The 72,089-nt window shown below is 38.7% G+C and overlaps 1 protein-coding gene and 1 pseudogene across 2 annotated transcripts; both read left to right on the top strand.

The window, feature by feature from the left end:
• The first annotated feature begins 31,682 nt into the window (after window positions 1–31,682).
• LOC131414589 (small ribosomal subunit protein uS2-like) lies at window positions 31,683–32,539 on the top strand (annotated as a pseudogene).
• A 2,435-nt stretch (window positions 32,540–34,974) lies between these two features.
• Window positions 34,975–69,575, top strand: NMD3 (NMD3 ribosome export adaptor). 2 transcript variants are annotated; one of them, XM_058556425.1, is made up of 16 exons: window positions 34,975–34,993; window positions 35,570–35,626; window positions 36,496–36,630; window positions 38,657–38,753; window positions 44,623–44,703; window positions 45,699–45,827; window positions 46,094–46,184; window positions 53,969–54,047; window positions 54,741–54,837; window positions 56,778–56,895; window positions 58,192–58,337; window positions 63,780–63,892; window positions 64,744–64,816; window positions 66,352–66,458; window positions 67,591–67,661; window positions 68,078–69,575. In XM_058556425.1, the coding sequence occupies exons 2-16, from the start codon at window positions 35,583–35,585 to the stop codon at window positions 68,206–68,208; spliced, it is 1,512 nt and encodes a 503-aa protein (XP_058412408.1). In that variant the 5' UTR covers window positions 34,975–34,993; window positions 35,570–35,582; the 3' UTR covers window positions 68,209–69,575. The 2 variants fall into 2 exon arrangements, with proteins under 2 accessions (XP_058412408.1, XP_058412407.1); XM_058556424.1 differs by lacking the exon at window positions 34,975–34,993 and adding an exon at window positions 35,003–35,052.
• Window positions 69,576–72,089: the final 2,514 nt, after the last annotated feature.

The raw sequence follows: 72,089 nt of genomic DNA, 5'->3' as shown, positions 1-72,089 counted from the left end.
TCTGTTTCATACAGACAAACTAGCTAAAATTTCCAAGAAAGATATTTTCTCTGTGTCTATAATCACTTTCCTGTGGATTCACAGTGGCCTATGTAACAACATTGCTGTTTAACCAGCGGCAAAAATAATAAATGGAAGCCATCGTGGGAAGGGTCCTCTGTTGGTTGGCCAGCACTGATTCATCATCACAAGGGCCGAGAAAGGGGAGGTGCTATCTCCATTACCTCACCTATGTCAGCAACTCGGAGGGTCCAAAATCAGTGTGCTCTACTTGTAACCTTTACTCTTGTCACTTTTGGGATGTTTATTACTTTATTCAGCATGACTGCTCATGTAAAACATGAGTCATTTCCTTTAATGTTGTAAATGCATAATTACATAGCAGGAGATACCTTTGAATTGTTGGAAAATGAGAGAGGACGTCTTCAGGCTCTTCCAGGCGGGTTCGTGTTCTGCTGTCTCGACCATATGTATTGTTCTTCTTATGGCTGCTATTTTGGACCTCGTTAATTTCTGGCTACTGAAAAGAGTAATATGGAATACTTTTTGTTTTTCTGATAGGTCTGTTGGATAAGATTAATCTTTGCATCCTAAATTTTGACCTGGAAAATACACTTTACCAATTAAAATAGAAAAGACAATGGCTCCGTTGATTGTATACATTACTCATTGTATAAAGCTTATTTTAAAGACTTATTAAGTGGCCATACTTTCCCAGACTGCAACTGATGATAAAATGTTGAATAAGACCTTAAATTAGTCAAATCAATCCAAGTAGGAGACAACTGATGACTAACAATATTTCCTTTTATATATAAGAAAAATCAATAGTTTTATCTGTTTTAAATATATTAAGACAATATACATTTTTCATTAGCCTATTAATAAAAATGGACACACAATATTAGCAATTCTTCAAAGAATTGGGGTATTTTGTAAAAAGCAAGATTAAGCACTTTCTGTATAGATTTTTTTCCCCCCAAAGCCCCAGTAGATAGTTGTATGTCATAGTTGCACATCCTTTTAGTTGCTGTGTGTGGGACTCGGCCTCAGCATGGCCGGAGATGCGGCGCGTTGGTGCGCGCCCGGGATCCGAACCCAGGTCGCCAGTAGTGGAGCGCGTGCACTCAACCACTAAGCCACGGGGCCAGCCCCTCTATGTAGATTTTGATCCTCTTCATATTATGTATTCAGAAAGGTTGAATACCTGAAAAGGTGAGTCCATTGTCACATTTCTTTTGTCTTCTGAAAGAGAATTGTGAAGTAAGTGTAGTTTCTATCAGTCCAATCCTCCTGCATATGACAGCTATAAACTCTGGGCAAAAGTAAACAACTACTTGAAAGCAGTGGAGATTAAAAGCAGGTAGAGGGGCTGGCATGGTGGCGCAAGCGGTTAAGTGCACGCGCTCTGCTGCGGCTGCCCGGGGTTCGCTGGTTCGCATCCCTGGCACGCACCGACACACTGCTTGGCAAGCCATGCTGTAGTGGCGTCCCATATAAAGTGGAGGAAGATGGGCATGGATGTTAACCCAGGGCATCTTCCTCAGTGAAAAAAAAAAAAAAAAAGAGGAGGATTGGCGGATGTTAGCACAGAGCTGATCTCCTCTCACACACAAAAAAGCAGGTAGAAACTGGGGCTACAATTGGAAGAGGAAAATTGCACTGGGTGAGTTTCCCCATTTTTAAAGACTTTTAGCTTGAGAACAAGCTCTAAGTGGGGTAGCTAAAACCCCTGTGCACAGAAATCCACAATTTTACTGGCTTGAAGAACCAAAGGACAGAGTTCAGAGGGACCACAACCACAGGAAAATAAAGGGAAACATCTTGGAAAGGAGAGAGCCAGAGGGGGAGGACCCCAAACTGCATATGAACTCTGCCCAAATCTCTGGTTGGGCCCTAAACTGTGCATGCATGGGGAAGGCTCTAAGCAGCCCAGCTAAGGACGAAAGAGCCGAACAATGATTCAGATGTACACCCACTGCAGGGAAGACCAAGTTTGGAGTTTGGTTCCATCCAAGTAAACTGCCTAATATAACAACGAAAATCAACACTTTTCAGAGGAACGGGACCAGAAGGGGGTCACGTGCCCCTGTTCTAAGTGCAGTTAAGCTAGTTGGCCATTTTCAGCCTCTTTAGTGGGAAACAGACTCTTCCAGAAAGGAAGATGAGGGTTGAGAAAGTAGGTAAGTTAGAGGGTCTATAACTAGGCAAATTGTTAGAGCTTCATTGGAGCAACAGAAGCATGTCTGTTGAATTGGACTAGGAGCCAAATTTTAACTCACTATCTGGTAGTAATCCCTGCTGTATACTTTAAAACTTTTTATTGTGAAAATGTCAAACATAAATAAAAATGGGTATTATGAATCTTCACATATCTATTACTCGCCTTCAACAATTATCAACATTTGCCAATATCGTTTTCTCCTATATTTTAAATTTTATTTCCCCTCAACTTTTTTTTTTTTGTGGTGAGGAAGATTGGCCTTGAGCTAACATCCATCACCAAACTTCCTCTTTTTGCTTGAGGAAGACTGGCCCTGAGCTAACATCTGCGCCAAACTTCCTCTACTTTATATGGGACGCCACCACAGCATGGCTTGATGAGCGGTTCGTAGGTCCGTGCCCAGGACCCGAACCCATGAACCCTGGGCCGCCAAAGTGGAGTGCGTGAACTTAACCACTATGCCACCAGGCTGGCCCCACCCCCTTAACTTTTAATTTGAATAATTTCAAGTATATATAAAAATGGAAAGGATAGTACAGTGAATACCAATAAACTTTTCACCTAGATTTACTAATTGCTAATATTTTGACATATTTGCTTTACCTCTCTCAAATATATGTATTTATATATAATATATAAATATATATACTGTCTCAAAAATGTATATATTTTTGTATTATATATATACTTTTTTCCTGAAACACTTGAAAGTAAGTTGCAGACATCATTATACTTTACCACTATATCAGTTAACTTTTGCTATGAAACAAATCACCTTGGGGCCAGCCCGGTGGTGTAGTGCTTAAGTTTTCATGCTCCATTTCGGTGGACTGGGGTTTGAGGGTTCAGATCCTGGGTGCAGACCTACACATTGCTTGTTAAGCCATGCTGTGGTGGTGTGTCACATACAAAATAGAGGAGGATTGGCACAGATGTTAGCTCAGGGCCAAATTTCCTCACCAAAAAACCCCCCAAAAAACAAATCACCTGGGGGCCGGTCCCATGGCGTAGTGTTTGGTGCATGAACTCCGCTGCTGGCAGCCTGGGTTTGGATCTTGGGCACGCACCAATGCACTGCTTGTCAGGCCATGCTGTGGCAGTGTCCCATATAAAGTGGAGGAAGATGGGCACAGATGTTAGCCCAGGGCGAATCTTCCTCAGCAAAAAGAGGAGGATTGGCATGGATGTTAGCTCAGGGCTGATCTTCCTCACCAAAAAAAAAAAAAAAAATCACCTGGTGTTTTAAAATAACCATTTATTTGTTGATGATTCTATGGGTTGGTACTTTGAGGAGGGCTTATCTGTGGTGACTTTTCTCTGTTCCATGTAGGTTTGTCTGGGCTCAGTCTCACACTTGTGATCAGTTGTGTTAAAAAGAAACAACAGGCCCAAAATGGAGTCACTTATGCTAAGCACTACCGAGAATTAATATCTAACCTAACAGAGGTTTCATCTTCTCCCAGGAGTGGAATTTCAAACCAATCAGTCTGGAATTTCCTGATCAACACTAGTGAGTCCTGATAAGACTCCCTGCCTTCCCCTAAGGGAAGGTGTCCTTGCCCGAAATAATCCACTCTTTTAACTTCTTTGTCCTACCCTCTTTCTGCCTATAAAAACCTTCCATTTTTGTATAGCTCCTATGACCTCCTATCTGTTTGCTGGACGGGATGCTGCTTGATTCATGAATCACTGAATAAAGCCAATTATATCTTTATATTCACTCAGTTGAGTTTTTGTCTTTAATAGTTGGCAGGGATAGCTGGTTCTCGATGGCCTCATTCACATGTCTTGCAGTTGACTAGGGCCTCAGTTCTCTTCCATGTGGCCTCTCATTGTCAAATAGGTCACACCAGGCCTCTTACATGGTAGTGTCAGGCAGGGTTCCAAGAGGATGAGAGCAGAAGCTGCAGTATCGCTTGAGGTTGAGGCTCAGAAGTCACACAGCATCACTTCTACAATATTTTGTTGGTCAAGGCAAGCTAAAGACTAGCCGAGAGTCAAGAAATGAACCTGTATGCCCTACAGAATCCCTGAAGAACTCACATATCAGAGATACCAGAGGTCAAGATATGGTATTGAAAACAAGGGGATCTCCTGAAGTCAGTTTTGAGAGTTCTTAGTTCTCTTACTTCTCTTCCTGTGCATCCAATGACTCCCCCCAGGCAGCAATCACAGGCTTATTTTCTGGAGAAACTGAACCAAATAGTAGGTCTTAGGCACACCATGTGTGGTAGAGGGTGGAGGTGGAGGACAGAGCTCCTAAAACCCTTGGAATTTCCTGAGTGATAGTGTTACCCCAGCTCCTGGCCCCATAAGACGTTAACCACAACCTGCTCAGAACAAGCCTAACACATTCTCTTTAGCTTACAGGAAACCACAAGAAGAAGAAGGAGGACATGGCTGAGACATGTAGTCAAAGCCAGTTAAAGCCGGCTGAAGGCAACACAGCAGTCTGATTTGACCTGACATAGACCCCGCAGCTCATTATATGCTCATTGTAATACAGTGCCGTGCTACCTAACACACCCACCAGCACCATGACAATTTACAATTGCCATGACAACAGCAGGATATAACTAAATAAGGAAAGAAAACAGGTGGCGTCCTTGCTCCCCGGAAAAGCCTACCCATTTCCCCGAATAACTATGAATATTCCTCCCCTTCCCTACCTAGACCCCTTATAATAACTGCTTAACCACTCCAGGAGCTGAGAAGTTGATTTCTGAACACAGTTCCCACTTCTCCATTCTTTGGCCATTGAATAAAAGCTTGTGTTGTTGAATGTTCAGCTTCATTTTTGTTTCAAATCCATGACACCAAACAGGAAAGAACCCTCTGAGGAATGGATGGATTGTGGGTACAAGGCCCACCCATGGGCTGCTCCTTGGAGCTCCTTCGAATGTGGGCTGGAGTCCCACTGGAGTGAGGTGAAATTGGTAAGAAGAGCAGTGTCTTTGTTATTCTTAATTAGTCTCTTTGGATACACCTGTATTTATACTAATGAGGTGACTGAGGGTGAGGCCCCTAGATAGCTCAGGAGGGGGCTGGTCATCAAAAGACCAAGTGATTAGAGGGTTGGAACTTTCAGCCCCACGCGTTGACCTCCAGGGAGGAAACCAGTGGCTGGAGATTAAATTCATAATATCTCTTGAAGAGAAGGTTTTTTTTTTTTCCTCTGAGGAAGATCAGCCCTGTGCTAACATTTACCAATCCTCCTCTTTTTTGGTTGAGGAAAACTGGCCCTGGGCCAACATTTGTGCCCATCTTCCTCCACTTTATATGGGACGCCGCCACAGCGTGGCCTGACAAGTGGTGTGTCGGTGGGCGCCTGGGATCCGAATTGGTGAACCCCCGGCCGCTGCAGTGGATTGCGCGCACTTAACCGCTTGCACCACAGGGCTGGCCCCTTGAAGAGAAGATTTGATAAGCTTCCAGGTTGGTGAACATATGAAGTGCTGGGAGGTGGCAAGCTAAGAGAAGTCATGGCCGTTCCATGCCTGCCCCTATCCCCATATCTTGCCCTATGCATCTCTTCCATCTGACTTTTCCTGAATTGTATCCTTTATAATAAACTGGTAAATGTAAGTAAAGTGTTTCTCTGAGTTCTGTGAGCCATTCTAGCAAATTATTAAACCTTAGGAGGGGATCATGGAACCTCCAACTTATAGTAGTACGTTAGAAGTATGGGTGGCCCAGACTTGGGATTGGCATCTAAAGTGGGGCTAGTCTTGTGGAGGACTGAGCCCATAACCTGTGGGGTCTGTGCTAATTCCAAGTAGTTAGTGTCAAAATTGGGTTGTAGGACAGCCATTTGGTGTCCAGAGAATCAGAGAATTGATTGTTGGCGTTGGACAACCCTCCAGACATGCATACACATCTTTTCTGCATATATTGATTACTAACATCTTATTAAGTCAGACCTATTCTTACATTTTTTCCCTCTTTGAATTAATTAGAATATTAAGTAGTTTTCATTGATAACTAAAGATTTTCAATTTGTTTACTGGCAGGAACTTTTGGCAAATGTGTCTGATTTCTGCATCAAAATGATAATCAGCAATACTATTATTCTCCCTGTTGATGTGCCAAAAATTTGTATTTTTCCTAATTAATAGATTTTGGGGAGCTACTCATATTTTTTCCTTCTCCTTTTTCACAACCTAGTTTTATTAATTGTTTAAATTAATATCAATTGAGAATATGTCTTCATTAATTCAAAGTGAATTTAGAAAAAGTATAAAAAAGAAATCAGTAATCTATAGAAAACAATTATAAAGCTCTGAAAGTTAAACATACTTTCTAAAATTTCATTTATTAGCTAAGCTTTTGTTTTGTTTTCAGATTCCAAAGATTTATGGTCCTCTTTACTTCTTTTTGGAGTTTCCAAAAATGTTCTACACAGAGAGTATGTTAATCACACACAAACAAAAATGACAAAAAGTTTTTTACAAAGATGGAGCTAGGAAGAAATAAAGCACAGAAAAAGAAAAGAGATGGAAAGGAGGTACATAAAATTGTTAATCATGGTTTTCTCAGCTAACCAGACAGAGTAACAATTAAACCAAAATGTACCATGCATCCTTTCACTCAAATGATATTTATTACCATCATATTATTATCTCCTGTTAAACACCTAGAGAAATCCAAAGATCTCACTGTCTAAAGGACGATGACTTAGGAGAAAGTGAGATCCCAGGCCCTAGAAGTATCCAAGTGGAAACCAGAATATCACTTGTTAGGGATAACGTATGAGGGACTCAAGCATGATGGACAGTAGGACTTGACATCTCGAGAGTTTTCTAAATGTTGAGCACTGGCTCCCTGAAAATTCTACCAAAATAACCTGTTGATAAAACAGAGCTGAGTTTATTGCTTGCAATCGTAAAGGAGAATACTACCTTGAAAAGTCTTAGCAGTGTTTCAGATTGAGGAGGGCAAAGGCAGGATATTTATGAGGTTTTTTTAGGAGATGGTTTATGGTGGGCCTTGCAATGCAGGGTGAGGGGGATGAGGGAGAGGGTCGGGGATTTGTGGGGGTGGAGGGAGGGATTGATTAGGATTGGCAAAGTCAAGACATAATAGTTTACAATTGGTAGATACAGTGAGGGGAGGGTTTCAAAGCAAGTCTCAGAGTTGATAAGCTGAGTTGAGCTATTGTTATTAGCTTAGTACTTTCAGGAAATTCCTAAAAGAAACAATAATGTTATTTGCAATTTTATTTTCCCCGGGCAAGAGTTTCTTAAAATAGGGGCTGGCCCTGTGGCGTAGCAGTTAAGTGCGCGCGCTCCGCTGCTGGTGGCCCAGTTTGGATCCCAGGCGCACACCTATGCAGGGCTTGTCAGGCCATGCTGTGGCGGCGTCTCATATAAAGTGGAGGATAATGGGCACAGATGTTAGCCCAGGGCCGGTCTTCCTCAGCAAAAAGAGGAGGATTCACGGGGATGTTAGGTCAGGGCTGACCATCCTCACCAAAAAAAAAAAAAAAAAGAGTTTCTTAAAATAGTAAAGTCATTTTATTACAGATGGTTGAATAGTAAAATCATAATGATGAAGACACTCTTAGTTCTTAATCTTGTGATGCTGTGTGGCTGCTTTCAGTCCTCAAAACCCTGACATACTATGATTTCTCTACTTCAAATTGTAGCTCAGTCAGAAGTGGGTTGAATGGGAGATAAGAAGACTGGTTGTCATTTAGCTACCTTTTTCCCGGAGAGAAGAGACCTTAAGTATATTTCATTTTACTTATTTAAAAAGATAACTTTTTTACTATAAAATCAGTACATATTCATTATAAAAATTTTAGAAAATAGGGAAAAGTTTAAAGGAGATGGGGTAGGATTTTCTCCTTTAAATTTTTCTCTGTTTTCCAAAGTTTCTGTAATTAACTTCGAGTAATTAACTTGAAGTGAAATCTTACATTTGATGACATTTTAGACTCTAGGAAAAACAGTTTATATAAAACTGGAGGGAAATAGGGTGAAGGACATAGTTTATTATGTACATGTAATAGTTTATTACATTTCTTCCCACTAACTTTCAATACAAACATGTTACAGGCTGAATTGTGTCTTCTCAAAATTCATGTGTTGAAGCCCTAATCCCCAGCACCTCAGAATGTGACTGCATTTCGAGATCGAGCCTTTAAAGAGATAATTCAGTTAAAATGGGCTTATTAGAGTGCGGACCCTAACCCAATATGACTGGTGTCCTTATAAGAAGAGATCTGGACACACGGGGAGACACCAGAGGTGAAGGCACATGGAGTAAAGACCATGTGAGGACATAGCAAGCAGGCGGCAGTCTCCAAACCATGAGGCCTCAGGAGAGATCAACCCTGCTGACACCTTCCAGCCTCCAGAACTGTGAGAAAATAAATTTCTCTTGTTTAAGCCACCCAGTCTGTGGTATTTTGTGTTGGCAGCCTGAGCAGATTTATACATGCATCTACATAATTACCTCTTTTCTCTTCAGTATTGCAACTGAAATCCAAGTCCAGGACTTTCCCACATTTTGAATATGAATATTCTCTGCACATCATCATGGAGATGTGGTAATGTCCAGAACATGTGCTCCTGATCCTGATTTCTTTAGCAACCTCAGGCAGACAGTTGCAGATAGCTCTGTTTTGAAGCTTATCAAGCAATTTCAGGGGTTGACCGTGTTACCTATATGGTTTAACTCAAAGGTTTTGTTGCATTCCTGAACTGAATTCTATTTTGAAGGAAGATAAATACGTTCTCCTAAAAGTCAGCAAGAGGCTTTTGACAGATTGATGGTCAACATCTTAGTAAGAGTCCTTCATGAAGCACACTTCATGTGCATGATGGATCACACCAACCTCCTCTAGCCTTGAAAATTCTATGATCTATTCCAAAAACTCTAATAATTTCTCCAGCCTTTTGACAGCATTTCCTGGCATGTGCCAAGCAATCATTTTGCACTTGTATTAGTGACAATAAGAAAGATAGCTTTATCTATGTGTGGTCATTCCTTAGTGGCTAATATTTACTTCACCTGGTGTACACTTTCTGCAGCTCTATCTCTGTGCTCTTTGGGTGCACAATTTTTGAAGACAATTTAAGAAAATTAGGACTCCAAATTTATGTTAAAATTTAACCTTGAATATGGTTATCAACGCCAAATTACTACTCAGCTAGCTACTGACAATATGTATTTTAACTCCTCTGGTCATACAATACCAAAACCTTTGCTAATTTCCTATATAAAAGTGGTATCTCATCACTTGATAGCAAATGTAAGATATATTTCATTTTTTAGATAAGACATGAACAAAAATAGTTATCTTAGAACAAAGATATATGAAAAACCAGAGAAAAATAATAATTTTAAACCAAACCTGAGTATAGCCATTTCTACCTTCTGAGGGGGGCTGGAGGGGAAGGATAGCATAATTCACTTCAGCAGCTGGGCAGTACATTTCTACTTCTCTCTTTTTTCCCCTCAGAGACTAGTGGGAAAGGAAGAAGAGAAAAGACTGACATTGCAAAGCCTCTGCCCATTTTTCTCTGCAGACAAATAGTGGGATCTGGAGTTGGTGCTCAGGTGTTAAAGCATTTCAGAGTGGAAATGTCTTTGATGCTCCAGAACCTAGTTGTGGAAGAAAATGAAATTGCTCTGCATAACAATACAAGGGAAATTGAGTCTCTTGGGGAAACTGAAGGGAGGAAGGTGTCCAAAGGGGAGAAGCAAGGAGTGTGAAGCCAGATAGGGAATAAGAAAACATGGCAGGAGGCCCGAGCCTGCTGAGATAGGGGTGCTCTGGGCCAAATTCCAGCCCTTGGGGTGGCCAGAAGACTTCAACAACAAGGATATCTCAAGTTCAACTCTCAGATGTTTGCCAGGTGCCCCATCATGTGGTCCTGCCCTTCATATGTACCACCCCGGAGTCTGAAAAGCTGCTGCACGTGTGAGGATAAATAAAAATGATTTCTCTCTGCCTATAAAGGGGAAGAAGAAAGTTCCTTTTTCCTTCTCTTTTGAAAGGATCTCTTTAGAAACAGAAAGGAATTGAGTCCCTACTCTAACTTTTTGGACCGTAGATAAATCTCTCCAGGGCTAGATAAGCCCCATCTCCTGTTTCCTTATGCAGAGATGTCTCAAGGTCTGGGCTTCATACCCCCTGGAAAGGTCCACACACAACTCTGGAGGTAACCTAGCAGGTTATCTGAGTGACTGTTTGTCTCACAAGGAGATAAGAGAAGTTTAATTATTCTGCTTTCCTCAATTAATTGTGTGAAATTTCATCCTGACTTCATAGTTACTCACGGGCTGCCTATGTGTATGTACTACTGTGTTGTACTGATTCAGTTAGATTCCTGGACCCAATTCCAACATGTGTGTTGGGGGCAGTGCTTCCCACACAACACCAAGCAATTCTCAGACGAGAGAAGGTGTCTGAGAATTCAACTCAATTCTAATACTATCTACCTGAGATAGCATCAGATTCTGCAGATTAAGGGTTCAATCCTACAAGACTGGCCCCCACACACACAGCTGAGACTCCAGTCGAAAGTCCAGGTTATTACCTGTACTTCTGACCAACTGGCTATAAATCAGAGGTTCCCATGACCTCCTCCTTGGGTTTGATTAATTTGCTAGAGTGGCTCTCAGAATTCAAACATTTTACTTACCAGATTACTAGTCTATTATAAAAGAATATAACTCAAGAATAGCCAGATGGAAGAGATGCACAGGGCAAAGGGTGTATGGGGAAAGGGTGTGAAGCCTCCATGCCCTCTCCAAGTGCCCTGCTCTCCCCAATCACCATGTGTTCACCAACCCCATGGTAGCTCTCTGAACCCCATCCTTTTGAGTTTTTATGGAGGCTTCATTACAATGGTATGATTGATTCAACCTCCAGCCCCTCTCGCCTCCAGGAAGTCAGGAGATGGGACTGAAAGTTCCAACTCTCTAATCACATGTGGCTCCTTTGGCACCCCCCATCCTTAGGTGCTTTCCAAAAGTCACCTCATTAACATAACAGAAGACACCTTTGTCACTCTCCACACTTATGAAATTCCAAGGGTTTTGGGAGCTGTGGGCCAGGAACTGTGGATGAAGACTAAATGTATGTGAGAAATATATTTTGGTCATCTGAATGACTAAATATATATTTCTTATAAATCACAATACTAAATCAGTTTTCTTTCTTTTCTGCATTAATGTGGAGGGGTCTGTCTTTGTCAGTAGGACTTTTATTTCCCCAACACATGCAAATGACTTATTTTATGCTTTAGAAATCAAGAAAAAGGCGATGTGACTTATACTGGGGGCCATGTTCTAGAGAAGAGAGATGGCATCCTTACACAGAAACAATTATCAAAAGCAAGAGTTTAGAGCCAGAGAAGACAAGCAGAAATGTAGTACCCCCTCCTCCATCCCCCTCCCCCACCCCAACACAGACACGTCTTAACTCCTAGAGCTGTTATGAAGTTGAAATCAATTTTATTAGGATCTTCTTACTTTATTTGACATCTGGGACAAACACATAAGCTATTTAAAGTTTGACCTAATTGGGATCATCCTATATGGATTGTCTTGTTTTGTTTTTTTTTTTTTTTTTGGTGAGGAAGATTGGCCCTGAGCTAACATCTGTGTCAGTCTTCCTCTCCCTTATTTATGGGATGCCACGACAGCATCACCTGATGAGCGGTGTGTAGGTCTGCGCCCAGGATCCAGACCCTCAAACCCCGGGCTGCCAGAGTGGAGCACGTGAACTTTACCACTATGCCACTGTGCTGGCCCCCGTATGGATTGCTTTGATTTCTACTTTTTGTTTGAAGGATCATTTTTGTAACATGCTCTCATGTTATGGAACATTTTTAAAACATTAGTTTTGATGACTGTATGAAAACATTAAATGGATACATAAAAATTTATTTAATAGTTTTCCTCTTTTCTTTTTTGCTATTATATATATCATTTCAATGAGTAGTTCTGTTTTTTGTTTTGTTTTGTTTTTAACTTTTTATTTGGATATAATTTTAAAATTACAGAAAATTTACAAGAATAGTACAAAGAACACTCATATACCTTCTACCTAGATTCACCTATTATTAACATGCCTCATTTGCTTTATCATTTGCTCTTTGTTAGGGGAAAAACTTTTCCTTTAGCCACTTAGGTCAGAGTGGGGTGGTGGGGACCTGCAAATTAACGTACAATAGCCAGATTCACAGGAGAAAAGACAAAGTTTATTTGCATACATGTGGGTGTGCTTATAACGGTTTATGTAGCAGCTTAATAGGGAATAAGGGGGGGTGGTTAAGGGCTTCAATGGGAAAATATAGATGATTCTATTGGGCTTTTTCATACTGATGCTAATGGGCAGTCTTCTTGCTGGCTGGAAAACCCTCTGGAGGGGAATATTTGGCAGCTGAATTCTCACTTCCTGGTGCTAATAGTCTGTTTTCTCCCAAACAGGAAACTCCATGGGAGGGGGGTTAATGACAGCTGTATTTTCAGGGGTCTCTGCTTTAGTCAGATAAGGGAAGGTCAGATCAGATTTCCTTATGCATCTGTGGGAGATCAAGATTTGGCCACCCTGAAATATATCTCTTTACCTTGATTGTTTTCTCTGAGGGACATTTGACCTCCCCCACTAACTGCCTAAAGAATTTGACATGGTGGCTTCTTCCTGGAACAGATCTTCTATCATGATGGCTGTAAAGATAATGTAGGATAGAGGTTACTATAGGAAAGGCGCCAAGCCCATTTTATCAAAAACTCTGTCTCTCCCTGACCACATTATCTATAGATGACCCTGAAAAGAATTGTCTTCCTGCCCTCTGAAGTCCCAGACCACTACCCACCCCCAACATGTTCCTCGCCTTTAGCTGCAATACTTAAGCAAGCAGCTTAGACAGAGGGACGAGTTGCTCATTTCTGAGTTTCTCCCATGTATACATGTTATTAAACTTGGTATTATTTTCTCCTGCTAACCTGTCTTGTTAATTATTTGGCCAGCCATAAGAACCTTAAGGAAAAGGGCAGAGGGGGATTCTCCCTCTTCCCCCGACACATCTTTTGTAGCTCAAATGTTTCCCATTTAAAGTAATCAATTCTGGTGGGTTATTATTCCCTTCATATATCTCTCTGTTTCTCTAGATAAATAGAGAGATAGTTTTAAACTGAGAGAGAGAATATGTATATATTTTTTGTGTGTGTGTGAGGAAGATCAGCCCTGAGCTAACATCCATGCCAATCCTCCTCTTTTTGCTGAGGAAGACTGGCCCTGAGCTTACATCTATTGACAATCCTCCCCCTTTTTTTCCCCAAAGCCCCAGTAGATAGTTGTATGTCATAGCTGCACATCCTTCTAGTTGCTGTATGTGGGACGTGGCCTCAGCATGGCCGGAGAAGCGGTGTGTCGGTGCGTGCCCGGGATCCGAACCCGGGCTGCCAGCAGCGGAGTGTGCGCACTTAACAGATAAGCCATGGGGCCGGCCCAAAAGGTCACTTGTTGAGCATTTGCACAGGCCCAGTTGATGGATTGATGGTCTTAACTGGCCTGAAGGGGTTGACTTTCAGCTCCTGAAAAACTCAAGCGCTGGACCCATTACCATGGTGACCCAAGCCTCAGAGATGTTATCTATAGGGTGGGTTTTAGTTATGCATTATCTAACTACTTTTGCAAACAAACGGCTGAGTATAGTTAAAGCAAGCTGGCCCCCGGTTTCAAAAAAGAATATTCCTTCTTCTTTTTTTTTTTTTTTAACCCTTTCTTTTTTTTTTTTTAAGATTTTATTTATTTATTTATTTTTTTTCCCCTGAAGCCCCAGTAGATAGTTGTATGTCACAGCTGCACATCCTTCTAGTTGCTGTATGTGGGACGCGGCCTCAGCATGGCCGGAGAAGCGGTGTGTCGGTGCGCGCCCGGGATCCGAACCTGGGCCGCCAGCAGCGGAGCGCGCGCACTTAACCGCTAAGCCACGGGGCCGGCCCTTCCTTATTCTGAGTTTGTCTAATATTCCTTATTTTGAGTTTGTTTGTCTCATGGTTAGTTTCAGATTATGCATCCTGGCTAGAATAGTACATTAGTGATGCTGTGTCCTCAGAAGACCACACCTGGAGGCACACAGTGTGTATGTCATCTGTCCTTCATTTGTGATGTTAATTTTGATTTCCTGGTCAAGGTGTTGGTCTAGGTTGTTCACATTATAGTTAGTCATTTTTTTCTCTTGTTACTCATAAGCAGTCTGTGAGAAAAATTATGTTTAGTAGCACATCTTTGGTGAATATTAGATTCTAGTCCTGTTACTTGTCTTCGAGGTTTTGTTATCTACCTATAAACTGGACTGTATCCTGAATTCTTCTAGTTTCCTCAAGTATCTGGCTATGACTCTCCAAGCTAACATTTCCAATTCTCCTCCACCCTTCTGACTTAAAGTCACTAAGAATAAAGGCTGCCCTGCAAACTGAAGCTGGATGACTTGATATAAACTTCAGAGAAATCACTGCAACAGCTCATGTATGGACAACATTCATGCCTGTTGCTATGTGGGTCACTCACAAAGTTCACCAGAACACCTGATGACATCACCAGAGACATTCAAACTGCAAAAGATGATTTGAGCCCAACATCTATAAGTCACTGGCTGCCCTCAGGACTCAGAAATTGGGTTTAGAGTCTGCTCCAATCATTAACCTTTGTTTTTCTTTTGTTTCCATAGAAATGCCTCTTATTAAATACCTGATTGCTTGAACCATATAGGCCTAACTTTGGAAGCCCACCTGCATCACTAACTCCTGAAATGAGACAGAGCTCTTTAACTGAACTGACCTATTCTCAGGACTAAGAAACTGATTCAATGAGGTAGAGGAATCTACCAACTCAGCTTCTGGACTGAACATTCTTAGGGAAGTTTCAAAGGCAGGACTAAAGGGGAGCAGGATTTGCCAACTCAAAATATGCCTCTTTGGTATAAGGATTATTCTGAGCTGTTTATTTTTTAAGAAACAGCAGGCACAAGAGAAGCTCTACAAACAGAATAGAATTTACCCTTTTGTAAGGGAAATCTCCACTTTTAAGCGTCTCCCTCTCTGTACCAGGAAGAGAAGGATAACTCTAAATTACAAGGAACTCTTATCAATGGAGAAGGCACAGACTTAAATCTGCATAACAACCTTACCCTTGCTTACTGTGTTTTTCCTGGTGATCTCCCATTACTGGCCTCCCCACACTCCCTACCCCCAATATCTTTCTTTTGTCTTTAGCTGAAGATGGTGTTTAAGGTGGTAGCTTGGGCCATTTGGGGGAGTTTTACTCAGTTTTCCTGGGTATCTCCCATGTATATGTGAGGTACACATGTTAACGAACATGTTTTTCTCTTGTTATCTGTCTTTTATTACAGGGGGGTCTCAGCCACAGAACCTAGAAGGGTAGAGAAAAAATTATTTTCCTCCCCTACAGTGGGAAGACACTATAAGACCATGCAAATATCCTGCTTTTCATCAAAAATGTCCCTCTAGATTTAGCATCTATTGATGACTTTTGCCTGAACTAGTCTTTACTGTGTTCGCCAAGAAATGAAGATTTTCCAGGTCAAGCTTTTCTCATTGACAAGTCAGCACTTTATTACACCTGCAGTGCATGAAATTGTGCTCTCTCCACCCTCATTAACATTTATTATCTTTTCCCTAAATTTATAGGGTTAGAAAGCATATCATAATTTTTGTGTCCTAGATTATTAATAAGGATTACTAACTTGTTAACTGCTTTCATTAAATTACTTGTTAATATTGTATCTACTTTTATCAGAAGCTTAGTGCTTTGTGTACCTGCATGAGGTGTTTATATATATTAAGGCTGTTAACTCATTCTATATATTTGTGACAATTATTTTTCTAGTTTGTTATTTGCATTTCAATTTTGTTTATACTTTTACTTTATATTTAAACATTTAATTTTTGTGTTGAGTCAAATGTATTCTTCTTTTCTTTTGTGATTTTTTTCCATTGATATAACACATAGAAACTCTATTTTATAGAGTACATAACAAATTATATAATAAATATTTTGGTGTTGATTATATTCATGCTGCCCATATTGAAAGAGGCTTTTTTATGGAGAAGAAGGGATAAGGAAGAATGATGATTTGTTCCAAAAATAATTTCATAATGTAACAGTTATTAATACTGGAACTGTTAGTGAAAAAGATTGTGTGTGTATGTGTTTCTAAAAGTTCTTTTTTTTTTTTTTTTTGTGAGGAGGACCAGCCCTGAGCTAACATCCAATGCCAATACTTCTCTTTTTTGCTGAGGAAGACTGGCCCTGGGTTAACATCCATGCCCATCTTCCTCTACTTTATATGGGACACCGCCACAGCATGGCTTAACAAGCGGTGCGTTGGTGCATGCGGGGATCTGAACTGGCGAACCCTGGGCCGCCACAGTGGAGTGCTCGCACTTAACCACTTTCGCCACCAGGCCAGCCCCAAAAGTTCTTTTAACATCAGGATCATTCATAACTTTCTCCTTAGGGTCAGGTGTAGTTAAAAGGGAATGTAACAACGTTAAGCAAAAGATTGGTTCTGTTATTTACTTTTACAAAAGACCAAATGGGATAAAGGCGCCCTCTAGTGGAAGGTTATGTCCTCTCTACAATCAAACCAAAGGATAGAAATTTACTATCATTTTGTAAAGTGCTTCACACATACGTTTGCAATGTTGGGCTTTTGCTTTCCTTCTGAACAACAGAATCAATAACAGAATTAAGAAATTAATTTCCTTATATAAGAAATTATATTCCCATTCATGTGTTCTTCCTGAATGGATTTTATTTATTTTAATTACTTCTGTTACTGCACAAAAATGGGGTTCTTCCACCTGATGCACATAAAAAAGCCCATTAATTATGACATTAGCTTTTGGGAAAAGAAAAGTAGCTTTATTTATGAGATTGGTCTGCAAGGAGACAGGAGAGATGTGCTCTCAGATCTGTCTCCCCAATTCAAGATTTGGGGTGAAATTTAAGAGCTTAAGGAGAACAGGCTGGCATGCAGAAATGCTGGTGGGACACATTTTAACTGATGGGCTTTAAGCATTTATGGTAAGGTTCTGAACATTTATGGTAAGGCTTTAAACATTTATGGTAAGGTGAGGAAGGGTTTTTTTTTTTTTTTTTTAATAATTTTATTTATTTATTTATTTTTCCCCCAAAGCCCCAGTAGATAGTTGTATGTCATAGTTGCACATCCTTCTAGTTGCTGTATGTGGGACGCGGCCTCAGCATGGCCGGAGAAGTGGTGCCTCGGTGTGCGCCCGGGATCCGAACCTGGGCCGCCAGCAGCGGAGCATGCGCGCTTAACTGCTAGGCCACGGGGCCGGCCCAAGGAAGGGGTTTTAACACCAGATCTTCCTGGATGACAGACCCCTCGCTTATGATGAGAGTCTGACTTTTTTTTGTGTGTGTGAAGAAGATTGGCCCTGAGCTAACATCTGTGCCAATCTTGCTGTATTTTGTATGTGGGACACCGCCACAGCACTGCTTGATGAGCGGTGTGTAGGTCTGCAACTGGGATCTGAACCCATGAACCCCAGGCCACTGAAGCAGAGCATGTGAACTTAACCACTACGCCACTGGGCCGGCTGTGAGAGAGTCCGACTTTTAAGTTCCAGTCATGTCCTGGTCTTTTGGTTCTGTGGGGAGGAGAACCTTTGGTTCCACGGTCATTTTGGGTCAAGATTTCTTCTCCACATGCTCTGGCTATATGACTTTGCAAATTTTCTGAAAAGCAATTCTTTTTTTTTTTTTTATAATTTTATTTATTTTTATTTTATTTTTTTCCCCCAAAGCCCCAGTAGATAGTTGTATGTCATAGCTGCACATCCTTCTAGTTGCTGTATGTGGGACGCGGCCTCAGCATGGCCGGAGAAGCGGTGCGTTGGTGCGCGCCCGGGATCTGAACCCGGGCCGCCAGCAGCGGAGCGCATGCACTTAACCGCTAAGCCATAGGGCCGGCCCCTGAAAAGCAATTCTTAATCACTCTGTTGATAAGAGATGGGGTCTGTTTGAACCGGCTCTAGGGAGCCCATGGTTACACTTCCAAGGTGCATTATCCTGTAAACGGGAACAACCAAATTGTCATGGTCAACAAAGTCTATTGTTTTCTCTTTTCAAAAAAAGAGTTGATCACTCTTTATTGACAAGTAAATCTACTCTTTCTCATGAGTTTATACATGTAAATATTGATTGTTCAATAGATAATCTGAATGCGTTATAAGAATCTGCTTTAATTTTTTGAAAGAAATTGTTTTAGTTTTGCTTTTTTTTTTTTTGTGAGGAAGATCAGCCCTGAGCTAACATCCATGCCAATCCTCCTCTTTTTGCTGAGGAAAACTGGCCCTGAGCTAACATCTATTGCCAATCCTCCTCCTTTTTTTCCCTTTTTCTCCCCAAAGCCCCAGCAGATAGTTGTACATCATAGTTGCATATCCTTCTAGTTGCTGTATGTGGGACGCCACCTCAGCATGGCTGGACAAGCAGTGTGTTGGTGCATGCCTGGGATCTGAACCTGGGCTGCCGGTAGCGGAGCGCACACACTTAACCGCTATGCCACGAGGCCGGCCCCTGAACTCTTGTATTCTTATCTACAGTTGTAATTCAACCAGGCTTTAATAATTTTTTTTGAGTTATTCACAACATATCAGCTAGAAACATGATACTTCTCTGTTTAATCTGCATTATTAACATTTTCCCCATCACTTTCTTAAGTCTATATAAATCAACAAAACAATAAATCAAGCCTTGATTAGCAGCATGTCCCAATTCCCATGGTGTAAAGACTCTATTGTGGTCTATTTCAAGCTACCCACATGATATTCCTGAGGAGATGAACAGCAGCACATCAGTATATAGTTTTTCCACCATACCGATACAACTGACGTAAATAACCTTAATACTATAGGTGACAGTCAAATGTAGTAAAATAATTAGGAGATGATGAATTTTGAATATTTATTACATTTGTTTTTGTATAACTTAAGTTTATGTAATTTAATTTTTAATAATGGTTGTGTTTAACAAGTAGCTCTCAAAATTCCTGAAAATTTAACCATTGGATCCTGAGAGTCAGTATGAACCAACTCCAGCACATTATTGAACCTACCAGAATGAAGAGATAGCCAATACCAAGTGAGGCCTTATGACCTGACAATCCAATACCTACATATATCCCCAACAGAAATGCACACATATATTCACCAAAGAATGTTCATAATAGCCCTGAACTAACAGCAACCCCAAATCCATCAAGAATAGAACAGATAGGGCTGGCCCCATGGCTTAGCGGTTAACTGAGCATGCTCCGTTACTGGCGGCCTGGGTTCGGATCCCGGGTGCGCACCGACACACTGCTTCTCTGGCCATGCTGAGGCCGAGTCCCACATACAGCAACTAGAAGGATGTGCAACTATGACATACAACTATCTACTGGGGCTTTGGGGAAAGACAAGGAGGAGGATTGGCAATAGATGTTAGCTCAGAGCTGGTCTTCCTCAGCAAAAAGAGGAGGATTAGCATGGATGTTAGCTCAGGGCTGATCTTCCTCAAAAAAAAAAAAAAAGGGCATATCTGGGGTCCTTTTTCTTAAACAACACTGTTTACACAAGTGTGTCCAGTTCTTGAAATTTCATCAAACTATACAACTTAAAATCTGTGTGCTGGGCCAGACTGGTGGCGTAGTAGCTAAGTGCCCGCACTCCGCTGCACAGGCCTGGGGTTTGGATGCCGGGCGCGCACGATGCGCAGCTTGTCAAGCCATGCTGTGGCGGTGTCCCATATAAAATGGAGGAAGATAGGCATAGATGTTAGCCCAGAGCCAGTCTTCCTCAGCAAAAAGAGGAGGATTGGCGACAGATGTTAGCTCAGGGCTGATCTTCCTCACAAAAAATAAATAAATAAATAAATAAATAAATAAATAAATAAATAAATAAAATCTGTGTGCTTTTCTGTGGATGTTGCATTTCAATAAAGAGTTTACTTTAAAACATTTTTTGAAAACCAACTCCCTAGATTAAAAAAAAAATAAAACTGACCTAACTGGTAGTTGCAAGGTAAAAGCAAGTTGGCTAATTTAATTATATCTGAAGGAGCAGGGGAGTAGAAACCAGAAGGTTAAGTAGTGGAGTCCCGTTATCTCACCATGAGACCCTGTGAAAGGAATTGTGTTCTTTTTGTGACTCAACCCTTCCTACCACAAAACAGCAGTGCTGGTGGATTATACAAACCAGAAAATGATTGAAAGAAAAAGCTCACCAAATATCTGTATTAACCTTAAAAATAGCTAAATTATGTCAGATAGTAATGTATCCAAAGAATCTACCTTGTTTCTAAAAATACGACTTTACTATAAGAGTGAAATAACCTTTTTAAAAGTTTCAAAGACATAATAACCTTGTTCATTTCTTTCCCTTTGGCCTAAATCCACAGAGCAAAAACAGCTGCAAGCTAATAAAATGAAAAGGAAAGGAGTGCTCCTTAGTAAAAGATATGGGTAAATGGTTAAATGGATGTTGGAAATGGAGTGAGAGCTCCATTAGCCATAAACACAGTGGAAGGCAAGGAGCAGCTTTCCGCTGAGTAGAAGTTAATTTAACATTACATACTGCAGATAAAAATATTTTACAGAGATTATTAATTCCTGTAGATCTATAGCTAGATCTTCAAATAAGTATCAAATTACTTTTGGTTTTCTCCTTTCATATATAGCATATCAAAACATTACATACAAAGGGGCATTAGACTCTGTTGCTACAGACTCTCCTAGAAGTTTTACTACTGCAGCATATTTCACATTTCATAAATTTTTATGCCTGTTTGCCCTAGACTTTCTTTTCTATGTGAAGTACTTAGCAGAACTTAGTTTAAGAATATGTGATATGTCTAAAAGAGTATAATTTTAGATGGATGTGATAGAAAGAGATCCTTTCTTGAAGGTTCCTGTGAGCCTTACATTTTGGTCAAGGATGAGAACCATAGCTGTTCATCAGTTTCACAACAAATCTACCCACCTCCTTTGAAAGGAATCTTTAATCAGCAACCAAAGATCTTGGGATTATTTTAGACGTTTGGCTCTGCACAAATACCAATTTGACAAATGTGAATAATAGGCTCAGATTGACTGAACAACCAGATGAAGTCATCATTTGGGTAAATCAAACAAGGTTTACATATTTAAAGGTGCAGCATGAAGTCAGAGCAGTACTCAGTAGAAAGATCAGCTCTCATTTCCTATTGACAGACAGAAGTGCTTTCACCTAAGGATTCCCTCAAAAGGGCCACACCAGCAGATACACAGTTAGGGATGGTAAGTCTGAGCAAATGAGGCTCACGTCAGACCTTTCAAAGCTCAGCTGCCCCCTGCAGAGCTAGTCTTACACACATGATGCTAAAGCAGTCCAGGTCGTGGTCTGGAGTACGTAGTAGAGACAACTGCACCCTGGCCAGCTGTACCTCATTTATCTCAGAGTCATATGACACACATTAGGTTTGCAGGAGTAGAGCACATAATACTCATACTTCTAAATAAACTCCTGGTTCATTGCTCCTAAATTCTCCAAGGTAAAATAGCTTGGGCCATATATAATCTTGATTTCCACGCCGTGGAGCTAGAGCAAGGGTCGGTCTGTCACCCAGATTGCCCTGGGAGTCATGCTAATGGGCCCTTGGACAAGCTCTAGGGTCTAAGCTGCAAGTCCAGACTTACTTATGTTGACAAAGAATCATGAGATTAAAGAAGGAAAAAAAGACTCAAAATATCTACCCCAGGCATAGGCTGTCCAATTATGTAGTCACTAGGCATCGCAAGACAATTTTTCTACATCATTATTTTATATATGGTTTTGTTTTATTTGTTTTTGCCTTCGAAACCTATGCATTGAGATATGAAGAGATTTATATCCAGCATCCTTTATCATTTGGGGGCATCCTTTCATCAGGTGAAACACTCATTTGCTTTGGACACGTCCTTCCTTTCAACCTGGTTTTGAATGACAGGATGTCAAATTGTAGTGTCTCAATGAAATCCCAACAATTTGGGTTCATCATTAGCTTAATCCATAATATTTTAAACAGGGAAGAATTGCTAGATGTGACACATCTCCCCCTAAAGCTTAGTCTACTTTAACTACTCTCTCTGCTGAAACTCTTATTCATCCTGGATCACTCTGCCGAGGCAGAGAGCTGATTTAGATCAGGAGCCAGGCTCAGACCTGGCTTTACCACCTACTAGCTTTGTGATTTCTGTTAAGTCCCATGGACCTTGAGCTTTGCTTTCATCATCAGTAAAGTGGGATTAAATCCCTCAGGAGTTGTTAGTGACAGTTAAGATAATGTTTGTAACCTTGTCTAGAACAGTGCTTGACACATGGTCTATGCTCAACAAGTATAAATGGAGTTTAAATCTGACAGCTGAGTCTTTTGGAATTTAGCATGTGCAGAAAATCTTTATTGTCTATGATTTTTACCACCTTGGATGGGTTTTATTGAAAAACCTCTAAATTTCAGCAATAAATTAATTGTTAGGATTTTAGAGGATGAGTTTGTTGTGTTTTGAACAGAAATAAAAATGCTTTCAGCTAAAGTATTTCCTTGTATGTGAAATTAAGGCATGTCACTGCATGCCAAGCAACTCACGAATAAATATCATATTCTGGGCCACCGCTTACCCTCTTAGAAGCTTTTTGAGAAAATTAATGAGTGTATCCAAGAATTTGTTGAACTTGAGTAAATTTTCACTGAGCTGTTTGATTGCTCACTCTGTTAGGTGGATTAAAGGTTCTTGGAGAGGAGCCATAGCTGACAGTGCAGCGGATGGGCCAGGAGACAGTGAACCTGCACAACAACGCAGGGAAGGAAAATCACTCCATATAGGAATTAAGACTTTAATTGGTTTCTCAAGGCCTTGCAGACTCTACTCAGGAGCTAATTCTGAATCTTAGAGGAATACTGGAAGAGTGCAGCCATGACCATTTAGGGCTTCCTATTTTATATTCATAAATATTAATTGAACCTATTACCACTGTCTAAAAATGATCTAATAAATATTTACCAAGAACAGCCGGCTATTAGACTTCTCACTGCTTCCAACTGTGTTAATTTTGGCAATGAATGTGCAAATTACTAAGCTTGTTTAGGGATTCTAAACTTGGAAGGGGCAAAAGTGGAGGGAGTAGGAGGGAGTTATTTGAAAATGAGCAGGAAAGGGACAGGAGCGTAGCAGGTGGTGGCGCAACTCTCCCTCCATCGCTAGTTACTGCCCAAGCTCTTCATCTGCTCACGTGATCCAGGCTCTGCTGATCAAAGGTGTCTGCCTTGAACTTCTGAGCTAACGATGCAAAGAAGCAGGGACTGCGGGCAGCCTATGGTGGCAGAGTGGAGTTCCCAGGGGAGCAGGGACAGCAGTGCTGGCAGCAGAAGCTGTGTCTGCAGCGCAGGCTGCAGCGTGTGTCCTGCGAGAGTGGTGTCTGTGTGGGCTTGACTGGATGAGTTGGCTCTGCTGTGTGATTTCGGGTGGTGTTCCTGGCTGCTTGGCCCTGAGTCTGGTCCTCCACCCTCCTTTGGATTCTGGGACCTACCCAGAGCATACTCACAAATTCCTTTCTGCTAACTAAGCCAGAGTCAGTTTCTCTTGATTGTAACTAAGAATATTATGTGATAGAACAATTAATTCAATTTTTTAACAGCTAATGTCAGGCTGTCAAAAATGCCCATGGATTGGATTTGGTGTGGCACCCCAGTTTGAGACCTCCCTGGTAAATTATAAGCTCCTTTACAAATGGAGTGGGAGAAGACGAAATATGAATAGAATCCATACAAGTTGGATTTCTTTATTTTTTTCTCCTCATTATCAAGGTAATACATCATCCTATCTTTTTAAAATGGTATTTTTTTTTTCATGAGGAAGATTAGCCCTGAGGTAACCTCAGTTGCCAATCTTCCTCTTTTTGCTGAGGTAGGTTGGCCCTGGGCTAACATCTGTGCCCCTCTTCCTCTACTCTATATGGGATGCCTACCAGAGTATGGCTTGATAAGCGATGTGTAAGTCCATGGCCAAGATCCGAAACTGCGAATCCCAGGCCACTGAAGTGGAGCATGTGAACTTAACCACTATGCCACCGAGCCGTTCCTTAAAATGATATTTTTAACAGAGGAATGTTATAAAGTAATTCTGTAACAAATTCTTATAGGTTCAAAGAAAAGGCAAGGGTCAAGGGTAGAATGGCTGGTGCACAGGGCACGTCTAGTTTGCATGGTGCCTGTGACAAGCTGGCTGGAAAAACGCATATTCCAGAACACCTAGAACCATAGCTTAGCTCGGTGAGAAAACAAAGGAGACTTTTTCCTTTCTTTCTTTTAACACTTGTGCCAATCAGTAAATGATGTCTACTTTGGGCAAAACATTGCTAGCAATCTGGAGAAACTCAAAGAGGTATGAGTCACCTGACTGCCCTTAAAGGAAACCCATTCTTGCATTCATTCATTCATTCATTCGTTCATCTTTAAAATATTAAAAGAGTAGAATCAACTGTATTCGACTGGATGGATACAAAGGTTGTATAGGTATGATCCTTGTCCTCTGAGGCTCATGGTTAACAGGAACAATCATTTGCATGGCTAGAGGCCCGTATGGCCTCCTGTGGCCTGACACACAGGATGCTATTAGATATATTTATTTACTTACTTTTGGTTAACATTTTAAGCACGTATAACCAAGTAACATAGCCTATGGTTTATTAAAATTGATATTCACTGCAGTATCTTGAGCTCACAGATTTAACGAGTATATAATCAGAAAGTTATAAGTACTCAGATTAATACAGGCAAGGTATGTTCCTGAAGGTGACGTGTACAAGTACATTAATTAAAAGCATGCATCTAAAATTATGACCAAGCTCTTTCTAAAATGCAGAAATGTAAAATTATACTTTTTAAAAAAATGACGAGATTATCTATATACGTCCAACATCAAATGTGGCTTATCTCAGAGATGGATGACGTTTACAGGATTGTACTCTTCATAGCCAACTATCTAATATTTTTCTTGCTACTGAAACAGTAGCAATGGCATTAGAAGAAAATTACACTTGCATTTTAATTGCCAATCTAGCTAGCATTAAGGAACTTCTGCAAAATTAATGCAACCAGAGGGCTTCAAACTCCAAATTAAAAACCTGCTAGACTCAGATTAAAATATGGAATGTTGCAGATGAAAAATAAAGATACAGTTGGTTTATTGAATGGAATCCAAAGTTGTTGACATTTCTTTGAATCTTGGAACGACTAAATTTCATTTCTCTAAATATTTCTATTATTTTTTCTTAGTGGTGTGAGGTTTCTCAAATAGTTTACAAAGTTATTCTCTAAAAAGCACTTCTGTTTGCTGCTGTTCAGATAGAACAAAAACTATTCTGCATTAACTTAATGATATATGTATTTTTGCTATAATTTTTTTTTTTTTTTTGTGAGGAAGATCAGCCCTGAGCTAACATCCATGCTAATCCTCCTCTTTTTGCTGAGGAAGACCGGCTCTGAGCTAACATCTATTGCCAATCCTCCTGCTTTTTTTTCCCCAAAGTCCCAGTAGATAGTTGTACGTCATAGTTGCACATCCTTCTAGTTGCTGTATGTGGGACGCAGCCTCAGCATGGCAGGAAAAGCGGTGCGTGGGTGCGCGCCCGGGATCCGAACCCAGGCCGCGAGTAGTGGAGCACGCGCAGTTAATCGCTAAGCCACGGTGCCGGTCCTGCTATAAAATTTTATCACGACTGATATCTAACAATTTTTCCACTAACACAAAATAGTATAATAATTTTATTCTATCAGCACTGCATTTAAAAAATGTTAAACACAAAGAACCATCATGGTATGTGGTTATTAGATGTTGTGTTGGATAAACCTACAGTTCTCCCGCGTTTCTCCTTTACTCTCACACTATGCCACACTTGTAACACTTCTGGTCACCAAATGTGTGGGGGTTTTTCCCCGACACCAAGCAATTCTCCAGGACGCCAGCTGGGTATCCAACAATTTAACTCAATTCTGACACTGTCTACCTGGAGATAGCATCAGATCCCACAGTCTAATGGCTCAGTCCCACAGGACCGCCCCCACCCTGCTTCAGATGTCATTGTCAAGTAGTAGGTCCCCAGGTTACCCAGAACTTCTGTCCAACTTGGCTACAAATCAGAGGTTCCCACAACCCCCACCTTGGGTTCTATTAATTTGCTAGAGCAGTGCACAGAGCTCAGGGAAACATTTACTTACATTTACCGGCTTATGAAAGGATATGATAAAGGACCCAGATGAACAGCCAGATGAAGAGATACATAGGGCGATGTCTGGGAGGATCCTGAGTGCAGGAGCTTCGTGCGTCACCCTCTTGGTATGTGATTTTGTTCACCCACCTGGAAGCTCTCCAAACCCCTTACTATAGGGATTTTATAGATGCTTCCTCACACAGGCATGATCAATTATTAACTCCATTTCCAGCCCTTCCCCCTTCTCTGGAGGATGAGGATGGGCTGTAAATTCCAAGCTTCTGATCATGGCTTGGTCTTTGTGGTGACCAGCCCCCATCCGGGAGCCATCCCAGACCTACCCAGAGCCACCTCATCAGAACAAAAATGCCCCTAATGCTCTTATCACGTAGGAGTTTACAAGGGTTTTAGGAGCCCTGTGTCAGGGACTGGGGATGAAGACCAAATATGAATTTCTTATTATAAATCACAATATCACAGACATATTTAAATCTCTTACTAGAGAGAAAGCCTATGGACAGAATGCAGAATTTCTTGAAATTCAAAGTTTGAAGAACCTCAAAAGGCAAAACCCAATCAAGTGACTTAGCAGCCTGAAAGGAGGTTAGAGACACGTAAATATCTCAGGACCCAAGTCAGACCCGAGCTTTCCCTCCTTCTAGATACCGCACGTTTGCTACGCAGCAACCTCTCCGAGCTTCAGCTCCCCTGCCTGCCAAATGGAGACTAACACCCACTTCACAGGATTGCTGTGAAAACTAAATAAGTGAGTGTAAGATGTCTGGCTTGTAGCAGAGAGCTTAACAAATATTCATTCTTTATCTTTCTTTTCTCTAGGAGCTTAAGATCTAGTTGGGACGATAAACTGTAAACCCCTGAAGAGGTAAAAATCCAAGAGCTAAGGCACAATTCACATGCACTGAGGTGGCTGGAGATGATGATCTTTAGTGTCCCCTACAGCTCTGCACAGCGATTATTCTATGGCAGCTGCATGCAAGTGTCACGGGGCAGTGCATGATGAATTGGCAATTGGGAGGTGCGGACAGTAAGTGCTGTAAGGTGAAGAAGGGAGCAACTGCCCTTGGGCCGGAATGGTTTAGGAAGACCATTAAAAAATCCAAGCTGACTGAGCTACAACAAAGCCCAATTCAATTAGGAGAATGACTGGCAAGAGTATGATTATAATACAAATTCAGGCCAAGCTGAGGAGAATAAGAAACACAAAATACCATAAAGAAAGAAGAAAGGAAAAGGCAGTATCAGCAATTTGGTTTCAGAAACACACAAAGAATACTAAGTAGCTATCATGCTTTTCATCCCTATGATAGTCTTGGAAGGTAGGCAAGTATATCAGCTCTGCTGAGAATCTCCTGTGAGTAAGCAATCTGTTAGAAATATGTTCGATTACAAATAATAGACAACCTCTCTAACAGTGGCTTGAACAAATAAAGTGGATTTTTTCCCCCTTAAATAGAAAGAACTCTCAAGGTGGACAGCCCAGGGTTGGTGCTACGGCATAATTACACAGCCAAGACACAGGCTCTTTCCAGCTCTCTGCCTCATCCTCCTTAGCATGACGGCATTTGCCCTTATTGCTTGTTGCCTTATGGTCAGGAGATGGCTCCTGTACCTCCAGGCATCATATTTGCATTCCACACAGGAAGCAGACAGAAGGGCAAAGGAGCAAAGAGTGAGGGCAAAATGGCATACCCACTGAGTCTGTGCCTTTTTATTAAGAAAGCTAAAGTGTTCCTGGAAGATTGCCCAATCGACTTCCTCTTGTAACCTGCTGGCCAAAATTGTGTCTCATGGCTGCTCCTAGTGGTAAGGAGACTGAGGAGAAGGGGAATGTGGATGGAGATATTAGCCAACCAACAATGAAGACAAAAGTGTTGAACCCTTCTGAAAAAAATTACTACAAAAGATAAAACCAGGGAGTTGTTTTCCTTAAATAGAAATTTTTACTCTATTTTTTAAAAAATGAAACTTTTAAAAACTTTGTGATAGTTGTAGATTCACATGCAGTTCTAAGAAACAATACAGAGAGATCCCTTGAACCCTTTAACCTATTCCCCACAATGCTAACATCTTGCAAAACTGTTACTGCACAAAGATCATGGTCTGCTGGCCTCAAGACAAAAGCCAATCATCAAGAGGCAAGATAGTGGCAGAGAAAGGGCAGTTTATAACAGCTTGCTAGCAAGAGGGAAGATGGCTGACTAACGCCCAAAAGAACAATCTTAAGGGGGCACAAAATCTTACAGCAGTTATATAGGCTGGTGCGTTATAGGAGAGAGGGTTAGGAATGTTGACCCTCTGGCGTTACAGGCTGGGAGTCACCACACTAGATCTTTCAGTTTTCATTTATGATGGCTATCAGCATAGACTCTCTGTTTGGGGGTCCTCACATTCCTAAGGAACTCAAAAGAACAAAGTTATCATCTTATCGCAGCTGGGAGGTACATGCACAAGCAGGGGTCGTAAAATCTACAGAGCAGTTAGATCTCCTGGAGGGTGCAGATCCAGCTGGGCTAGTTAGTCAGAGGTCATTCAAAGTTACAATAGGGCTTCTTTTCTACAATATGGCTTCTCTTATGTCTTGTCTTGAGCCGGCATCAAAACTATAGTACAATATCACCACTGGGATGCTGACATGCATACAGTCAAAATACAGAACACCTCCATCTCCACAAGGATCTTTCATGTTGTCCTTTATAACCACACCTACTTCCCTCCTGCCCTTTGCCTTATTCTTATTTTCTGGCAACCTCTAATCTATTCTCCAGCTCTCTAATTTTGTCATTTCAAGAATGTTATATAAATGAAATCATACAGTATGCAACCTTTTGGAATTGGCTTTCTTCACTCAGCATAGTTCTCTGGAGATTCATCCAGGTTGTTTTTTGTACAATAATTCATTTCTTCTTGTTGCCAAATGGTATTTCATGGGGTAGATGTAACACAGTTTGTTAAACATTCACCTGTTGAAAGACATCTGGGCTGTTTTGGCTATTACAAATAAAGCTGCTATAAACATTCATGTACAGGTTTTTATGTTAACATAAGTTTTCATTTCATCAGGACAACTGCCTAGGATTACAATTGCTAAGTTGTATCGTAGTTGCATTTTTGGTTTTTAAAGAAACTGCCAAGTGACTCTCTACAGTGGCTATACAATTTTACATTCTTACCAGCAGTGTACGAGCAATCCAGTTTCTCTGCATCTTTGCCAGCACATGGTGTTATCACTAGTTTTTATTTTAGCCATTCTGGTAGATGGGTAGTGATATCACATTGTGCTTTTACTTTCCATACCCCTAATGGCTGATATGATGCTAAACATTGTCATACCTGCTTAACTGACTATTAGATGCTCTCTTCAGTGAAATGGCTTTTCATGTCTTTTGCCCATTTTCTAATTGGGTTGTTTTTTCACTTTTAAGTTTTGAGAGTGCTTTATATATCCAAGATACTAGTCCTCAGTTGGATATGGTTTGCACATATTTTCTTCCACTCTCCAGCTTTCTTTTTAACTTCTTAACAGGGTCTTTCACAGGGCAAAGTTTTTAATTTTGATGATGGCTAGCTTAGTAATTTTTCCTTTTATGGATCATGCTTTTGGTGTCAAGCACAAGAATTCTTTGCCTAGTTCTAGATCTCAAATATTTCCTCCTGAGTTTTTTGTAAAAGTTTTATAGTTCTACATTTTATCTTAAATTCACGATCCATTTTGAGTTAATTTTTGTAGAAGGTATAAGAGCTAAGTTGAGGTTTACTTTTTTGCTTATGGATGGATATCCACTTGCTCCAGCACCATCTGTTGAAAAGGCCATCTTTCCTCCATTGAATTTCTCTTGCACTTTTGTCAAAAATCAGTTGGGCAAATAGAACCCCATATTTGTGGCGTTCTATTTCTGGTTTCTTTATCCTGTTCCGATGATCTATGTTTCTATCCCTCCACCAATAACACACAATCTTGAGTATTGTAGCACCAAAATAAATCTTACAAACTTGGGTAGAAAGATTCCTCCCACTTGAATTTTTTCCCCAAATTGTTTTAGCTATTTCATTTCCTTTGCTTTCCATATAAGTTTTAGAATAATCTTTTCTACATCTACAAAGAAAAAGTCTTATTGGAATTTTGACAGAAATTGCATTAATTTATATGTTAATTTGGGGTGAACTGGCATCTTTACTATGTTGAGTCTTTCAGTCCATGAATAGGGCATGTCTCTCCACTTGTTTAGATCTACTTTGATTTCTTTCATCAGCATTTTGGAGTTTTCAGCATGTAAGTTTTGTAAGATTTACCTAAGTTTTTCATTTTTTGAGGAATTGTAAATCGTATCGTATTTTTAACTTCAGCATCACATGTTCATTGCTAGTGTATATAAATACAACTGATTTGTTTTTTTTTGAGGAAGATCGGCCCTGAGCTAACATCTGCCAATCCTCCTCTTTTTTATTTTGCTGAGGAAGACTGGCCCTGGGCTAACATCCATGCCCATCTTCCTTCACTTTATATGGGACGCCCCACAGCATGGCTTGCCAAGCGGAGTGTCAGTGTGCAGCCGGGATCCGAACCCCGGGCTGCTGACAGTGGAGCGCGAGCACTTAACCTCTATGCCACCAGGCCAGCCCCTAAATTTTTTTTTGATGAGTTTGTGGATAATGAATCTGGAAAATGAACCTGTAACTTTCTAGGAGGTCATAGTCATCTAGTCCTTTTAGGAATTCCATTTTAATACCAAGGTCAAACACACAGAATTTAAGTTTGTAAAAACACAGTAAAGCTAAGATTTGAATAGGGACAGATATCCTGAATGTAAGGACTATAGGACAAGAGAACCCATTTTTCCAAGGTGAGATTTGAGGATTAAATAAAAAGTGCAAAATGAGTTTCTTTGCGGTGTACTTTGCGAATATTATCCCACTCTGAGACCAATCCTAGCAAGCTCATCCTAGGCTTGTGGCAGAGACATTTGACACCAAGCACTCACTTGCGACATCTCGAGATCTTAGTGTTGAGGGGTGGGAAGCGGGAAGAGAGATACAGGTGCTTTCTGCCACATGAGTATGTCATTTATCAAATGCCTGTGGCCTTTCAGCACTAACTAGAGAAAGGTCCATATGGCAGTGTTCTGAGTTCCCTGTTGTAACTTATAGGAAAACTTTCACAATGTCTGGAGCCTTTGACGTCCTGCAAGTGAAGGAGGAGGATGTCCTCAAACTCCTTGCAGCAGAACCCACTTAGGCGGCACCAACCTTGACCTCCAAATGGAACAGTACATCTACAAAAGGAAAAGTGATGGCATCACCTCATAAATCTGAAGAGAACCTGGGAGAAGCTTCGGCTGGCAGCTCATGCCATTGTCACCATTGAAAACCCAGCTGATGTCAGTGTTATACCCACCAGGAATTTTGTCCAGTGAGTTGTGCTGAAGTTTGCTGCTGCCACTGGAGCCATTCCTATTGCTGGGTGCTTCACTCCTGGAATCTTCACTAACCAGATCCAGGCAGCCTTCAGGGAGCTGTGTCTTCTGGTGGTTACTGATCCCGGGGCTGACTACCACCCTCTCACGAGGTGTCTTATGTTAACTTGCCTACTATCGGTCTGTATAACACAGATTTTCCTCTGCACTATGTGGACGTCACCATCCCATGCAACCAGAAGGGAGTGCACTCAGCAGGTCTGATGTGGTGCATGCTGGTCTGGGAAGTTCTGCACATGTGTGGCAGCATCTCCTGAGAACACCCAAGGAGGCCGTGCCTGATCTCTACTTCTACAGAGATCCCGAAGAGACTGAAAAGGAAGAGCAGGCCCCTGTGGAAAAGGCTGTGACCAAGGAGGAATTTCAGGTCCCAAATTTACTGCTACTCAACCTGAGGTTTCAGACTGGCCTAAAGGTGCAAGTGCCCTCTGTGCCTATCTAGCAGTTCTCTACTAAAGACTGGAGTGCTCAGCCCACCACTGAAGACTGGTCTGCGACTCCCACTGCTCAGGCCATTGGATGAGTAGGCACAACCACTGAGTAGTCTTAAGCTGTTCTTCCACGGACTTTTACACAGAAAATGGAAATAAGGTGGATGAAAAATAAACAGTTGCCAAAAAAAAAAAAGCCTGTAGATAAGAACAGACGGCCTGAGCCTCAGAAGGGAATGCAGTCTGCTATGATGGAGAGGGCATGGATACAGAGTTGGACAAACTGTAATTCTGGTCCTGGTTCTGCTGCTTACTACAGAACTCTCAGTGAATTACCTAATCTTTTGGAATATCAGCCTCATCTGTAAAATTTAAGCTTCCTGAGGGCAGAGACCATGTCTGTGTTGTTCACTGTTGTATATCCAGTGCCTAACAAGCCTGGCACTGTGGCACTTCGTGACAAATCAAGTATGGTAGTGAAGAAGTGTATTGAGAAAGAAAAAAGTGCAGCCCCTGACATTCAGAGGCTGGCCTGTCCTCAAAGGCAGGCCACGTTATTCTCCTGTTAGACAAACAATTTCACCGAATACCAATCTCAGACAGTTACTTGGAGACTATGATAAAATGAAACAAAGCAAGCCACTGCCTAATTTTGTCTAAGCCTAGATAAATACAAGGTCATTGTGCCACCCACAAAATATCAAACACTCTCTCTCGGCCAAAATGAGTGACTGCTACTTCTTTACTAATTGCAGCTTCATCCTTTTGCCTCTTTTCCTGTACATACGGTTTACTGAGCTATCCAATCACAGAATTGTCCTTACTTTTGGACAGCATCCAATCCAGAGCAAACCCCTTTCTTAGACCCTCCTTCAGTCACTCAATCAAAGCCCAAATTCTATGATAGGTTTTTTCCTAACAATCCTTAACTGAGACTCTCTGTGATTCCTCATGGGGTGTTTGCACTCACTTCAATGAATAATAAACACAACCTGTATAACTACAGTTGTATTCCTAGTGGGTATTCGGCTGAATGGAAATGACAGTGTGAATGGAAAAAATGGGGAGATAAACACTGTCTCTTCAGAGTTGTTATGGGTATCAAATAGATAATTAATTTACCAACATAAATTGAGGGTCTGTTTTGTGCCAGGCGCTGTGCTGGGTGCAGGAAATATTGAGAACAACAAGACCCAGGCAGCTCTCAAGGAGTTTGAACCTGTGGAACACGCAGAGTAGAAAATTTATGATGCAGTTTAATATTGTTAGCACTATTGTAGAGGCATACACCTCCTATAAATATGTTACAGGATCATACACAAAGAAGGAGCATCTGTTTTTAGACTTACAACTTCCATTAATTGTAAGATAATAAAGTTATGTTCTTTTAAGCCACAAAATTTGTGATGATTTGTTACAGCAACAATAGGAAACTAATACAGGATGCCTGAGCTTAATCTTTAAGGTGGAGCGTCCCAGGCATAAGCAAAGGGAGACCAGTTCCTGCAGGACTGTTGAGCTGTATGCTTTGTGCTTAGGAATGTGACAAGGTATGTCAGGGTCAGATCATGCCGGGTCCTCTTTCTATGTAGAGAAATTAGAAATAATCCAGAAGGTGATCAGAGACCACTGAAGGATTAAAAGCAGGGGAGCGTGACAAAATCAGATTTGCATTTTAGAAGGACGGATGGAGCCTGGAAGTAAGGAGAAGGAATGGGAGACTATTTAAGCACCCTAGGCAAAAAATCAGAGGCCTTCTTTGATCACCTTCTACGAGATGACCTTGCCTATTCCTTGAGATTTAGCATGAGAACACAGAAAAAATATGGTTGTGCTCTTCAAATATTTGAAATTCTGTCGAGAGTGATTAGACATGGTCTGTGCTGCTCTAAGATCAGGTATAAAATCATAAGGAAATATTAAATGCATCATCAGGAAGCACATTTTAATAATGAGAGTGGTCTAAAAATAACAGACTTCTTCACAAATAATTGTGCCTTACATGTGTTTCTTTCATCTATTCCACGAATCTTCATTTGCGAGGTTAGGCTGTGGCAGGCATCAGGAACACGATGGTGAACAACAGTTAAAGGCGCTGCCCTCGGTGGACTTGAATTCTTTACACAACGTGGGGCTGTTTACAGATAACTTTTACATAATCGTTTGACAAAGAAGCAAGTTCCCCATCAGAATATCTGAAAAGTGATTTCTATACATGGGCGAGGTTGGCTTGGAGTGAACCCTGGCCAGGAGAATCGGGAAAGAAGATAACCCAATGCAGGAGCTGGAAAGTCTGGGTAAGCCTCAGGCACCCTGAGATGAGGGAGCTCGGGGCCTCGTTTCCCTGCTCCTTCCCAGCTCCGGGCCTCTCACCCCGCCCCCGCCCTCTCCCGTGCCCCGCCCCCGCCCTCTCCCGTGCCCCGCCCCCGCCCTCTCCCGTGCCCCGCCCCTTCCTTCGCCTCCACGCTTCCCTTTAACTCAGGTCTCTAGGACCGCGGGATTTCGAGCTCTTCTCTCGCGAGATCGTCACCGTACCGGAGGCGGCGGTCGTTGCCGCTGAGGCGGTGGTAGGGTTACCTTCTGTTGGGATTTTGCCGCATGTCTGGGTCTTGCCCAGAGGCGCTAAGTGGGTTCTGGGGACCGAGGCCGGGCTGCTGTGGCGCGGGGGCCCCGAGGAGAGCGTGGGGCGCACTCCTCGGGCTCGGGCCGGCCTGGGGCCGCGTGCGCGCCGCGTGTGGCCGCCGGGGTCGGTGGTTGGCCCGCGGGCGCGGTGACGGCGCCCGGGGACTCGTGCGGCGCGGGTCGGCGGCACGGCCGCCGCAGGGGGAGGGCGGGGTGCCCGGCGGCCCCGGCCCTCCCGGAGCCCTCCTCGGGCCCGCGGTCTTGGTGCCCCGGTGACGCCTGCGGTCAGCGGCCGAGCTTAGTGGCCCGAGGGCCTTGCCGGTGGCGGACGCTGGGATTCTCTGGGTTCTGGTGTTAAAGCAGTTACTTCCTCCAGAGTTACCGCCTGGGATTGGTTTTTCTTATTCGCTCGTTTGTGAGGCTTGGCTGCCTGACTCAGAGAGGCGGGAGGAGGGTTTGTGTAAAGAGGTGAATAGACAAACGACCTAAATCCCACGCTTCTCTGTCTTCTTTAAAATCAGGGTATCCAGGGAAATGGAGTATATGCCGGAAGCCGCCGACCGCAGCCCCGGACACATGTGAGTCGCCCCCCCCCCCCCCCCCCCCCCGCATTTCAGGATGGTAAACGGAGTCTTTGAAACTTACTGTGGGGAAAGCTTTTTTTCTGAGGGGGGGATTTAGTTTGTCTTAAATGGGAAACATGAAAAGCCATATTTGCTGCGAAAATCGTTTAGTTGGCAAGTTCGTTGTGAATACTTGCTGTAAGTGTGTTCACGTATTCACTACGTTCTTCTGGGTTGGCACAGTCCACTGCGATAGCCATTAGCCTCACGTGGCTGTTGAAATTGAAAGTAATCAACGTGAAAGAAGATTAAATACTCAGTTCCTCAGTAGTACTGGCCACATTTGAAGGCCTCAGTGGCCACAGGTGCCTGGTGGCTGCCACACTGGACATCACACGTGATAGGGCATTTCTTTTGGACAACGTCAGTGATGCTTAAACATTTTCTGCCCCCGATGCACCTGGGGTTATGACCCTCGCGTCAGTTACACTGAATCACTAGACATGATACTCTTTCCATCTAAAAAGTTTTCTTTAGGTAAACGCTTACATTTTGGAAGTCCCTGTGTGATACTGAGGCTTAAAAAGTATTGCCTTTAGACTATAAAGCTGTCTAGTGATTACTATTAGAAATAATTTAGACTCTTTAGACCGTTTGCACACTGGCTGCGTTTTGAGGATTTTTTCCAATTGTGGCCATGCTTGTTTTTTCCCTCAGTTTTCCAAGCTTGTTCTTTATTGCATCTTTGATGATTGCTCTGTCAGTTTTTAAAAAAGGGCGGAGATACTGTGGCCTAACTTGAAGGCGTTTGTTTGATAGTTTTGAAATTTAACCAGTGCATTTATGACATCTAATTTGAGAAATGTATGCTTTATTTATTTAAGCTTGTGCTGCGAGTGTGGTGTCCCAATTAGTCCAAATCCTGCCAATATTTGTGTGGCCTGTTTGCGAAGTAAAGTAGACATCAGCCAAGGCATTCCAAAACAAGTGTCGATATCTTTCTGCAAACAATGCCAAAGGTACGGTGTGGTACTGTTGCATCCTACTTAAAGTTGAGATTTATGTATAGGAGAACCACTAGGATGTGCTGAGATTACACCAAGATATCTAGCAAAAAGTGCATATAATTGAGATTTAATCTTTATTTATGTTGGTGTCACCAAAGATTTTAGAATTTGAAGTTTTGTAGTGTACTTTTCTAGTTTGCCCTGCTAATCTGGTAAAGATACTATAAAGTTATTTGAATCTGTCTTTTTCTGTTAAGGGATTAATAGGTTTGATGTGTACAGTTAATAGGTATGAGTTGACGTTTGTAAGGGTAAGTGAGAGCAGATTATGTTATTGCTATGAGGGTTTTTTTTTTGCCTTTAATCTCTAGAAGCCATCTATGATCAAAAGCACCTTATGTTTTAAGTAATTTAGCAGTGTGTTTTAAAAATTATGTCTATTAATGTTCCCATGTAACTAAAATGACTATAGTTGATGGAAAAAAAACTCAGTAAATCATATCTGGGATGGTCTGAAATAAAGAATGGATTTGAAGACAGAAGACTTCTGAAAGTTGGTGTTTTATTCCTTTATTTTCTTTAGTTGGCATAAACAGCTTATATCTGGTAGGCCATTAACACAAAACTGCTCAATGAAACTGCCCATATAAAATTATGTATGTGTGATTTCACAAATGGGTTAGGACTCCAGTGGTTCTTAACTTTTCTGGGGGGGGGAGTGGGGTTCATGAATCCCTTTGAGAATTTGAAAACTCTCCGGAAAAATGCTTAAAACATGTACTTACATATAAACACATGAAACTTTAGTGTACTGTTTTAGGTAGTTTACAGTTTGCAAACTTGGCAAGTGTGAGGCTTAATCGTTTATAAATATTTGCTAATCTCAAAAGCATGGTGGAGTGAAAAAAGCACTGGACAAAGAATCAGTGCGCTCTGCTCCAGCGGCCCAGGGTTGGCAAGTTCGAATCCCGGGCACGGACAGATGCACTGCTCATCAAGCTATGCTGTGGTGGCGTCCCACATGCAAAATAGAGGGAGATGAGCACAGATATTAGCTCAGGGCTGATCTTTCTCAGTAAAAGAGGAAGATTGGTGACAGATGTTAGCTCAGGGCCAGTCTTCCTCACCAAAAAAAAAAGAGACTCAGGAGACCTAATTTGTCTTGGATTTCTTGCAAGCTAGCTTTTTGAAACTCTTGGCCAGTTAACCAAAGTCTTAATTTCCTTATCAGAGTGAAGGGGGATTATTAGATGATATATGAAGCTCTTTCTAATGCCAAAAACATACGTATAACAGAGGGACCTGTATAAAGTTTTTGAATGAACCTTTAAAAGTGAAAATCAGAACATTCATTTAACAAGTATGGCAAAAAAAAATCATTGACACGACACATTTAGAAGTATTACATATTTAACAAACATTGAGCACTTACCATGTGTTAGGCATTGCCCTAGGTCCTGTGCTAAAAACTTAAAGCACATGTATAAGGGATTTAAGTTTTAATTTAGTCAGGCTTTATGATTTTAAAACTTGATTTTTACAATTTAAAATTTGGAAAGGGCTTGAAATAGATGAATAGTCTGAGCCATCGTTGGTACATAGTATGAGATACTAATTTCCTTTTTTTGTGTGTGAGAAATAAGCAGTTCTCAAGCATTTTAGATGTACATTATAAATCGTTTTAATGCTATTTTGAGATGATTTCTACTTGTTTTTCAGAGCATAGCTTCAGGGAACTCTTTGGCACTTTGTCATCCTTTCTGGAATTCTTACTGGTGCTTGAAGTAATAAGACCTCTTTAATAGGTTATTTCAGATTGGCTTTCTCAAATACTCAGAATTTTACCGTTTTAACTAAAGCTACTAGTGTAGTTGAAAGTCTTCTGGAACTGTTAAAATTTGTTTGGGTTAAATGCTTCGGATCAATCTTGGGTATTATTATATCTGGTTAATAATCAGTGTTATATCTGCATATTCAAATGGAAATTTTTGTGTTTCCTGAGAGATGCTGGATTTCAATATATTATCTTCTCTTTCAGATATTTCCAGCCGCCAGGAGCTTGGATACAGTGTGCGTTAGAATCCAGGGAGCTTCTTGCTTTGTGTTTGAAAAAAATCAAAGCCCCTCTGAGCAAGGTAGGCCAAATAGCTATAATCAGTCTTTATGGGTGTTTTTATTTTTTTAATCTCTCATTTTCAGAAAATCCTTGTATAAGTAGGTTTTTCAACAGTAACTAATAAATATTACTCTTGGTAAGCACCGTACTACAAATGCTGTTTTCATTTTTAAAATTATATATATTATTTTTTATGGAAATGAAAATCTTTTTGCTTTAAAAAGTTTAATATAGAATCAATTTTTAAAATTTATTGAGAACCTCTTATGTACAATATTTTTTTCTGAAAATATTTATATAAAACCATCGCTAAACATAATTTAGGAGGTCATAGTGTTAGGGCTATGGTATTCAGTTTTTTTTATTTTCATTACTGATCTGGAAAGAAAATATTTGTGCCTCTTACTTAAAGTCAGTGCATAAATGTCTCCAAAAATCAAATGGGTGTGTCAGTCCAGTTTACCTCTCTACATAAATAATTTCAGTTTTCTGTATGTTAAACTTTATGACTCACTTCCACTAGGTATGTTTTTAATTGAAATGGACTCTTTTGGTGTGAAGGCCTTCAGATTATCTGTTAAGCTCTGATAACATTTCATGTAATAGTTATTTGAAATTTCTCACTTTATTTTCCTTTTTTTCCTCCCTGGAATTGCTGTTAGTCAAATGTTGGCCCTACTGGCTTAAAACTTTGTCTTTTTCCCCGTGTATTGTTTTTAATCTTTTTGTCTTTTTTTCTGTGTTCCTGGAGATTTCCTTTTCTTTATCTTCTGATCTTTGTATTGATTTTTTTCCAGCAGTAATATTTTTAAGTTCCAGAGTCTTTAATGTTTTTGATGCATTCTGTTCTTGAATTTTTCTGAAGGTTTGATGATAGTTTTTTTTTTTTTAATTTCTTTCTATTCCCTAATTTGTCTGTTTTTTTCCGGAGTCAGTTTTTTGTGTGACTTGGTTTTTTGCTTTCATACATCAGGCTTTTGTCAACTGTCTGGTGAGCCTTAATATTTCATTAGTTCATTCAGCAGATGTTTATGAAGTGTCACCTCTTTGCCAGTCTGCTTTTGGTGTTGGGGATATGGCAGTGAATGAGAGACAAAAGTCTCTGTCTTAGGGAACTTTTATTTTAGTTGGAGGGGAGGGTGTGGAGTAGGCAATGAACAAAATAGATAGGTATATTATGTAGTGTGTTAAAAGGTGTAAATTCTGTGGAGGAAAAAACCAGGGAGGGGATAAGAACTGCACAGGGAAGAGTTACAATTTAAAATAGAGTGGTTGGGGAGGCTTCAGTGATAAGGTTGACATTTGAGTAAACCTTTGTTAAAGGCAGTAAGGGAGGCAGCTGTGCAGAAATCTGGAGAAGAGCATTATGTGTAGAGAAAACGTGTAGAGGCCAGAGGCAGGAGCATAGCTGTGTGGTTAGAATGTAGTGGGGAGGGGAAAAGTAGTTGCTGATGAAGTCAGAGAAGTCGTGAAAAGTCAGAGTAGGTCAGCCCTTGTAGGGACTGGTTTTTACTCTGAGTGTAATGGGCGTAGGGGATATAGGGCAGAGTAGTAAGATGAATGACTTACAATTTATCAGTATCCCTCTTGCTCCTGTGATTAGAATAGAGGGGGTTGGGGGTAAGGATGGAATTTGGGGACCTTTAGAAAGCGATTGTAATAATCATGAGAAATGATGGTATTTGGATCAGTACTGGAGGTGGTCAGAAGTGGACAGATTATGGATCTATTTTGAAAGTAGTCAGTAGGATTTACTGATGAAGCTGGATGTGTGTATTGAGATGGAAGAGTCAAGGATGACTTCCGTGGTTCTTGAGCAACCAGAGGGAGGGAGTTGCTGTTAGTGAGGTACGACAGGCTTCAAGAGGTGCAGGTCAAGGCAGGAGAGATCAGAGCTCATCTCAACGTGGTACTTAGATGTCTATTAGATATGGAAGTAGAAATACTGAGTTGGCAGCTAGGTAAATAAGCAAGGGAGCGGTCCAGACTGGAGATAATGAATTTGAGATATAGATGGTATTTAAAGCTGTGAAACTGGATAAGATTTCCTAGGAGTTTAGATAGTGAAGGGAAGAAATTTGAGGACTGAATCCTGGGGTCCTTTAATGATAAAAGTTTGGGAAGATGAGAAATCAGTAAAGGAGACTGAAAAGGAGCTGCTAGTGAGGTAGGTAAAAATTAGGTGAATGTGGTGTCTTGGAAGGCAAGGGAAGCATTTTACAAAGGGAGTGACTGGCTGTGTGATTTGCAGCTGATGGGTCAAGTAATGAGTTTTGTAGTTTAACCATGTGGAGATCGTTAGTGAATTTGAACAATTTCTGTTTAGTGGTGGAAGTAAAGACCTGATTTGAATGGAAATGAGAGAATAGGATGACAGGAATTGGAGGCAGCAAGTACAGATAATTCTTTTGAGAGTTGCTGCAAGGGGAAAGAAAGAAATGAGGCAGTGGGTGGAGAGGAATAAGGGGAAGGGGCACATTTTTTAAGATGGGAGGTGTTACAGTATATTTGTAAGCTGTCTGGGAAAGATAGAGTACAAAGGGAAAAATTTGTGAAACTGCAAAGAGACAGAATAATTGGCTGGGGGATGTCCTTGAGGAGTGGAAAAGAGATAGAATATAGCGTACTAGTGGAAGTATATGTTTGTTTGTTCATTCAATTAATATTCCACACTTACTCTCTGCCAGGCACCATTTTGGGAGCCTGAAATATTTCATGGAGCAAAACAAAGGTCTCTGCTCTTTAATGGGGCATTCTAGAGGTTGGTCTTGATAGGTACACGGACAGTTCATCTGTGGTGACAGGAGAAGGTGTTGGTAATTGGGAGCTTCCGGAAAAATCTCTCCTGATTCCCTTTTTATTGAGAGAACAGAAGCATGGGCAGTAGCTATGAGGGAAAAGCTATTGTGAGATGTTTGAGGCGAGAGGGGAAGGTATGAAATAGTCTTCTAGAAGAGTAGGAGAGAGAATTTTTCCGGAATAATGATGTATGGTTGCTGGGCAGTGCTAAGGGTTACTGTTATAAATTTAAAGACTAGCCCCATCAGCTGCACGGGTAAGCCATGGAACAGGCAAGAACATTGGATTTAACCAAGGTTATGATTTAGCCAAGTGGCTAAGGTGAAATGAGAGAGGGAATCAAGGGAATTGAGTGTGCGTGTGGGAATGATTTTGATGATTGATCTTGAAATTAAGCTGGCATAGGATGGAAGTGAGTAGATAAGGTGTGGTGAGGGATGATGAAAAGATGGTAGGATGGGGCCGGCTCCGTGGCTTAGCAGTTAAGTGCGCACGCTCTGCTATTGGTGGCCGGGGTTCGGATCCCGGGCGCGCACCGACGCACCACTTCTCCGGCCATGCTGAGGGCGCGTCCCACATACAGCAACTAGAAGGATGTGCAACTATGACATACAACTATCTACTGGGGCTTTGGGGGAAAAAAAAGAAGGAGGAGGATTGGCAATAGATGTTAGCTCAGAGCCGGTCTTCCTCAGCAAAAAGAGGAGGATTGGCATGGATGTTAGCTCAGGGCTGATCTTCCTTACAAAAAAAAAAAGATGGTAGGATGAATAGATTTTACGTTGCAGTGGATTGAAGGGCTTTTGGTGCCCAGGAACTAGAGAAAATGAGCTGGAAAAATAGGAGGTGATAGTCAGGGAGTGGGATGTTTGGAATTGAGATTTTGGAGGGATTTCAGGTATTAGTAATAAAAGGGTATGAGTAGCTGAGATAGGAAAGAGGACAAGATCTTGGGTGGAGAGGACTTCAAAGAATGGAGAGGCTAGGGTATTGTGGGGATTATCTATGAGGATATTGAAATCACCAAGAATTGGTATTATTGTTGGAAGGAGTGACAGTGAGCCAGGAGCTAAAATCTTTGAGAAGTGAGAGCAGGTGGCCCGAGCATTAACAGATGACTATAGCAGAGAGAGGTGGGTGGTATAGTCTGAAAATTTCAGATTCAAAGCTAGGTATATTTAAGGAGGAGGCAGGGAGAATGGTTTGCCATTAGCAATTAAGAGCAAGGAGGGCACCTGTCTGGCTCCTGGTCCAGTGACAGGAAGAAAATGAGAAAAAAAAATCACTTATTTAATTAGCTGCAGGTGGAGCAGTGTATAATCAGGACATCTAACAGGTGAGGAGAATGTTCAGCAAAGAAATTGAGGATTTAGGAGGTTTTATTGTTAGTGAATGTTAAGTTCCAGAGGGCATAGTAAGAGGGTTTCAGCATTTGGAGAGAAGTGTTAGGTGGGACAGAATGGGGAGTGTGTGGAACCATATGGAGATTGGAGTGTGGGAGATGAGGGGTGACTGAGGTAAAGAAGGATAAAGGGCCCAATGAGGTTGATTTGTCCTGGTTGTTTGAGGACAGATAGTATAGTGAGGCTTTGTTGGGGAATGGTGAAGTAGATGTCAAGGATCCTCTGTCCATTACTGCAGATGGAGGTTGGAGGCTGAGGGAAGGGCAGTCTTAGTGCCCGTGGGCCTTTCTCTAGATCCCTGCAAATGGAGACTGCACCCCAAGAAGCTGTCTGTCACTCTCTGTACCTGCTGTGGCTTGTTGACTACTAGGCTTTGCTTTAGGGGAGGCATTTACACTAGGTAGTCTAGTTCTCACCAGATGAGACTTGATAAAATTATCATCTGCCAACTGATGTCTCCCACATCTCTTTATCTACAGCTCAGATTTCTCCATACAGCTCCAGACCAAATATATATCTTACTATTCACTGAAAAACTTCATTTGGATATCTCATAGATAAATCCTCTTTTTTTTTTTTTTTTTTTTGCTGAGGAAGATTAGCCCTGAGCCAACATCTGTTGCTAATCTTGCTCTTTTTTTTTGCTTGAGAAAGATTAACACTCAGTTTTATATGTGGGACGCCCCCACAGCATGGCTGACCAGTGGTGTAGGTCTGTGGTTGGAATCTGAACCTGCGAACCCGGGCCGCCAAAGCAGAGTGCACTGAACTTAACCACTAGGTCATGAAGCCGGCCCCGATAAACCCTCTTGAACTCAAATGTCTGAAACCGAATGCAGCATCTTCTCCCCATCAAAACTGATGTTTATTTGTGTCGGAATAATACTGTTTTTCTAGATGCCCAAGCTGGAAGCTGTTGAGCATTGTGCTAGAATCTGTTCTTTTCCTTCTTCCCATATCCAGTAATCATTAAATTCTATAGATTTTATCTCCTAAATATCTCTTGGATTTTTCTGCTTCTGTTATTTCCGGAGCCTCTCAGTTCAGGTCACCTACAACGCCTGCCCAGGTTATTGAAACAACCTCCATTCTCGTTCTCCCACCCCCTTCCTCAAAGCAGCCATTTTAGCCATATTGAACTACATTCAGTTACTCACATAGAGCAAACTGTTTTTGACCTCCTCCAATCCTGCTGATTTGGCAGTGTTACCATTGTGCATTCAGTATTCAGTGCATGAGACTCCCTCTCATGAATGTCCACTCCTTTTTGTTTTTTTAAGCCTCATAGTTAATATAGAAGGAATAATCCAACTGTATACTTTTGCTCATGAGATTTCTAGTAGATGATGAGGTCACCAGGTCTTTGCTTTCTTCTAGAAAGTATTATTTCCATTCAAAAAACAGTATACTTTCTTTAGGGAAAAAAGTTTTTTTTCCTATGCAAATATTTTAATGTTTGCTTGAATTATACCAGTTGCATTAAAATCATTAGATTGTCCTTTTATTTTATTTGTTTTTGTTGTCATACCTCTGCTGATAAACCTTTTTTTTATTGATGTTGGGTAGTGATGCTAATCACCTATTCCATAAGCATCTTATGAAATCCCTTTACCAGTGAGTTGTTCTTTCATCTTTTTTCTCCTCAGATGCGAACTTATACTGCTTTTTGTTTGTGTTTTATTGAAGGTACGGCTTGTAGATGCAGGCTTTGTTTGGACTGAGCCCCATTCTAAGAGACTTAAAGTTAAACTAACTATTCAGAAAGAGGTAAGCTGTACATAAGTTCTCACCATGGTTAAAGTGTAGGTAGTGCAAATGAGGGGCTATTGGTAAGTTGGCTTGAACAGCTTAAAAATAAAAGAATACCCTCTTAATTTTAACCCTTCGTTTGGAGCAGCCATTGCTCGTGATTAGGGGGCTAAGATAATCTTTTCAAAGTTATTTTCGTTAGGAAAAAGATTGAAGTAAAAACATGAGCAAAGGCAGTGCTTCTCAAACTTGGCTGATTATCGTAATGACTCACAGTAACTGACTCAAACTGGATTCAGCTGGATGTGAGTTGGAATCTGTGTTTAAAAAGCTTCCCAGGTGATTTCTGATGATTAAGCTATGTTTGGGAACAACTAAATCAGGAAATGTTTTGTTTTTTGAGAGTTTTCTTTGTCTTGTTTTTTTTCCTAAGGATGAATTTTGTACACATACTTATATATAAATTATAAAAATATTATAATTATAAATTATATAAAAATCCTTCAAAGAATATCCTCATAACCACTTCAGCTAAAGGTAAATTTGAAATGTTAATCTAATAAATCCTACAGATTAAACCTATATATCTTTCTTGAAATAGTGTAACTGTTGACTTTAAGTGGATTTATTGTGGATGTCTTCAAAGCATTCGTGGAAGAAAATTTGAAGTTAAATATTAAAGCATCTCCTTTTAAGAAAAATATTAGAGGCCCGGCCCCATGGCGTAGCGGTTAAGTGTGCGTACTCTGCTGCTGGTGGCCCGGGTTCGGATCCCGGGCGCTCACTGATGCACCGCTTGTCAGACCATGCTGTGGCTGCATCCCATATAAAAGTGGAGGAAGATGGGCACAGATGTTAGCCCAGGGCCAGTCTTCCTCAGCAAGAAGAGGAGGATTGGCATGGATGTTAGCTCAGGGCTGATCTTCCTCACAACAACGACAAAAAAAAAAGAAAAATATTTGTTATTAAACAGAAAGGAAAGAATGAAGGAGAGTGATTGTTTTCTTTCTCAGGTGATGAATGGTGCTATCCTTCAGCAAGTGTTTGTGGTAGATTATATTGTTCAGCCCCAAATGTGTGGAGATTGCCATCGAGTAGAAGCTAAGGATTTCTGGAAGGCTGTGGTTCAAGTCCGGCAAAAGGTAATGAGAGAACGATGATGAGTGAATTCTCCATCTTGTATTTCATCTTTGTCAGTTATCAACAGCTAGTAAAACCTCCTCCTCTCCCTTCTTTCCAGATCCTTCAGGCATCAGGGATAGTCTGTGTGCCTGGAACATTCACCTTTAGAAATAGATCACTATTGCGTTTTAGATAATGTTTAAAGATTGTTTTTGTTTTAAAAATCAGCATATCTATAGATGGCTTTTTTTCATTTCATCTATTAATCTAATGCATTTATGTTTAGACTTTGCACAAAAAAACTTTCTACTATCTGGAACAGTTGATTTTGAAATATGGAATGCATCAGAATACGCTTCGTATCAAAGAGATTCATGGTGAGTTAAAATTTAAAAGCATTTGAAATGATGTTAGAATTTTATTTCAACTGACCTAAGGAGTCTTTATCTCTTTACTGATAATATCTAAAATAGTACTGTCCAAAATAACTTTCTGTTAGGAAGAAAACAAATCTTAGTTCTTTATCTGCACTGACCAGTGTGGTAGCCACTAGCCATATGTGGCTGTTGAATACTTGAAACGTGACTAGGGTGACTGAGGAACTGAATTTTTAATGTTTTTCTATTTTAATTTAAATTTACACCAAGTAGCTACCAGTTGAGTAAACCAGTGTGTAACTACAGTAATAGAATGTAAAGTGCTATGATAGAAAATTCATTGAAACTTATTTTATGCAGAGATCAGTTTCTGATTGGAAGAAAATTATTTTCGAGATCTGGAAGTTCTTCTGTTATACTTTTGTTTTTCATATGCCTAGAGGCATCTGTGATGGATACATTAAATCAGAAGCCTAAACTCAGTAATAATGAACAGTGATATACAAATGATATAATTAGATTTCTTGAAGATGGAATTTAAAAATTTTTGCATAATTTTATAGTGGCTCCTTAGAGTGTTCTGTCTTAGCAGTTACTCTTGATGTAGCATACTTATACATACTTGATGATGGATGAATATTTCTTTAATTAATAGTAGAAAACATAAATATTCTTTAACAAACTCTTAAGTCTCTTGCTAAAGGTTAATATTTTTAGGTAGTGCTTGCTACTGTTGGACATGTACTTGTTTTCCTAGTCTTTAAAGTATAGGTTTAGAGATAGCTGTTCTTGAAGGAATGACCAAATTCTTGTATTACACTTTTTATTTTAAAACTGAGTTCCACTGTTAACTTACTGATCTGTTATTTATTTATCTTGTATGTCTTGACAAAAGTGCTTAAAAGTGTGGTCTTGGGTCCTTAAATGGGGGAGGAAATGATTATCAGTTGTGTCACCTGGAGAAAAATCTTTTAAGCTTTGTATCTGACCTGAGTGCATTATCAGTAGACATAAGGTGAGCAGTCTAAATTGGTGAAACACAGTTTAGTGAATATTTATTGTAGGTAAGCTACCCTGCTGCCTGTTTACAGTAGTGCCTAGCTATGTGTGGCTAGCCACCAGGCAAAAATAACACCTTTGTTCTGAGTAACTATTTTGAGTAACTCTTTTGAGGATAAGGATATTCAAATATTCTAGCTAAGGAAGCAAAACACTATTATTTTTCATCATCATGGCAGAAATATCCTTACACGGAATTTTTTTTGTAGCAAAAGAGTTGGATACATTCTGGGATGTACTTTTGCAGTCACTTTCAAAACCAAAAATGTTGCAAGTTTAACAACCTTTTTTTTTGTCATCCAGAGGAATTAATCTGTTTTTTTTTTTCCCTACTGGTTCTTGGTTTGATTTAAGTGAATCTTTTGTTTGTTTCCTTGGTTATTTGTTGTAACTGTTTTTAAAATCATAATAATGGTAAAAATTCAAACATAGAAGTATGTATGAATAGAGAGGACCTCTGTGTCCTTTTTATCTATTTGTTACCCCCAGAGGTAGCCCCTTAAAACAAGATAGTACAATATGTGCTTTGTATGTAAATTGTGATAGCAGGTTGGTTTCCCCTCATGTGTGGGATCCTTCTGTAATATTCTGTGACCGCCATCTTACTTAATATATTTGTAAACCTTTCCACATCATTGCACGTAGTCCTATTTCATTATTTTTAACCACTATGTGTATGTATGTATTAAGGTATATTTAATGATTTAGTTATTTCTTATTAATTGACTTGCAAGATGTTCCATTTTTTTACTGCTACAAATAGCATTGTAATAAATATTCTTATGTGGTGCATATTTAGTGGTTTTTCTGTGAGATTGAGTTCAGGAATTGAAATTACTAGATGAGAGTGCAAATGTTAGATTTTTATATGTACTGCTAGGTTGTTTTCCAAACACTTGCCAACACTGCATAAGATTGTATTGGCCTTTCTAAGTTTTGCTGTTCTAATAGAGAAAATAATGGCATCTTGTTTTAATTTGCATTTCCTTGATTACTAATAAGAGTTAGTTAACATTTTTATATGTGTATTAGCCGTTATATTTATCTCTAATGTGAGTTGTCTGTTCTTCATATGTCTGTTTTTTCCTGGTTTATTTTGTGTGTATTGTTCAAGATATCGATCTTATTACATGTGTGTGTGTATAGAGAGAGCTGGAGAGCATGCATTTGAGAGCGTGCATTTGAGCGTGAGTCCGAGAGAGCAGATGTTTTCTTGCTACGTCACATGTCTTTTATCATTTAAGTTTTTCATTTCTTAGTTAAATAGCTATGGCTTATGACTTTGTGTGTTACGTAGGAAAGTTTTCTATACTCCCAAGATTATTTTTAAAAAAGTAAATTATAGGTTTTTTTTTGTGTGTGTGTGTGTGTGAGGAAGATCAGCCCTGAGCTAACATCAGCCAATCCTCCTCTTTTTTTGCTGAGGACTGGCCCTGGGCTAACTTCCGTGCCCATCTGCCTCCACTTTATATGGGACGCTGCCACAGCAAGGCTTGACAAGCAGTGTGTTGGTGCGCGCCTGGGATCCGAACCCCAGGTTGCTGCAGCGGAGCGAGTGCACTTAACCGCTACACCACAGGGCCAGCCCCTGTAGTTTTTGTTTTACTTTTGGATCTTTAATCTTACCTGGTAGGAATTTTTCCCGGAAGGTTAACTTGCATTGTTTCAATACCAATCTTTTCCCCACTGATTTGAAATATCTCCTTTCTTATATATACTAAATTCCTTTATACACATGGCTCACTTCTGGTTTATTTTGTCTCACTGCTTCTACCACAGTATGTAAATTATACTTTATGATATGTTCCCTTATTAATTTTTTTGCAAAATTTGGTTGATAGTGAGTAAGAGCATCGATTCTGGAACCAGATTTTGTGGGTTTGACTCTCTCCCACCAGTGTTTTGCTGTGTGACCTTAGGCAAGTTAATTAACTTCTCTGAGCCTCAGTTTTCCCATCAATAATATAGAGAGGATGATGATAGCACCTACCTCATAGAATTATTGTGAGGATTAAATAATCTGTAAAGCACTTAAAACCATGCTTGGTGCATAGTCATTTTTATTCAGTTTTTTTCTATACTTTAGTGATATTTTATAGTTTTACTCATAAAGATTTTGAATGTTTTCTTGTTGGTTTTTTGGGCTAGTGTTTACTGTTTGTTATTGTTGATGAAAACTTTTTCCATCAGATTTTCTAATTGATTTTTGCTAATATATTGGAAAGCTCTTGATTTTATATGTTGATCTTTCTGAAATTTCTTAATATCACTAATAGTTTCAGTTGATACTCTTGATTTTCCAGGTAAACAGTTATCTGCAAACAATTGATAGTTTTATTTCTTCTTCTGCAGTACTTTTTCCTCTTTGTTTTCCTTTCCCTTTTTCCCTTTGGCTAGGAGTGGAGAATAGCGTTGAGTAGTAACATATCAGGCGTTATCATCTTTCTATGTTTCACCCCTAAGAATAATATTTGTTGAGATTTCTATTTGATACATATGCATATATAGTTATATACATATTTAAGCTGTTCTATCCAATCTTGCCATCAGTTATGTTAGTGACATTGAAAAAATTGGAAGGTTTGCCCTCTTTCTACCTAGTGTTTATCAACCTCTTGAAGTTTTGTAAGAACCTGACCATTAAGCCGTCTAGTTTGGTATGGGGGAGGGGAGTAAAGGCTTTTATTAGGATATTAGTCTCTTTCAGATATTCTGCTTCTTGAATCAATTTTAATCGCATTTTCCAAAGAAATAAACCGTTTCATCTGTCTTTTCACATTCTTTGCATAAAATTGAATGGTGTATATATATGTTATAATGTTAAATCTCATCCGTAACTATACGTCTTCTTTATTGTTCTAATGTTGTCTTTTCTCATCTCCCATTACCCCCCCGCATCACAGCTGCCCAAGTTTTGTCGATTTTGTTAGTTTTTTCAAAGAACTAGCTTTAGTTTTATTGGAAAAGTCTTATTTTTTCCTTTTGCTTAATTTTTCCTTTTACTACTAATTCCTTCTGCTTTAAAAAAATTTTTTTTTATTGAGAAATAATTGACATATAACATTATATGAGTTTCAGGTATACAACATAGTGATTCGATATTTGTATATAATTCTAAATGATCACCACAGTAAGTCTAGTTACCATCACCATACAGAGTTATACATTTTTGTTTTCCTCTACTTTCTCTAGTTTTATTTTGTTTGAATTAATTGAAAGCTTAGTTTCTTTTCAATTTCTAATAAATGTACTTAAGATTATAAATTTTCTTCTGAGTGCCATATTGACTCTGTAGCTGGTATTTATGGCTACCTTTTTCCACTACCCATTGCTTATTTCGTTTGTTCTCAGCAAGCATCTCAGCTATTTTATTCCCCTGGTGTCGGAATTCTACATTTCTAGGTGTAGAATTGCTGAGTATATGGTAAATTTATGTTTATCTTTTGAAGAAACTGCCAGACTGTTTCCAAAGTGGCTGTACCGTTTTACATCCCGTCAGCAATGTTTGAGGGTTCCATTGTCTACAGATGCTCACCAACACTTGTTATTGTCTCTTTTTGTTTATAGCTATTCTAGAGGGTGGCATGAAGTGGTATCTCATCATGGTTTTAATTTGCATGTCCCTAATGACTAATGATGTTCATCGTCTTTTCACAACCTCATTAGCCATTCTTGTATCTTTTTTGGTGAAATTGCTGTTCAAATCTTTTGCCTATTTTTTAGTTGGATTGTTTGTTTTATTAAAGTTATAAGAGTTTTTAAAAATGTATTCTGGATACAAACCCCTTTCACATATATGTTTGCAAATATTTTTTCCTAGTCTATATCCTGTCTTTTCATTTTCTTAATGGTATCTTTTTTTTTTTAGTTGTGATAAGAATGCTTAACATGATATTTATCCTCTTAACAAACTTTTAAGTGTACAATACCTTATTGTTGACTGTAAGTATAGTGTTGTATAGCAGATCTCTAGAGCTTATTCATCTTGCTTAACTGAAACTTTATGCCCATTAATTAGTACCTCCACACTCTTCCACCTCCTCTCAGCCTCCGGCAACCATAATTCCACTCTGATTCTATGAATTTAACTATTTAGATACTTCATGTAAGTGAAATTATGCAGTGTTTGTCTTTCTGTAACTGGCTTATTTCACTTAGCATAAGTCCTCGGAGTTCATTTATGTTGTTGCAGATTGCAGAATTTCTTTCCTTTTTAAGAATGAATAATATTCTATTGTATGTGTATACCACCTTTTATCCATTCATCTGTTGTGGAAACAACCTAAATGTCCCTCGTCTTGGCTATTGTGAATAGTGCTGCAATAAACATGGGAATGTTAATATCTCTTTGAGATCCTGATTTCAGTTCTTTTGGATAAATACCTAGAAGTGGGATTATTGGATCACATTATGGTAGTTCTGTTTTTAATTTTTTGAAGACCCTCCGTACTCTTTTCCATAGTAGCTGCACTATTTTGCATTCCCACCAGCAATGTACAAGGGTTCCAATTTCTCCATATCCTTGCCAATACTTATCTTTTGCTTTTTTGATAATAGCCATCTTGACAGATGTGAAGTGATACCTCATTGTAGTTTTGGTTTTGCGTCTCCCTAATGAGCGTTTTTTTTTTTTTGTGAGGAAGATCAGCCCTGTGCTAACATCTGCCAATCCTCCTCTTTTTTTTTTTTTTTTTTTTTTGCTGAGGAAGACTGGCCCTGGACTAACATCTGTGCTCCACTTTATATGGGATGCCGCCACAGCATGGCCTGCCAAGAGGTGGGTCGTGTGCGCCTGGGATCCGAACCTGCGAACCCCGGGCCGCCGCAGTGGAGTGCGCGCACTTAACCGCTTGCACTATTGGGCCGGTCCTGACATTGAGCATTTTTTATATACCTGTTTGCCATTTGTATATCTTCTCTGGAGAAATGTCTATACAGTTCCTCTGCAATTTTTTAGTTGGGTTTTTTTGCTATTGAGTTGTAGGAGTTCCTAATTTGGAGATTAACCCCTTGTCAGATATATGGTTTGCAAATATTTTCTCCCATTCTGTAGGTTGCCTTTTCACTGTGTTGATTGTTTCTTTTGCTGTGCAGAAGCTTTTAGTTTGATGTAGTCCTGATTGTTTTTGTTGCCTGTACTTTTTGTGTCATATCAATGTCATGAAGCTTTTCCCCTATGTTTTCTTCTGGAAGTTACATTTGAGTCTTGAATCCATTTTGAGTTGATTTTTGTATATTGTGTAAGACAAGGATCCAGTTTCATTCTTTTGCATGTTGATGTCCAGTTTTCCTAACACTGTTGAAGAGACTCTCCCCCCACTGTGTATTCTTGGCACCCCTGGTGAAGATTAGTTGACTGTAAATGTGTGGATTGATTTCTGGGCTCTCTATTCTGTTCCATTGGTCTGGAGGGCTGTTTTTATGTCATTGCCATACTGTTTTGATTACTGTAGCTTTGTAACTTATTTTGAAATCAGGGAGTGTGATGCCTGCACTTAATGGTGTGTTTTTGAATTGCAAAAGTTTTAAATTTTGAAGTCTAGTTTATCCGTTTTTTTCCTTTATCTGTCATGCTTTTGGTGTTGTGTTTAAGAACCTTGTCTAATCAATGTCACAAAGATTTTCTCCTGTTTCTCTCAAATGTTTTATAGTTTTAGCTTTTATATTTATCTCTAACCCTTTTGGGTTAATTTTTGTTGCATGGTATGAGATGAGTCTAAATTCATCTTTTTCCATGTGGATATCCTGTTTTCCCAGTGAAAAGACCATCCTTTCCTCAGTGAATTGCCTTGCATCCTCTGTCAAAGATCTATTGATGACAAATGTGAGGGTTTATTTCTGGATTCTCAAATCTGTTCAATAGATCTGTATCTATTCTTATGCCAGTACCACCCTGTCTTGATTACTTAAAGTTATCAAGTTCTGAAATTGGGAAGTGTAAGTTCCCAACTTCATTCCTCTTCAAAGTTGTTTTGGCTATTCTGAGTTATTTTAGTTTCCCAGTTAGCTGAGTTGTTTGGAAGAATATCTCTAAACATTTCTTAGGTAGGTTCCCTTTTAGTTATCCCTTGGTTGCTGATTTTTAATGCTACTGCGTTGTGATTGGATAATGTCTAGTAATTTCTACCATCTGGAATTTATTGAAAATTTTTTTTAACCTCACTACATGATGATTTGATGAATGTTCTATTAATTTTTGAAAATAATATGTATTCTTTCTTGGCACCATGTTTTATAGTCTCAAATCAACTTTGATAGTTGGTTATTTGCGTTCTATGTATCCTTATTTTTGGTCATTTTGCTTATTTTGGTTTTGATAGTCTTATACTAGTTCCCTCTAACGATTCGTTAGTTTATTCTTTTCTTTTTAATAGTTTTTGTTTTCTGCATCTTAGTGCTCTGTTATTAGATGCATTCCTATTGTTTTCTTGGTAGATTGTTCCATTTATTACATAAAATATCCTTCTTTGTTCTGTTAGTGTTTTTCTCCCCCCCCCTTGACCTTGAGTTTTATTGTGTCTGAAATTAAAATTGTGAATCTTTTGTTAGCATTTGTCTGATTTGTCTATCTTTTTGTCAAACAAGTCTTAAGTGATGTGTTATCCCTAATCTGTGTGGCTTTCTAATAATTTGTTTAATACACAGTTAATTTGTGATATAGTCATGTTAATAGAGGAAATTCTTATTTTGCAGAATTATTTCATGTGGCTTTTTTTTTTTTAAAGATGGTCTGGATTTTTATTATTCTTCAAAGCAGCATGCCCAGAAGATGGTAGAATTTCTTCAGTGTACAGTTCCCTGTAGGTATGTTCTAAACCTAAATGTGATTAAGTCGAAGGAGCTGGAAATGGATGTAGGTCATATCCATTCTTCAGGCTTAGACAACTTCTTTTATGTTAAAATATTTAAAATCGTAGTAGGAATACTTACCAGTTAGTAAGCATTTATTGGATTAACCACCTTAAGAGAAGTATTAGCCAAAGAGCATGTAGACTCTCTGGGGAGCTAGATCTCATCCTGCGATAATAAGCACTGTAGTACTGAGCCAGTGATTGAATGTATTTAATAAGAGAAAAGAAAGATGGGAGTAGAGGGCTTTGGGGAGAAGCTTCATGGAGGAGGAGGGATGTAAGCTTCTAAAATGGGAAATTTTCAAAGGTAGAGTTTATATTGAAAGATGAGATTAGTGTGAATGAAGACTTGCAGTGGGCATTAGTGTTACTTTTAATGGATACTGTATGTAGACTAGATAGGTCTGAGCTCAGGGCATGTTTTGGAGGTTTTTGGTAGATAAAGTTGAAAATAGGTAGGGTGCAGTCAGGTCCATCAAGGTTTTGAAATTTAAGTGGGTGAACTTAGGCTTCACCATAACAAGCATCAGGAATCTGTTTCAGACCTTGGACAGTGATGATTAGATTTGATAAAAATTGATATTCCAGAGACTATTCAAGTAAGGACCTTTGCCTTTTTATTACTATTAACTTTTTCTCTTACTAGATACAAATCCTCACAGAGACTGATCTCTCAGGATATCCATAGTAACACATACAATTATAAGAGCACTTTTTCTGTGGAAATTGTTCCAATATGCAAGGTACTTTTCCTCATTTAATTAATCCATGTCTGTAAAAGAGTACAAGTAATTAATTGGTTTATATGTAATTATTTGCTCCTGGTTTCCTTCTGGGGTTGGTTAAAAATTTAGAATAACTTCCTTCTTAAATGATTTCTGACACATTCAGCCATGTTAAAATGATGTTAAAAAGTAATCATGCTTAGAATTATAAATTGGCATACCTTTCATTTTGGTGTACTAATTGAAAGGCCTGGTGGCAGTTTTTTAATGTCCATAGTCCTTAAAATTAGTAATCCTAGTGGACACATGACAGTTCTATGAAACTTTGAATATAGGAGATGACATTAAAATAAATATCAGTGAACCACTTTGTGGAATGTGTTCAAACTGGATTTTGGCATGATAAAATTAGATAGTATTGTGGAAATGAGATCATAGAATCATTTTTGTGATTTAAAAAAAAATCTGAATAACATTTAAAATGTAGATTATCTTTTCATTTAATTGTCCTAAGGTAAAACCCTGCTTCAAAAATAGAAATGAATTAAAATTCAATTGAGGATATGCTGTATTAGAAGGCTGTGTGTTAAGGATTATGTATCTAGTGGTCTCTGCTGTATAGGAACTTAGATGTCCATACGTATCCATTAATAATGAAAAGTGCCATAATTTATTATGAGCATTCTACATAAAGTTAATATTTAAGTACTTGAGTATATTTCACCTCTTCACATCTCATAATAACTAGGGTAAATCATATCATCATTTTGAAGATGAGGAAATTGATGCTTGAGGAGGTGAGATGACTTCCCTCAAGTTACATAACCGCAAAAGGATGAAGCCAGATTGGTACCTAGGTCTGTGACTCTAAAGCTTTAAAACTGTCACTATTTTTTGTTGTAGTACTGTACCAGGGATGAAATAGTGGCTTAAAACAGAGTCAGCAAACTTTTTCTGTGAAGGACCAGATAGTAGATATTTTCAGCTTTCAGGCCATATGGTCTCTTTTGCAACTCCTCAGCTGTGCTGTTGTTGGACAAAAATAGCCATAGATAATAGGTAAATGAATGACTGAGGCTGTGTTCCATCAACATTTTATTTACAGAAATGGGCAGTGGGCCTAATTTGGCTGGAAGGTCCTATTTTGCAGACCCCTGGTTTAAAACTGAACATTTTCCTGGTGCAAAGCCTGGGAAATATGATTCTAGGTGTGATGGCATACTTAGGCCTTGTGTATTAAGTGCTTTGGGTGATTCATACAAGTAACTGGATGAATACACAGTGTGAAGGAGTATTTTCATTAATCTTTGGAGACTCTTATTAAGTTAAAAACGAAGGGCCAGACTAGGTGCTATTAGGGATGCATAGAATGTCCCTTCAGAGGAGGAGCCTATGACTATGAATAGATACAGCTTAAAATATAACCCACATACTTTTTATATTTTAATATAGTTTAAAAACAGATAACCACATTGCTGGTAATATCTCCCAGTGTAGACATAGACATATGTGCTTTTTTGGGCATTAAATCTTTGATTACCTATTGGTACATGTAGCCATGAAAGAGAAACATGTGACTCCTCTGAAATTTGTTTTTTATGGAAATACAAAGAAGATTTAGAAAATCGTTCTCCTTCTGATGTTTATAATACTTGGCTTAGAATGTGATAAGCGTTCATACTTCAATAAAATTGAAATAAACTTAATAACTTGGTGAATAGAAGCTGAAAAAAATTTTTTACAGCGTTTTTATTAAGACGGATATCCCCATCTGAAGAAGGTATAACTTATTTTCTGTTTCTGTAAGGTCTGATTCTTTTCTTTAGGCCCTTTATTGATACATAGAATTAAAAATAACGCTTTGGGCAAATGCACTTGGATCAGGTTTACATTGATGAGTGTTTATTGGAGACTTATTTAGGATTTGCTTCACTCTAAATGTTAGTTCTTATGTCTAGGATAATGTTGTTTGTCTGTCTCCAAAACTGGCACAAAGTCTTGGAAATATGAACCAGATTTGTGTGTGTATTCGAGTAACCAGTGCCATCCATCTCATAGATCCAAATACCTTACAAGGTAAGTTTCAGGAAATATTTGCCTTGATAGTTCTGTCCAGCAAGCAGTAATAATTTATGTTAATTTTATCAGTGTCAGTGATATTGTTTTGAAAAACTAGTTAAAATTTTTACTGTTTAGTTTTTATAAACTACTGGAATTTTAAAAGTTTTTGATAAGTTACCTTTGTATTTTTTTTTTTTTTTGTGAGGAAGATCAGGTCTGAGCTAACATCCATGCCAATCCTCCTCTTTTTGCTGAGGAAGACTGGCCCTGAGCTAACATCTATTGCCATTCCTCCTCCTTTTTTTCCCCCCCCTTTTTCTCCCCAAAGCCCCAGTAGATAGTTGTATGTCATAGTTGCACATCCTTCTAGTTGCTGTATGTGGGACGCCACCTCAGCGTGGCCAGACAAGTGGTGCGTCGGTGCGCGCCCGGGATCCGAACCCTGGGCCGCCAGTAGCAGAGCGCGCGCACTTAACCGCTAAGCCACAGGGTCGGCCCCAACCCTGGTATTTTTTAATTGAAGAAACAATTCTGTGAACTTTAAAAAATTTACTAGTTTTATTCCATCTATTTTTACTGAAATTGACTTATTTACTTACTTCATTTAATTTTTGTGACTAATTATTTAAGTTCATTGCCAAATTTTAGTGTATAGCAAATATTTTAGAGTTTGGAACAGTTGACTTTTTGTAATCCAGTGGAACATTTAGTTTTAAATATGAATTTAGTAATTTCATCCTTATTATACATAATTTTTAACATTCTCTTTATAAAAACTATTTTTTGAAGAAGACCCCGTATTGCAACTTGGTTGTATCTCCTACTTGGTGTTTTTCATATATTTCCTGTAATGTAAATAGATATAAAAAATTGGGTTTATTTTGATATTTTCCAGAAAGTCATTCATTATCCTTGTCAATTAAAATTCATCAGTCCAAGGTCTGTTTGCAGTATTAGGATGAACATCTATCAGCTAGAACTTTATTTCCCATAAACTAAGCAGCTAAGATGACCGAATGTTTCTAAAATAAAATGCTAGCACGTGAACGACTTTTAAAGGCACTTAGTTCTATGGCGTTCTGATGATAGTCACTACTTAAGATATGTTTGACATCTGATGTTCTCACAGCACAAGAAGTTTGGGGCTGATTTATAGGAATAAAAGATCCTAGAGAGGGAGTTGCCACTGTGGTTCCTGTTGACCTGATGCTCCCCAGTTCATATAGACCAACTTTTTTCTAGTTAGCACATTTGATGACTTTTGAAATACTTTAATTCCCTTGTTCTTAAATGTTCTGTGTTTATTCTTAGTTGCAGATATTGATGGCAACACCTTCTGGAGTCACCCTTTCAATAGTTTATGCCATCCCAAACAGCTAGAGGAGTTTATTGTGATGGAATGCAGCATAGTTCGAGATCTAAAACGCAGTGCAGGTGCTGGAATGGTATCAAAAAAGGTAATTTTCATCCTGCCCACCTCCCCGCCCCCCCCCCCAGCCCAACTTATTGTTTTGGTCCCCTCTTTTTTTTTTTTTTTGGTGTTTTTTTTGTTTTTTTTTTTATTTATTGGCAGTTCCAAAAATGTGGTTCTAAATAAAGCTAACACCACATTAGGTTAAAAATGCATTCCATGTTTGTATGTTGTATGCTTTTTAACATGTGGTCATTGTGGTAAAAATTATCAGAGTTATGCTATCTGCTAAGTTAATTTTTTCTCTTTAATGTTGGAGACATTTTAAAAAATGTTTACTCTGTTTTCACGATAAAGTGTTTCCTTGCTTTACTTTTGTACAGTAGGACCAAATGACAAGCTAACCTTTTTTGACTTTTTAAAAATTTTCTAACATTTTGAATTAAATATATGATATATTATCACTAAATACTTAGTACTTCAGTATGCATCTCTAAAACACATTTTTCTACATAATTAAAGTATTATCATACATATAAACTATGTAGTTTATATTCACATTTCTTCATTTGTCCCAAAATGCCTTTTATGGTTTGTCCAAGCTAGTATCTGTTGGGGACCATACACTGAATGTGAATATTATACCTCTTAAATCTTTTATTTAGTAATAGCCCCCTCCCCTCTTTTTTTTTCATGATACCAACTTCTTAAGGTAGCTAGGGCATTTATCTTGTGGATCTATCTTATTGTTTCCTCATGATGTCATTTAACTTGCTTCTTAATCTCTTGTATTTCCTTTAAACTGGAAAGTGGATCTAAAAGTTTGCTTAAATTTAGGTTAGTTATTTTTGGTCAGAACATTTCAGAGGTGATGCTATGTACTTTTTATGATATATCAAGAGCCAAGTAATGTTTGGCTGTTTCACTGATAGCCAGATCTCTCCATTGTAACGTTAGGATTTTTTTCCCCCCTTTTCACTAGCCTGCCTGCCTGCCTTCCACTCAGATTGCCCCAAATTTAGTTAGTGGGAGCCCCTTCAGAATAGTTTCCATGTCCTTCTTAAAAAAAATTTTTTTAACAACTTTTACTTTTTTAGAGTAATTTTAGGTTCATAGCAAAATTAAGAGGAGGTAAGAGATTTTTCCCATATATCCCCTGCCTCCACACATGCATAGCCTCCTCCATTATCAGTATCCCTCCATCAGAGTAGTACATTTGTTATAATTGGTGAATCTACGTTGACACATTGTAATCACCCAAAGTCCATAGTTTACATTACGTTTTACTCTTGGTATTATGCATTCTATGGGTTTGGAAAAATGTATAATGACGTGTATCCATCATTATAAAACCATACAGGGTATTTTCACTGCCCTAAAAATCCTCTGTACTCTTTGTATTCATTCCTCCCTTCCTCCCAACCCCTGGCAATCACGGATCTTTTTACTGTCTCTATAGTTTTGCCTTTTCCAGAATGTCTTATAGTTGGAATCGTATAGTCTTTTCAGATTGGCTTCTTTCACTTATTAGTATGCATTTAAGCTTCCTCCATGTCTTTTCATGGCTTGATACTCTTTTTTTTTTTTAAATGCCAAATCATATTTCGTTGTCTGGATGTACCATAGTTTATCTATTCACCTACTGAAGGACATCTTGGTTGCTTCCAAGTTTTGGCCATTATGAATAAAGTTGCTATATAAACAACCTTGTACAGGTTTTTGTGTGGACATAAGTTTTCAACTCCTTTGAATAAATACCAAGGAGCACATTTCTTGGGTCGTTTGGTAAGAGTATGTTTAGTTTTGTAAGAAATTGCCAAACTGTCTTCCAAAGTGGCCGTAGCATTTTGCGTTCCCATCAGCAATTCCCTGTTGCTGCACATCCTCATCAGCATTTGGTGTTGTCATTGTTTAGGATTTTGGCCATTCTAATAGGCATGTAGTGGAATCTCATTGTCAGTTTAATTAGCGATGACATATGATGTGGAGCATCTTTTCATGTGCTTATTTGCTATCTGTATATCTTCTTTGGTGAGGTGTCTGTTAAGGTCTTTGGCCCATTTTTAATAGGATTATTTGTTTTCTTATTGTTGATTTTTAAGAGTTACTTGTATATTGTGGATAACAGTCCTTTATTAGATGTGTCTTGCAAATATTTTCTCCCAGTCTGTAGTTTATTTTCTTATTCTGTTGACATTATCTTTTGCAGAGCAGAAGTTTTTAATTTTAATAAAGTCTAATTATTTCTTTCATGGATAGTGCCTTTGGTGTTGTATCTGAAAAGTCATGGCCAAACTCAAGGTCAGCGAGGATTTCTGCTATGTTCTAGGAGTTTTATAGTTATGTGTTTTACACTTAGGTCTGTGAATCCATTTTGAGTTAATTTTTGTGAAGAGTGTAAGGTTTGTGTCTAGACTGATTTTTTTTGCATATGGATGTCTGGTTGTTCACCATTAGTTGAAAAGACTATCTTTATTTTTGCTCCATTGTGTTGCCTTTGCTCTCTTGTCAAAGATCAGTTGACTGCATTTATGTGGGTCTATTTCTGGGCTCTCTGTTCTGTTTCATTGATCTATGTGTCTGTTGTCAGTACCACCCTGTCTTGATTACTATAGCTTTATAGTAAGTCTTAAAGTTGGGTAGTGTCAGGCCTACAACTTTGTTCTCCTTCAAACTTGTGTTGACTAATCTGGATCTTTTGCCTCTCCATATAGGCTTTAAAATCACTTTGTTGATATCCACAAAATAACTTGTTGGGATTTTGATTGGGATAGCATTGATTTTATAGATCACTTTGGGCGGAACTCACATCTTGACTATATTGAGTCTTCCTATCCATGAAGATGCAGTATCTCTCCATTTATTTAGTTCTTTGATTTTATTCCTCAGAGTTCATCAGAGTTTTGTAGTTTCCCTCAGGCAGGTCTTAATATATACAGTCATGGACCGCATGACAACATTTCAATCAACAATGGAGTGCATATATGACAGTGGTCCCATAAGATTAGTACCATATAGCCTAGGTGTGTAGAAGGCTTTACCATCTAGGTTTGTGTAAGTATACTCTATGTTTGCACAATGATGAAATCGCCTGATAGCGCATTTCTCAGAACACATTCCCACCGTTAAGTGCTGCATGACTGTATTTTGTTAGATTTATACCTAAGTATTTCATTTTTGGGGGTGCTAATGTAAATGGTATTGTGTTTTTAATTTCAAATTATACTTGTTTGGGTTGGTATGTGGGAAAGTGATTAACTCGTTTATAATCTTATATCCTGTAACCTTGCTATATATAGTTCCAGTAGTCTTTTTGTCTGTTCAGATTTTCTACATAGACGATCATGTCATCTGCAAACAAAGATAATTTTATTTTTTCGTTCCCAATCTATATACCTTTCATTTCTTTTTCTTGTCTTTTGCATTAGCTAGGATTTCTAGTAGGATATTGAAAAGGAGTGGTGAGAGGGGATATCCTTGCCTTGTACCTGACCTTAGTGGGAAAGCTTCAAGTTTCTCACCATTAAGTATAATGTTAGCTGTAAGTTTCTTGTACATATTCCTTATCAAGTTGAGGAAGTTTCCCTCTATTCCTATTTGCTGAGAGTTTTTATCATGCATGGGTATTGGGTTTTATCAAAGGCTTTTTCTGCATCTATTGATATCATCATGTGATTTTTCTTTTTTAGCCTGTTGAATGTGATTGATGGATTACACTAATTGAGTTTCAAATGTTGAACCAGCCTTGCATACATGGGGTGAATCCCACTTGGTCCTTGTGTACAGTTCTTTTATATTTTGATAAGGATTTTTGCATCTGTGTTCATGAGAGATTATTGGTCTATAATTTACTTTCCTTGTAATGTCTTTGTCTGGTTTTGATATTAGAGTAGTGTTGGCCCTGTAAATGAGTTAGAAAGTATTCCCTCTGCTTCTGTCTTCTGGAAGAGATTGTAGAAAATTGGTATAATTTCTTCCTTAAATGCTTGGTAGAATTCACCAGTGAATCAATCTGGGCCTGGTGCTTTCTGTTTTGGAAGGTTATTAATTATTGATTCAGTTTCTTTAATGGGTATAGGTTTATTCCTATGTCTTTATGACATGACTTGCCTGGTCTTTGAAAGCATCCTTATTTTCTGGCACAATACCCTAACTTTCAGATGTTCCAGAATCACATTGTATAGTCATACCTCATATCTGAAATCAAGTATTTTTTCAAGGATATAAGTAATCTCTTTTACTGTGAAATAGTATTTAGAAACCCCCAGTCTGGATACTTCAGTTGCTCGTTTCTGTTGAGGTAATAATTGTGTCTTGAGACAAAAATAACTTCTGATAATTTGGGAAGATGAATGGAAATGGAAGACATTACTTTTCACATTTTTATTTAAAATAATTTAATAATATGGTTACAAGCAAACTTTTATTTATAATAAATATAGAAGAACACCACTTCCTGTCAGACTCATATAAAACCAGATATTATATTTTCTTGGTTTACAAAAAATACATTTAGCTAGAACAGATTCCTAAGTCTCATAAATAGAAGCAGTCTAGTAGCTAGAAAGTGAATCCTGTTATAAAGAATTTAGTCTCTTCCTGTTAATTCAGGTTTTTTTTTTTTTTTTTTTTTTTTGGTTCTTTCTTAAATCTGGGGCCTTTTATTTCAGTTTCTCCCTTTATCTCTACCTCTTCTTTCAAACTCTTTGAGATTCCTTAATTCTATCTGTAATTCTTAGTATTTTGCTTTTTATCCCATTTTACTTGGGTCTGTTTTTGTTGGTAAAAGGTATTGGCATGTGCTATACTTAATTCAGCCTGGAAGTTTGAAATGTCAGTTGCAATTACTTGTAAAATCCTATGCTGGAAAGAGACTTCAATGGTTTTGTAGTTTAAAATTTCAAACTTGGAATGTTGTTTCTGCAACAAATAGTGAGAAAAAATAGAAGACGGGTTATGCCTTAAAATAGTAGACATCCAAAAGGTTGATTTGATAAAGATTTGGGTTCTCTAATAGTAGTGGTGCCACCCTGGGATTGCTAGATTGTTTTGTCTGAACCCTGGTTTCTTGAACCTTATGTGTAAGACCAAGGGATTTCTTAGGACGTTTTCTGGATTTAAGATGCCCCTACTTTTTCAGTTTTTCTTTTTTGCTCAGTCTATATTGGCTCATCTCCCTGTGAAAACATTTCTTTTGAAAATTCTACATATGTCTGTTTTTAGGTGACATTGTTAATGTTTTCGTAAAAGGCTTGAATAAAATCTTAACAAAAAATATATATTTTATGAATTTCTCATCTTTTCCTTACTCATAATTCAGTAATTTGTTAATTTTGGCAGTGTTTCTGAGATCTGGGAAAAAAAAAACAGTTTCTGTCTTTAAAATGAAAATTAGAAAACCAAAATCAGCATTGTATTTAACTTTTCTATGAGATACTTTTTGAGTTATGGCTAGATTATTGAAGAGTGCGTTTTCTTTCCTGTTAAGCATACCCTCGGGGAAGTCTGGGTGCAGAAAACATCTGAAATGAATACTGATAAACAGTATTTTTGTCGCACTCATTTGGGACATCTTCTAAATCCTGGAGACCTGGTGTTGGGGTTTGTATTATTTTATAGAATTTTAAACTGCCAATTAGCATTGCAAATTTTCTTTGGGAGCCAGCAAAGCTATCTAAAATACTAAGGTTGTTTATTCCAAAAAGAATTTGAGTTCTTAGGAGCCTTATAGCTTATTTTATTATTGATAACTAAATTAAACTGTGGATTGGACAGAAGCCTATAGTTATTCCATTTTCACCATCATCTTCGAGAGTCATTTGTTCTAAGATTTTGAGTAATTGAACCCTGAAGTTGTATGGTTAGATCGTATTTACATTTTTCATATTTCAAATTCAAAAATTTACATATTTACAGTTTTGGGGAGTGAGTAGTTTTTTATTGTGTATATGCTGCTGCTCAAATATTTCACTTGTAAAATATGGCAGCTATATACGTAAGAGATCTTTACAGGCTTAGGATAAGTCCATTCTGATGCAGAGCTTATCTGCATGCCTTAAACATTGCTTTGGCTCTTAGGATTTCATTTCCTTTTATTAGAGAATGAGGTTTTTATTTTTGTTTTTGTTTTTTAATAAACCAAATGGAACTGTCTAACTGAATCCTAATGTTAGACTGATATATAAGTCTGTTTTGCTTCTGTTACAAGTGTATGGTAAGGTGAACAATAATGGATAATATGCGAAACTCAGAGATACAGTGCATTATCATGTTTACCATGTTTATCATGTAGAAGCATGTTCACCGTATAGTAAACTGCAAAACTTTTGAAGTGGGAGAGCATATTAAATATTTGATCTTAGGAGGAACTTTTAGGTGATCATCCATAAAATAAAAAGTTATGTGGAAATAGTAAATGTTTTTGTCATTGTGTTTCATTGTTTTCATTTCAGGTTTGATTTGGCCAACTGGAACTTAAATGATGAGCATGTCAACAAAATGAACTCGGAGAGAGTCCCAGATGTGGTAAGGCTTTAGATTTTCCTGTTTTTTCCTGTGTTAAAGAGGATTGATATAACTCTCATGGATAAGATGCACGAGTTCACATTTTTGAAAATAACAGGTCCCTTTACAGGTTTCTTTTGAAAGTGCAATTAAGGTGTAATAGCGAAAGCTTTCATTTTAAATCATTTTTCTTGGTGGGAAAAATTCAAGATTTATTGAGTTTTTTGTTGCTCTTATAATCAAATTTTTATTCTCTGTTAAAATGCTTGACACTGTAGAATAAAAATATATTTGCAGCTAAAAGTGATGACTTTCAGAATTTATTCGGGTCTATTTTATTAGGCTCAGCTTATTTCAGTTAAGAAGGCATTTAGAGTTAAAATCGTTATTCAGGTTTGAATATAATTGCAGTTGAGAATAATCTTCACAGTATTAATTCTTTTTTTCTTTCTTTCTTTTTTTGCTGGGTAAGATTTGCCCTGAGCTAACATCTGTTGCCAATCCTACTCTTTTTTTTTTCCCCTCCCCAAAGACCCAGTACATAGTTGTATATTCTAGTTGTAAGTCCTTCTAGTTCTTCTGGGTGAGCTGCCACCACAGCATGGCTACTGACAGAGGAGTGGTGTGGTTCCGTGACTGGGAACCGAACCTGGGCCGCCGAAGTGGAGAGCACCCGACTTTAACCACTAGGCCATCAGGGCTGGCTCACACCGTATTAATTCTTAGAGAAAGAATGTTACTTCTGAAAAAACCTGTTAAATTCTAACATAAGTTTATAAGAGTCATGAGCAACAGTGAATGTGTAATGTGAAAGACCTATCTCCTCCTGCATGCCTAATCTTTTGAAATAAACATTGATTTCTTTCGCTGTGGGCAAAAATAAAGTCATGGTATAAGGACTCTCCTCCTCACCACTCAGCTGTGCTTTTATTAGTTCATAGATTAGGAAATTGAAGCATGGTTTAGGTGTAAGTCTAAATAGGTATTTCTAACAAGGTCATAAGAGGAGATGAAGATGGTCTTACAAGACTTTGTATTGTGTAAAATTATTTTCATTTGTTCATTCCACAATTTATTACACTGTTCTAGGACATACAGTTGTGAAAGATATATATAGTTTTATAAGTGCTTATTACTAGGAATAGAAGGGCAAAAAAGTGTCTGCCTGTGATAATGTTTCAGAATGATGATGTGAATGCTAGCTGAAAACTGAACTTTGGTATAAAAAAAAAGAAACCATCAGAAACTCTGAAATTTTTGGTATAAAAATAATTTGATTTTCAATCACTGGAAAATTTCAATTAGTAAATTTTAACAATTACACAAATAATGTTTGAATGCATTCTCATAAAAAAGTATATGGAGAAAAACGTTAAAAGTTCTCTTGACACTGCCTCTTGATGCCTACTCCTTTCTCCAAAGTGTAACCACTGTCATCAGTTTGGTGACTTCCTGGCATTCCCATAACCTTTCTTTTTTTAACTTTATTGGATTTTGAGGCCCTATTACCTAGTTCCCATTTTTCGTAACTTTGCAAATATTTCTGTTACTTTTAGGTATTAATCAAGAAGAGCTATGACCGTACCAAACGTCAGCGACGTAGAAACTGGAAACTGAAAGAACTTGCAAGAGATAGAGAAAACATGGATACAGATGATGAAAGGTCCCACTTTTCTTTAAACTTTATATCTTGTTTCAAAGGAAATCCTTATGATAAATCTTTATGGTTTTTACGTTATAAAGAAATAGTCATCACACAACTAATCTTTGTACTCTATTAATTTTGTGTTCTCACCAATGTGTTGATCAAATCAGTGTAAGAGGATATAGTGACATTTGACACAGATTTGGTTATTATTTACTGGGTTATGACCTGTTAATTGCAGTGTTATTGCAAACAATTCATTTGAAAACTTAAAATATAAGTAATTACGTTGTGGATATCACAAATAGCAAATGAATACTCATGACTTGGGATGAAAAGAAAACAACCCATCAATATCAAATATGCTATTTTTCAAGCAAGTTAAGGAGAAAGTAAAATATTGTGTTCTAGAAAAGTGGATTGGATGATTCGAAAAGTGGCCTGGATGGTGAAGACACTGATGTCTAAAGAAATGAAGAGTTTAAGGCCAGCCCTGGTGGTCTAGTGGTTGAGTTTGGCATGCTCTGCTTTGGAGGCCCAGGTTTGGTTCTGGAGTGTGGACCTTCGCCACTCATCAGTGGCCATGCTGTGGCAGCGGCTCACATACACAACAAGGAGGAAGATTAGCAACAGATGTTAGGTCAGGGCGAATCTTCCTCAGAAAAAAAAAAATGAAGAGTTTAAATAAAATTTTGTCATGAAACGTGAATAGGAAACAGCAGTATTTCTAAAATATAATCCTCATAATGTAATTTACAATAAGGATGTATAAATATATAATGTTAAATTAGTTAGATATTATAAGTAACATATTTGACTATTTTATCTATAGTCTTAAAAGTACATATATTTCAACTTGACTGTAAGACTTTTTTGGGGGAGGGTAAACTAGGAAGGGGTCTTTTCATTGTCTTATATTTAACATCCCCTTATATTCAGTTGTGTATTTTTTTATCATGTAATTTTGAAAGAAAAGATTTTTTAAAAACTTGTCAGTTTTTAATTAACATCCATATTTGACCTTTGGATATTTTTAAAGATGTTAATACTTGGAACACATTTATCTTATAGTGCTGAAAATGAAGAAAACATAACTTCATACTTTCTTGGTAAAGATGAAATATTTAAATGTTTCGTTATCCTTCTATAGGCAATACCAGGATTTCCTTGAAGATCTTGAAGAAGATGAAGCAATTAGAAAAAACGTAAACATTTACAGAGGTTGGTATTTTAGGAGTGTTTAAGTTGTATCTTCTGTATAAAGATGTACTACCCCAGGATGAGTATTTTGGTATCTTAAACTTTGATTCCGTAAATGACTTGTGTGTGTTTTTAAAACTACCCTAGTTAAACATTTACCAAAAAAAATACTTACAGAACAGTAAAACTTATTAAAAAGTTGTTTGCCGTACCAAAGTTGATATCATTTGTATCCTAGCATTATCCCTATACTAGTGGCTATTTATTCATACCTTTATGCAGTTAGTCATTCAGTGAATATTTAAATGCCTGCTCCAGATATGATACGAGAGCTGTGGATATAATATGGTTAAATAATAGTAATGATATTGGGGGGCAGGTATGTGTATATTTCCATATTTGTATTAGTTTGAAATCCTCCTTGTATTTTTTCTTAGATTCAACCATTCCTGTGGAAAGTGACACAGATGATGAAGGAGCACCTCGAATTAGTCTGGCTGAGATGCTTGAAGACCTTCACATTTCCCAAGATGCTACAGGTGAAGAAGGTGAATCGATGATGACATAATAAGATCCTGTTGTAGATGGTTTCTGCGTTTGTAGGCTTAGCATATTGGACAAAATAACTTCTACAGTCTGTTCCATGTATGCCTCTATATTAAAAGAGGAGATTTAGCGTTAAACCTGAGTAAATAGGACTATTTTGATTGCTCACACAAAATGCTGAAAAAGATTTAGATAACAATAGATTATGGAGAATGTAATTATTGATATTTCGGCCATTTTATGTTTGAAATTTTATCGGTTCGCTTTTTTTATGAGACACTAATATTTTCACATACTGAAAATCTCAAGTGTTATGATTCCTTGGAGGTTACCTAAATTTTCAAGCATAAAACAAGCTTTTGCAACTCTTTTTATATTGATTGCTTTAGAAAAAGAGCATATGAAGAATCATTTTTAATTTGAATTTGCTATGCACTTTGCTCCACTTTAGATCATTTTTATGCCCCTGGGCTAGGGAAGTTGGGGTTCAGTTTATCACTAGACATTTCAAGAGGACAGTTAATCTTTTTTATTTATAGTGTTAACATCTTCAAAAGATGTTATACTATAACATATACAATATAACATAATTATAATAATATTATAATTATAATCTTTGAATATATTCAAAAGATTCATAATATTAGCATCCTCAAAAAATATAAACTGTTAATTTTTATTACAGAAGAAAATATATTTAAAATATTTGTGGATTTGTAGCAAACATAGACTAATTATTTAAAGGTTAAATAACAATTTGTACCTTTGTTATTTTTGTCTGTGCCAGCAGCTTAGGGCAGTAGCTGCTTATGTCATAAAAATGTCTTCCTATCCTTAAGGGATTTTGCTTTTAAAATTTTGATTTACAAATTGGGAAGGAAGGCATTTTCTCTATATAAGTTTTTATCATTGAACACATCACTATCAAAAAGAAATTATAATCCAGCATATAGATGATGAATTAATAAAAATGATCTTCATTCTTTATAAAACCATGAATCAAATTTGAATGAGGAATGCTTTTCACATTCTTGAAAGAAAAGCCTTGGCTTGAGTTGTAAAGTTTTCTGAGAATGGAGTATTAAGATCCTATTTCTATAAGCAAGATCAGACTTACTGAGTATTCCAGAACTAAGAGTTAATTCATAAATTGTCTGTATACCACTAAATAAGGAAATTGAGTAAGTGCTGAATGGAACATTTTCCTTTTTTTGAAATTGAACTCCTCAATTCTGAAGTTAGGAATAAAGACCTGAACTTTCTATAATGACTACTTTCTGTCTGCATATTTAGTTAAAATGATCGCTTGTGGTATGTGTTTACTTCTATGTCAAGATGTTAAAAAGCATGAAAAATAAAAATATTCTCCCCCTTTTTTGTGTCCTGGAAGTGATTGTATCAGTGTCGTGTTTAAATGGCAGAGAATCTCATGCAGTTTTCCAGAGTGGAATTATGTTAAGTGCTTGTCATATGATTTTCACACTGAAAAATATAGTTTCTTACCAACCTTGTTTAGTCTTATGATTTTATTTTTTTTTTTTTTTTGGTGAGGAAGATTAGCCCTGGGCCAACATCTGTTGCCAATCCTCCTCTTTTTGCTGAGGAAGATTGGCCCTTGGCTAACATCCATGCCCATTCTCCTCCACGTTACACGTGGGACGCCTGCCACAGCATGGCTTGATAAGTGGTGTACAGGTCCACGCCCAGGATCCGAACCCACGAACCCTGGGCTGCTGAAGCAGAACGCGTGCACTTAACCACTACGCCACTGGGCCGGCCCCTGTGTAGTCTTATAATTATTGATGTTGTGTCTTTATGAGTAATGAAATCTGTTGGTTGAAAAAAGGTTGTGACAAGGTGAAGGAACGCTGTTAGCCGAGAGCTTGCACCGAGTTATTTAGCCTTGATAAATCTATCATTTTAGAGTATGGTTCCCAGGCTTATGGGTCCCAAAATACTCTTGTTGATGGCTCAGAGTTGATATAATTTGGGAAGGCTGGTATTAATCAAATTCACAAGAAGCTGGTTTATAACCCAATTTATAAGTATGAGTAATTTCTAAGTCAGTATAATCCATTGTCTTCTTTTCTAGCCAGATCTCACCTGAAGCTGCTGTTTTATAGGCAGAAGTTCAGTTGATGAGCAAGGAAACAATTGAGGAAAAGATTTGCTTGTGTAATTCAGATGTTTACCAGCATCAAGCTAAGTCCTTGCCATACTAGAACCCAGAACTCCAGTCTGTGCCAGGACACAGTTCTCTGGTCAGTACTGAGTCAGTACTCAATTTCAGTAAATGTGTTCATGTTGATTCCATCTTTTAGGTTACTTGATCTGTTATTTTTAGCCCAAGGGACATTTACTTTTTAAAAATTATTTCTTTTTAATTTTGACATAATTTCAGACAAAGAAAAGTTACAAGAATAGTATAAAGAATTCCTGCATACCCTTCAGTCAGTTTGCCAGATGTGAATACTTAACCTAATTTGCTTTCTTTCTCTCTGATTTTTTTTTCCTGAACCATTTAAGAGTAGCCCCCCCTAAATATTTCAGTGTTTTTCCCCACAAAAAACAAGGGATTTTTGGGCCGGCCCCGTGGCTTAGCGGTTAAGTGCGCGCGCTCCGCTACTGGCGGCCCGGGATCGGATCCTGGGCGCGCACCGACGCACTGCTTCTCCAGCCATGCTGAGGCCGCGTCCCACATACAGCAACTAGAAGGATGTGCAACTATCACATACAACTATCTACTGGGGCTTTGGGGGAAAAAAAAGAAGGAGGAGGATTGGCAATAGATGTTAGCTCAGTGCCGGTCTTCCTCAGCAAAAAGAGGAGGATTAGCATGGATGTTAGCTCAGGGCTGATCTTCCTCACACACACACACACAAAAACAAAAAACCCAAGGGATTTTCTTACATAACCACAGTGCAGTTATCATAATTAGAAAATTAACATTGACACAATACTGTTATCTAATCAATGGACTATATTGAGATTTTGTCATTTGTCCCAACTATAAAATGTCTTTTGTAGAAAAAATAAATCTAAGATTGTGTATTGCATTGGGTTCTCATATTTCTTTAGAATTCTTTCATTTGGACCCATTCCTGAGTTTTTATGTTTCAGGTCATTGACATTTTTGAACAATCCAAACCAGTTGTTGTAGAATGACCTCAGTTTGGGCTTGTCTGATGTTTTCTCAAGATTTGATTTAGGTTAACTCCTTTTAACAGGCCTACTCCAGAAGTAACGCCAAATTCTTAATGCAGTGTTAAGAGACACATGCTGTCCATTAGTCCAGACGTTCTCCGACTTGCTTGGGTTATTTGTTAGTTTTCCGTTTTAAGGAATTAAAGGATTTAATCCTTTACAATCATTGTCACTTGATTTTTCTTTTTAAATTCATTTTTAACTTGTAGACGGTGAAGGTTACTTTCTTGATTTAGAGTTATATGAATTTTGACACCTATAGATTCATATAATCACTACAATCAAAATACAGAACAATTCTGTCATCCTCCCCAACCTCTGAAAAATTCCCTTTGCTACCCCTTCCTTTTCAAACCCTTCCCCCATCCTTAACCCCTGGCAACTTCTGATCTGTTCTCTGACCTTACGGTTTGCTTTTTCCAAAATAATTTAATGAAATCACACAGTATGTAGCCTTTTGAGTCTGGCTTTTTTCATTTAGCACGGTGCACTTCAGGTTCGTCTAAGGTGTTGTCTATACCAAGAGTTTGTTCCTTTTTGAGTAGTGCTGCATTGTATGGGTGTAGCACAGTTTTATCCATTCCCCTGTTGAGACACATGTAAATTTCCAGGTTTTGATGGTTAGGAGTAAAGCTGCTATGAACATTTCTGTACAGGTTTTCATTTTACTGGGATAAACAACTAGGTTTTTTTTTAAGC

The sequence above is a fragment of the Diceros bicornis genome, chromosome 15 (genome assembly GCF_020826845.1).
Source record: "Diceros bicornis minor isolate mBicDic1 chromosome 15, mDicBic1.mat.cur, whole genome shotgun sequence".
NCBI lineage: Eukaryota > Metazoa > Chordata > Mammalia > Perissodactyla > Rhinocerotidae > Diceros > Diceros bicornis.
Note: the sequence above shows the minus strand (reverse complement) of the source record. Positions and strands in the feature narration are given on the sequence as shown.

What these genes read in the sequence shown, in the direction of transcription:
- NMD3 (XM_058556425.1), top strand. Translation starts at nt 35,583, where the DNA reads ATGGAGTATATGCCGGAAGCCGCCGACCGCAGCCCCGGACACAT. An exon ending in GACCGCAGCCCCGGACACAT is followed by an intron (nt 35,627 to 36,495) that starts GTGAGTCGCCCC and finishes TATTTATTTAAG; the next exon opens with CTTGTGCTGCGAGTGTGGTG. An exon ending in TCAAAGCCCCTCTGAGCAAG is followed by an intron (nt 38,754 to 44,622) that starts GTAGGCCAAATA and finishes GTTTTATTGAAG; the next exon opens with GTACGGCTTGTAGATGCAGG.